The 71,390-nt window shown below is 40.7% G+C and overlaps 4 protein-coding genes across 6 annotated transcripts; all 4 read right to left on the bottom strand.

Moving 5' to 3' along the window:
• Positions 1–9,563: 9,563 nt before the first annotated feature.
• Positions 9,564–14,901, bottom strand: LOC146363449 (major histocompatibility complex class I-related protein 1-like). Of its 2 annotated transcripts, none has more exons than XM_084919856.1 (5): positions 14,748–14,901; positions 13,747–14,016; positions 12,939–13,217; positions 10,708–11,010; positions 9,564–10,397 (listed from the first exon to the last, which is right to left on the bottom strand). In XM_084919856.1, exons 1-5 carry the CDS (start codon positions 14,791–14,793, stop codon positions 10,366–10,368), a joined length of 930 nt encoding a protein of 309 aa, XP_084775982.1. In that variant the 5' UTR covers positions 14,794–14,901; the 3' UTR covers positions 9,564–10,365. The 2 variants fall into 2 exon arrangements, with proteins under 2 accessions (XP_084775982.1, XP_084775983.1); XM_084919857.1 differs by having other exon boundaries at positions 14,830–14,891.
• Positions 14,902–17,777: 2,876 nt separating this feature from the next.
• On the bottom strand, positions 17,778–22,392 carry LOC146363448 (major histocompatibility complex class I-related protein 1-like). 2 transcript variants are annotated; one of them, XM_084919842.1, is made up of 7 exons: positions 22,296–22,392; positions 21,250–21,320; positions 20,342–20,608; positions 19,735–20,013; positions 19,340–19,642; positions 18,601–18,699; positions 17,778–17,885 (listed from the first exon to the last, which is right to left on the bottom strand). In XM_084919842.1, exons 2-7 carry the CDS (start codon positions 21,296–21,298, stop codon positions 17,836–17,838), a joined length of 1,047 nt encoding a protein of 348 aa, XP_084775968.1. In that variant the 5' UTR covers positions 21,299–21,320; positions 22,296–22,392; the 3' UTR covers positions 17,778–17,835. The 2 variants fall into 2 exon arrangements, with proteins under 2 accessions (XP_084775968.1, XP_084775967.1); XM_084919841.1 differs by lacking the exons at positions 21,250–21,320; positions 22,296–22,392 and having other exon boundaries at positions 20,342–20,699.
• Positions 22,393–30,631: 8,239 nt separating this feature from the next.
• LOC146363447 (major histocompatibility complex class I-related protein 1-like) lies at positions 30,632–36,068 on the bottom strand. Its single transcript, XM_084919847.1, has 6 exons — positions 35,929–36,068; positions 35,102–35,362; positions 34,638–34,916; positions 34,214–34,516; positions 31,874–31,978; positions 30,632–31,438 (listed from the first exon to the last, which is right to left on the bottom strand). The coding sequence occupies exons 1-6, from the start codon at positions 35,981–35,983 to the stop codon at positions 31,389–31,391; spliced, it is 1,053 nt and encodes a 350-aa protein (XP_084775973.1). The 5' UTR covers positions 35,984–36,068; the 3' UTR covers positions 30,632–31,388.
• A 16,903-nt stretch (positions 36,069–52,971) lies between these two features.
• On the bottom strand, positions 52,972–68,441 carry LOC146363446 (major histocompatibility complex class I-related protein 1-like). The gene is made up of 6 exons (XM_084919846.1): positions 68,305–68,441; positions 63,181–63,447; positions 62,590–62,868; positions 62,208–62,510; positions 60,722–60,829; positions 52,972–54,105 (listed from the first exon to the last, which is right to left on the bottom strand). Exons 1-6 carry the CDS (start codon positions 68,351–68,353, stop codon positions 54,056–54,058), a joined length of 1,056 nt encoding a protein of 351 aa, XP_084775972.1. The 5' UTR covers positions 68,354–68,441; the 3' UTR covers positions 52,972–54,055.
• Between the last annotated feature and the right edge of the window lie 2,949 nt (positions 68,442–71,390).

Genomic DNA, 71,390 nt, shown 5'->3' with positions numbered 1-71,390 from the left:
GTGTTTGCTGATATCAAACTGTAGCATTAGGACCACTGAGTTAACCTTTGTAGTGATACTCACTCCTTTTTATTTAGACCTGGTTTAATTCTGGTATAGTTGAATATTTGTATATAATCCCTGCAGCTGTCAGACTCTATAACAGGGGTCACCAGCCTTTATTAAAACAGAGTTAGATAAAACTGAACAGTTTGGTTCATCTTTAGTTACATGGTTCTATCTTGATAAGCTATGTCTTATCACAGATTAATTTTTCAAAAATATTAATGATTTAAGCAAGGAAAGGGCTACATGTCAACATACAACTCTTTGTTTCTATTAATGTCTTAGTTCATTCCTACCTGATTGACATGTTTAGGAATTATGAGTGATTGGCACACTGTAGTTGTAAAAGTTGCTACCAATCAAATTATGATATGTTAAAGTTAAAACAAAACACAACTGTTTTAGATATTATCTAATATACATTTTGTAATTATCCTTATAATTACAAAATGTTTTATGTAAGATTTAAGTTTTGTGATTTAAATCTGACATCACAAAAGTATTTTGGAATTTGAATAATGTATTTTGTAACTGCAGTACACATAATACTGATTTTGAACAATTTTGTCCAGGTTCCTTGTCACCGGGGACTCCTTCACGACCAAGCGTTCAGTTACAGAGTCGGTGTGTCCACGGTGAGCCAGATCACCCCCCAGGTAGCGACGGCCATCTGGGACTGTCTAGTGGACGACTTCATGGCTGTGCCTTCACCTGGAGACTGGCGGTCCATCACAGAGGGATTCCAGGAGCGCTGGAACTTTCCTCTCTGCTGTGGAGCTCTGGATGGGAAGCACGTCCAGACAAAGGCACCCCATATATCATATAGGAGATACACACATTGATATACACTAAATATTTATTTCATTTCTTTTTTTGTGGTGCCCAAATTTATGCACCTGCTTGATTTTGTTTAAACAATTATTGCACACTTTTTGTAAATCCAGTAAACTTCTTTTCACTTCTCAAGTATCACTGTGTGTGTCTCCTGTATGATATATTTAACTGACATTTTTTATTGTAACAACGATTTATACAGGAAAATAATGTCTATTAACAAGGTTGCCCAAACTTTTGCATCCCACTGTATTAGTATATTTTGTCATTAGTATAATATGAAATAAATTCTACATGTGTCAGGTCGTGTGCCAACATTTGCTGTGTAGTAGAACTGAGACATTAGTCATTATAAAAATTTATTTGAAATAATATTAAAATTCTCAAACAGAAAAACATTAAACATGAATATATAAGATATAAGTATTTACAGAGAGACAGGAATAAAAAGGACCCAGCTGCTCTCCAGAGCAGGAACAAGGCTGAGGAGGAAATGCTCCATTGGAGACTGGTGTGGCCTCTTCAGGGACTCCAGGATGGCCAGCTCCACCGCCGATGGACCGTCCTGGGACCCGTCCCTCATCTGCCTCGGAGCCGTCCTCCTCTGTGGGCCTGTAAAACAGCACAAAACACAAAGAACTGAGAAGGCTGCTACTAGATTTTAATTTCAACATTGAAAAAAACAAAAACAGGATATAATCAGATTGGTTGTAGATATTTAGTAAAGATGATCACAAGGCAATCCCACCGACTTAAAAGGTATCAGTGCTTGCTGTACATACCTGTGGTTGCAGCAGCAGGAGCTCAGGGACTGGGGAGCCAGGAGAAGCAACAGGGGATGCTCTGCTGCAGAATCAGTTGGCTCGATCAATACAGTATTAAATGTTAACATGTTGAATATAATCAGAGAAAGTATATACAGTGGTCCCTCATTTATTGCAGCAGGGGTTCTCAGAATAACTAGCCCCTGGCCACGCACTTTATACACTTTTTCCCCCACGCACATGAATATTGGTCACAGTTCTCACAATTGATTCTCAAGGTGCAAACCTTTGTAGATTGCAAAACGTAAAAGTATTATTATGCCGCAGTTTGTCTTCATCTGCCTGCCACTTTCGTGCGCCTTTTTCCCTCGCGGTGCAGGTGTCTATTTCCGAATGAGGCTCATAGTTATGGGTATTTTTGTGCTGTTTTTTCTATTGGACGTGATGGTTATCAAAACCAAACATGATAAATTTGGCAAGCGCAGGAGACACGACACGAAGGAGATTTGTCAATCAGGCTGCAGAATGCAATGCTGTACGGTGCAAAAAAAAGAAAAGAAAAAGTAAATCAGCGAAAAAGCGAAGCAGTGGCGGATGAACAGCGGGACCACTGTGTGCTGTTTATTAATAAACAAAATATATTCCTATATGACAACATGCATAAAAGCAGAACGGTATTTGTAGTCAGTGGGAAAATAGCGGTGGCTTGCTAGCTTTTGTGCGGCTTCCCCGGGTCAGCGAAAACTTTCAAAAGAGAAATGAATGAACTTACCAGGTTGCCCGATCTCTTCACATATCTTCCTCCAAGCTCGGTCCTTTATATTCCTGTCTCGGTACAGAAAGCAGCTGGTGTCGTACAGCTCCGGGTTGTTTGTTACAGCGCTGATTAGCCTTCCCCCCAATGAAGAATGAAGGGCTTTGGCTGGATCTGCCCCTTTGACCTAGGTCACAGCCACGTCACCAGGCTCCTGATTGGTTGTCGCGGCGCGATTTGACGCTGGAGTTCAGATTTTTCCAACTCGAGCGGTAGACGCGAAATGCGCGTATGCACAAAATGCAACACAAAAACTCACGCGCGTGGTTTTTTTCGCGAGTCAAACGCTCCAAACGCGCTAGACTGACGCGAGTTTCAGGCGTTTTGGCGTTTTCGCGATGCAAATCTGCTTCCGAATTTTCGCGGGAGCCGCAATCGCGGGTCATCGCGCCTTTCCATTGACTTTACATGTAAACCTGACGCTCTGGCCGCCTCTATCGCGTTCGGTGTGAACACACCGTTACTCGACACCAGCGTAGAAGCCTCGATACAGAACGTCACATCACTACTTAGCACCTTTGTTCAGAGTTTTAGTTTTGTTTGTTGGTGAGTTTAATTTATAAAGTATTTTTTCCAGCGATAAAAGCTGTGCTTTGAGTTTAAGTCCTGTCTCTAGTGATGGCCAAATTAAGCTTTCTGAAGCACCGAAGCTTGTATTAAAAAATGGTTCATTACTCGAAGCTTTTCAACACAGTCCTCTCTGGTGACATCTGGTGGCCAAAAATATGAAGAGCAGCTTGAATCCGCAAAATAAAACCAACTGCTTCATTATAACTGCCCACTCTGCAGAGTGGAGTTCTGTCTGATATTGGGCCACCGCTGTGTTGCTTTAAACATGTATTTTTGGGGGTGAAAAAATGTTGTTTATTTCTTTAATACATAATTTTGACTAGTAAACTTTCTTTGTTTAACCATGCACCATGGTTTGGTCTTTCTTTGCTTGTGACTTCTTGATGTTGGTAAATACAATAATTGAAAAATACCACGCTACATATAATATACATATAATAATGTACAACATATTATGGAGTATGTTTCTGCTGTGAGGTCCCGCCTCCTTGTACTTATGCAATTAATCGCCAGACGGGTATATTTATAAATAATATTATATTAGGGAAATTTTCCTATAGATATTTTTGACCTGGGGGTAGAATTGATTGTGAACTGGAAAAGGAAAATGCTTATGAACTTGCAAATTAAAAACATGATGCATTTAAAGTAGCCCTTTTTCATTTTTATTTAAGAAGAGAATTTGTTCTAGTGTGCGATGGCCGAACCTGTTCCTTTTCGTGGAGATAATTTCTCCTGCCTTAAGGAAAATCCCTTCACATGGCACAGAGGAGGCTGGAGTGCACAGAAACTGGTAGAGATGCAGTTATACAGTCTACCTGGGCCCCACAAACTATCAGCTAAAGAGAATAAATAAATTAAATTGCTGCACATTTTGCAGACTAACAGTTTAAGATTAATTAAAAAAAATAAGGTATATATTTTTATAACATTAAATGTAAAGAGTCAAATGGAAGTTTTTCTAAAGTTATTTAATGATATTTATATTATGAAAATCAGATTTTTGACATTTTAAGTTTTTCCCGTTTTCAGATAAAATAAACACGCACAAAACAAAAGCAAACAACAAGAACACAAAGCTGGAAAACCCACCCGATCGACCAAAATCAACTCAAAATACTCCCACACAACAGAACCTCCTCTATTCCTCGCTGGCTCCATATCTCTCAGTAGACGCACCGGAGCGTCAGCTTCAAGCAGGCCATCACTACCTGTCTCAGAGAGTCCTGCATCTTGGGTCCTTTTTCCTGCCTGCCTGCCACACAGCCCACCATGACAGAACGACGCAACCAGTAAATGGACCCAGCGGACTCATCCCGGGAGCATGACCTGGCCTGCATCCAGGGCTTGATGAAGCGGATATCCCACACCTCGGATAACAAGGCAAGGGTGGTTGGGATAAATGCCGTTGAAGCATTTCTGGAGGGAAACCCTCACTTTTGTCAGCTCCCAGAAGTAACGAGCCTGCTTAAAGAGCTGCATCGAGTCCGGGACACACTACAAGCTCAGGAGCTAGTAGATTTTGTCTGCTCCCGGCGATCCACGTCTAAGCAGCAGCAGCCACAGCAGACTGAGCTCGCCACGATGCAGCAACGACAGCAACATTGGGGAAGTGTTTCTGTCACCCCCTCCACACTTCCTCCGCCGGAGGTCTCCGTGCCTGCTGGCCCTGAGCCTGTGTGACCGTCCGTCACCGCTGAGGGGCCCGAGGAGCCGCTTCAGCCATTTGTCATTGATGAAGGGTCGGAGGAATCGCTTCAGCACCTTGTGTCTGCTGACGGCTCTGATTCCACTCAGCCACCTCCTGTGTTTCCACCTGCGGTTTCCACACGGTTGCCTGCAGCATCACCATCCGCAGCTCCCACGCTGCCTCCTGGTTCCGCAGCTGCCACGCTGTCATCTGGTTATGTGTTATATTCTTTCTGTCTACCTCTCAGTGTCAAGTTTGTGTTTTTGTAATTTGTTTCTTATTCCCTGTTTTACTTTGAAAGTTCATGTCTCATGTCAGTGTGTTCAGTTTTACTTCTCCCCTGACTCGTTAGCCTAATTTCTCCCAGCTGTGTCTCCCTCCTGTTGCCCATTCCCTGATTACTCCCTGTGTATATAAGCCCTGTCTTTTCCTGTGCTCTGTCCTGTTGTACCCTCGATATGCTGTGTGTTTGCCTCCTGTGCCTGTTCAGTTTCTTTAGCCATGTTCTGTGCTTAGCATCTTTGTTCAGAGTTTTAGTTTTGTTTGTTGGTGAGTTTTAAGTATTTTTTTCTAGCGATCAAAAACTGCGCTTTGACTTTAAGTCCTGTCTCGGAGAGTCCTGCATCTTGGGTCCTTTTTCCTGCCTGCCTGCCACACAGCCCACCATGACACTTTTAACATATGTCTTTGAACTGTGGAAGTTAGAGTAAATTCATAGAGCTTGGAGAGCAGAACCAGCTGCTGGACGGCTACCTTTGTGGATTCATCAACAAATCTAACAGCCACAAACTCAAGGATGCTATGAGCTCCAGAGGTTTCAGTGGAGATATACTTCTAGGAGTGTCTTACTGTAAAATTAAAAAATGAATGTAACTTTGAATTAGGAACATTGGTTTTACATACTGTCTTGTCGTATAATTAAGGAATGTTTTTGTCATTAATTATTCAAATTAACTTCTCACTGCAGACAGTTTTCAGTGGAACCATTGTTTGGTTTATAATCATTCAAGATTCATTGATGTATTCAGCATTCAGTAACCTGCTTAATCATTTTGATGAATCACATGTGTCTACATAAGGCTGAGGTAAATAAACTCGCATTTTAACCAGTCATAAACTGCAATCATGAAACGGGTCCATGAAAACAGTCCCCTCAAGAAAATCTAACTTTTCTGGGACTACGGATTTACTCCAACCTTGAGAATAGGTAAAAAAAATCTCAAAATCTCACTGTGAAACTCAAAGTCTTACAACAAAATTATTTATTTCACTTTAGTAAGGAGAGCCCACTTAAAAAACTAAACATGATTTAAAGAGAAACAGAATTTGAGGAATGAGCAATCTGTCAATTAGACTCCAATGAAGCAGGGCAGGATTACCTGGAGTCTACACATTGGTGGAGGTGGAAATGAAGCAGGTAGAGGGATAAGGGTCTCTGTGTGAGTAAGGAAGCAGGTCACATGAGTGTGAGTCTAAAAGGCAAAATGATGACAAAAGAAAACTGAGACTGGAACCACACAGAGGCTGACCCCTGGATTACAGTAACGATGACAGAGTTTGATAGCATGGAAAAGCATGAGGAAGAATAGACAAGAAACCCAAATGTACACGAATGCAGTCAGACAAATGCTACAAATCTACTTTTTTAATCTCACACGTAAGCATCATGAACAAGAAATAAAAAAAAAAAAAAAAAAAAAAAAAAAAAAAAACAGAGGCAAATAAATACCTGCCTCAAATAACCAAAAAGGGACTCTACCAGTTATCCTGGCTAGAGACTGGCATTTTTCCAACACCTGCAGAGGAGGCGGAGCTCATTGGAGTTGGTTAAGTGATATTATGCAAGCACAAAAACGCAGGTAACAATCTGGAGAAAGTTAAGGCAATAAGCATAAGTGTATATGGTATGGGCTGCTATTTTGGAAAGAACTACGTATACTGAAAGGTGTATATAGGTTTTAGAGTTGCATATGCACACACTAGATCTTGTTTTAACATATAAGCATCGAAACTGAACATTTAGTGTTTCCTGAAAACTGTCCCGAATTCTTTTGATTGAGGTGTGAAACAAAGGACCACTGGTCCAAGTGAGTCAAAACAATGATTTTATTAAACACACGTGTGGGAAGATACACACCACAACATTATCAGCATAGATCTCCACTAGCAAGCACACTTCAAATGGTTTTAAATGTCAGGGTTTACGCCCCTTCTTGCATCAGGCCGATACATAACATGCATAAGTTACAGTTAATGACAGTCACCACACTTCTTTGTTGACAACCTTTAAGGTGTTTTGAGCATGATGTTACAAGCTTGGCGCACCTATTTTGGGGCATTTTTTCCCATTCTTCTTTTCAGGATCTCTTCAGCTCCCTCAGGTTAGGGGAGTGTCAGTTATTCTTTAACTCCTCAACAACTAGTGTCTCATATTACACACACACAGTTTTTCTGAGTTTTTTAGACTTCTGCATCATCAATAAATTACACAATTACAATGGTCCCCCAAGTCCTAGTGATCTCCCATTTTGTTGTGTTTTGGTCTGGTCACCATTTACCCTTTGTGTGTGAGTAGTTGCGCTCGTTTATGTGCATTTTTGGGACCAGGGGAGTTTTCCCCCTTTCTGGCTCACACACCGGGTGGTAATAGCACACCTGTATGCATGAGCTCATTTCATAAGGACACAGCAGTAAATCATAATTGCTGGTTTGTGGTTAGTGAAGCAGTACCGCTCTTATTGGTGTTTTGATTGATAGTGAGTCTTTCCCTGTATGCAGCATTTGGAGTTTTCAAGACATCAAGCGGTGACGCTGACTCTGGTGAATTCTGGGAGAAAACTGACATTGGTTGGTTTTAAGCTTTTTGCAGACTGAACCTTCCAACTTTTCTGACTTTTTTTGAACGGTGTTTTGTTATTCACTGTAATTAAATGCGCTGTATTCACTTGGAGCCCCGCATGGGAGCCTTACCTGTATTTAGATCACCTTGACAGTAATACATTTTTAAGCAATAAAAACAGTAATAATAAATAAAGCCAGATGTAGCCAATACAATACAAATAAGAAGTCATAAATTAAAAAAAAAAAAAATCCTGGCAATTATTTCATGGTTCAGGCTTTAAAAGGTTAAACAACTTAAAATTACATGAAACATTTAATGTATTAGGCCTCATTTACACCATGGACCTCTAGCTGCAGCAATAATTTCATGTTGAAAGAACAAGGAAAGACCTTTGGACCCTTGAACAGTAAGAGATTCTTTATGATTGGCTGGCTCCACTGAAACATGCAATGCTAGTCACTCCCACAACCCTCATAGCGCATATGCATCAGCATTACATCGCTGCGCTGTGTTGAATGGAATATGATTTAATGACCAAGTTTCTCTGTAATGCGGAAACAGAGCACACTGTCCAGTCTATGGATTAGACCTTACCAGCTTCAGCTCATTGATCTCAAACACCCTCTTCTCCACACAATAAACTGCTCTGCAAGTACAATTTGTGTGTGTTGGCTCATTGGCAAGAGTTCACTGCTCCATCGCTTAGTGCTGCTTCATCTACAGTGGAATTTATGGTTCAGAGAGCGTGACGCATTTGCAGTCTGCTCCAATCTAGGGACTGCCCGTCTGCCTGCAGTGAGCTGTGTTGCCAGATGGGGGCAGTCTACAGACTACGTGGTAAATTCTATTTGGATTAAGAATTATATCATTACAAATCATTGAACTCCAACTCCTCAGCTTTCATCTTTACCACCAACAGCTCCTAGATTTCAGGGGGGCATCTTGTCCTAAATCCTCTCACCACTGCAATTCTGTTCTGCCATGATGGTTCATCTCAGTCTATTCGCGAAATACATTTATTTCTCTATCACAATAAATCATGTTCAGTTCTTCCACGTGATCTCTTTTTCTTGAACTTTAGTTGATGAGATATTCAAAACCTTCACAATTTTGAGAAACAGAATTTTGAAATTGTTCTGTAGAATTTATAAAAACAGTTTTTAAGTGATTGGTGAATCTCTGTCCGTCTATATCTCTGAGGAAGTCTGCCTCAGTCAGTCCACTTTTATGCTCGCCACGTCACTATGTGACAGGGAAACAGAGAAGTTCAGAACATGCAGAGTGGTCAAAAAGCATGCTCGAGATAAGTACCTCAAAGAGGTCTTGGATCAGTAGACCAGACAGCGTTCATGGGCTCATTCTAAACTACACGCAGTAAACAGAAAAGTGAAAAGGCTGTAAAATTGCCGTAAGCATTTATACAGTGTGTACAAAGTGTCATTTTCCGGTTGAGCTTTAATCAATGCCTCCTCTGTTAGAAAGCTCAGCAGTGATGCCTTCTGGGAAAGAGCTTAATTACATGCATGTGATCGGCTGCCTCCTTCACCTACAGCAGTGCTGAGGACATTTAACCATGCATGTGACATTTTGTGTGCATTTATAAAGAAATTATCACATATGCACTTACTGCATAAAAAACCCACACAATGTCCAAATATCTGTTTTGTTCTAAAAGAGAAAAAAGCTCTTTAAAAAAAAAAATCTAAAGTTCACACAACACAAAACACGTTTGTTGATCAGTGTCTGATATGTGGATTTAAGGCCTAACAACAACATTTAACCTGTTCTACAAAATTGTTTTTACTTGAGACGTTTTTTTTCTTAAAAATATATCAGGGGCGTTCATTTCTCTACGATGATAAACATCTTTCTGTCTTTTTTACTTTTTTAGAAAATTGAACAAAATTAATAAGGTTGTGTATTTGCAGTTTAGCCCTTAATGCTTCTAAAAACATTTTAATAGAGCTTTAAAAAAAAAGTCAATAAAGAAAACAAATACAGTAGTTAAGAGATTTATCATTTTTATTTATTTGCATTTGAATGAAACATGACTGAACACCATTTTTATGTGAGCAACAAAACACAGGACAGTATCCCCCAAAAAACCCCTGATTTCTGTCACATTTTTATGCTTTGAGTTTTCTGGCTGATGATTATCACTAAATTTTGAAAATGATTGCAAGGCCGTCATATTTGACATTAAGTTGAATAAAATAATTATCAAGGCAGCCAGAAGGGGCATAATTGCATCTCATCTGCATATCATTATTGAGATACACACTCATGACACAGATATACACTCATAACATTGGGGAAAAAAAATCATAAATTAATTTTATTGGAAAATAAAACAACTTTAAGCAAAGAGTTGCATGACACTGCCAAAAACCTTTGGCCAGCTGATCCAGCTGAAAGCAGTGGGTCAGGCTCTGGTTTGACACTTAAGGACATAATAAATGTAGAGCGACCTTTTAATACCCACACAGGAGAACAGGCAGTGTTGGAGACACACGGGACAGTTTGATGTTTCTGAGCTCTGAAACTCAAACTGAAAACTACTAAACGTTGTTAATATGGATGAAATAGATTAATTTGACTGAAATGGATATTACAGATTCTGACTTGTCTCTTTCAGTAACAACTGAATAATTATATGATGGTATTAAAAATTACTAGAAATTTAAGAACTGTTAAGAACTGTTATTTAGAAAAATCACTAATAAAATAACCATGAATCTTCGGTTCCCTAAACTTGTCTAACTGGAGGCGTGTATCCTCGGTGTTTGTCTACGTGATGTTGATTCAGTCACACAGAGAGTTCAGTGACATTGACAGGAGCTGGAGGGTTAAAAAAATAAAACAATTTCAGTTAGTCCACTTGTGGAATGGCTTTTGTATGAAACATTAGTGAAACTTTTTTTAATTCACAGACTAAAAAAATAAGTTTTTTTTCTTAATCTTAAGAATATTAAGAGCATTAACAGCCTCGAAGAATGTACATATTTTCCAGCCCAGCTTGGATCTCCATCAGTTATTCCCAAAGTAATAATAATAATGAAAAAAGAAGCCAGGAAGAAAGATTCAAGCCTCACATTTTCGACAATCCACAGTATCAACAAACTAAATTACTCAAATATGTTTTTCTCACCTTTCCAGTTCGTCCTGATAATGCTTTCATTCAGATTTGTGATGATGTCCTCACCACCAGAGAGCTGAAAGACACAGTCGTACCTTCCCCAGTCTTCAGGTGTGACTGATAATATGCTCAGGTCAGCATTCATCTGGAAGGTCTCATCATTGTTGGGGAGGATTTCTCCAAGATAAACATCTTCATGAATCTCCTCCCCATCTTTCCTCCAGAACATCACAGCTCTGCCAGGATAGAAACCTGTAGCGTGGCAGCTGATTGGAGAGGAGGGAGTCTTTTGGAGGAGAGACACTGATGGAAGAACTGGAGAGGAGGAAGATAGAAGTTGTGTAGAGTGAGTGAACGTGGATGAAAGTAGTATTGAAAGTTGAGAAAGAAAAACAGGTAAGGAAAGGAAATGCGAACAGTTAAGGAAAAACGCAATTTGCAGTATTTCCACACGTCATATTTAACTGACATTACTTTAACTTGAGGCTACGAAACAGAAATGTGTTATTTTGTTAAACACCTGCTGGCTCCACAGCTCCACTTGGACCTCTGGTGGGAGGTACCAAAACAAAAGAAATGGGTTTAAGGTTGTCCACTGTGGGAAATCGGCCTCTTGCTTCATCGTCTCACATCCTCAGTAGGCAGCACTACCTTCCCCTCCACTGTTCAAGCATTTTGGTTTGACACCAAAACCAAAATGCTGCTGTGTTAACACTAAAGGGGACTCCTGTTATCATCTCCTTACTCCCACTCACTCTCTGCACTCCAACTTTCACACTTCTTTATACTTTGACTTTTCCTACACTCGCAAGCTTTGTTGCCTTTTCCACCTGTTTTTCTCCATTACCCTGGAAGCTCAACACAAGATGAAGGGATTCCAGCTGTGGCTTCTTCACCACATCCTCCCAACTCTTACTGTCTCTACCTTCCAGCCTAGCCTTCTGCTCCTTGTTTCTCTTTCTGTCATTGGCCATCCAGTATCCACCTCCTCTCACCACCTCCTGCTGCTCATTTACCTCTGTATTGCTCCCATATACCTCCTCATCGCTCATCTCCATAACTGCTGTTATAGCTATCCACCTCCTTCCCTATCATGTTTGTCTGCCCAACCCTCCCACACTGACTCCACTTTCCAGCTTCCAAGTCCAAAGTCTGCAATCCAAAATAAGCATCAATTAATCTGTTCAGATTGATATAAACCAGCGTAACAGTCCTCAGCAAAAAATTCCAAACACTCGGGCAAATTTCTCTCAGCCTGGATGTCGCCCCCACCTGTGCATCTCTCCTCTCCAGTATGATCATTTTTCACACTGTCAAGCTGTGAAAATGGCCTGAGCTCTGTTACACATGAGATGATGAAATAGAGCTGAGTTTGTGCTATAATAAAACTGTTTATGATACAGTTGTTCCACATGTTATATTCAACTGTTATCAAATTAAAATGAGGCTTTGAGTGAAGGATTTTTTATATTGATAAATGCCGGCTGCTTCTGCTCCCCTGAGATCTCTACTGGGAGTAAGACACAACGGGAAGAGTCGGTCGAGTCAATCAGTTGCAGTCTGGAAACGTGAAAAGTAGGGTTGCATGTCTCCTGTGGCTTTACTTCCCACCGCTGATTCGCTGATTGTCTGCACCTGTGTCTAGTTTCCCTCCTGTGTGATTGTCTGCCACACCCTCACTGGTTTCACCTGCGTTCACTCCACACTGTGTGTATATAGTCTTCTCTCTGAGCCTCACAGGTGTCACACTGTTTTACCTTCTGTGTGACCTTCTGGTGTTCTCCATGTCCTTTGTGCTTTACTTGTTACTGCTACTTTTATTTTTCATCTGTCTGTAGCATCTGTATGACATCCCCCTTTACCTCTCCATATCTCTTTGGGAGGCAAAGTGAGCCAGTAAATATTGTAAAAGTTGAATAAAATGTTTGTGTAGGCAGCATGATCAGAATCTAGCAACTAAAGGGAATGAGAACCTCTTTGGACGAAATCCTTTTTCTCCTGCTTTTTGGTTGTTAGTATAGGTTTGAGAACTGTTGTTTAAACTTTGTTCGGGAATCTTGGGATTGAAAGAATGGAAAATTACAATCCTGTTAAGTCTAGGCTGAGGATGTAATAGTCAACCTATACATTTTTTCAGAGATAACTATTTTTATACATATATTTTAACATAAACTACTGCATATAATATAAAAATACTGCACACTACTGCATCCATGAAAATGCTTTGGGTCATGTAATTTTACCTTTTCTCTGCAGGGAACTTCTTGCAGTGTTCCAAACTGTCTTCAGCCAAGTTGGACAAACCACAATGAGAAAGTATTGAGCGTTTCTCAGTTCAGCTCTCTCAGCATCCCATCTTATTTTGGTATTGACAGCCTCTGGTTTCAGTGCGATCCATGTCAGTGTCTTTAGATCAAGCTCAATAAAGTCCTCTCCGTCATACCCAAAACGTGTCAATCCAGTCACCTTGCCAGTGGTTTCATCCCATTCACAGCCATCTATCCTCTGTAAAAAGTGGACACCTGAAGAAAGAGAAGGAAAACACACACTAAAATGAACTTGTTAATATTATTCATTTCGTGAATCACTGCTATTTTTCAAGGTTTGAGCTATGCTCAGATCTGAGCTGATCTGTCAACTTTTTATTAGCATGACTAAAGGAAGATAGCTGAAATGCTGTAACATGTACAAATTAACTTGATGTGATACCTCAAAAATAAAAGATGAAGGACAAGAGACAGAAACTAATTTAACCCAGGAGTAGACATCTAGATGACAAATTATAAGAATCAGAACAACTGTTAAGATACAATTGTTAAGGGCAGGACAAACAACAGTGATTATAATTGATTGTTTTATCACAGTTTTAAGTATGTTCACATCTACAAGGTTTGATGATTCTTGGATTCAGTGGAGAAGTAAATTTTTAAGACTTAAGATCTTTAATTACAAAATTAAAAAAAACCAAAATGAATTTACTTAAATCATTTTTGTGTAGGTATTTGTATAATTTGTACTGACTGGTGTAAGGAATAACATAAAATATCACACCTCCAGTTTGGTTGAAATCCTGCATCACAGTGGACATTGTATCTGTGAAGAAGGGTGGCAGATTCTCAAAGCACACATGAGTGTAATACTGTAACTGCTGAGGGTCTTTGTCTACTATTTTCTTCGCCCAGTCCTGTTTCATTTCCAATATCCTGTTTCTGAGGTCACAGTAACCCGCCTCGACGCCATCAACCATCCCAACACCCATAAACTCTGAGATGTTTGGGTTTCCAGAAGATGCCGTGATGAAATACTTCAGTGAGTGTCTCTCTGTGGGGCAAACAATGTTTATATTGTTAGTATATAAGTCAATAAAACATACAAATATAGTGTGAAATGTGATGTGTGTGTGTGTGTGTGAGCATGTAAGGACACAATGTGACAGAAGAAAATCTTAATGTTATTTATATTTTGACAAAGATGTGGATGAAGTTGTTAGTTAACTGGAGTATTAAAGTGGCTTCATTCAAAATAAGACATAATTGCAACTATACAAACAATTTATTTACATTTCACAATCAAATATCACAGACTGTTGGGATCAGAGGGCATGTGAATGTGATTGGCTGCTGAGTGAAACCACCTCTACGGCATATTTGGTTCCACTGGACTCTGACTAGCTGATAGGTAAATAATAAACCTCTGTGAGTAAAGAAAAAAGAAGTTTTCCCTTTTCTGAACTACAAAAATATTGATAATAATCAGCCTAAATCTTTAAAAACTACTTTAATGAGATAAATCTGATTTGAACCTTTCATATAAGAAAACCTGACTTCTTTCACACTTTTTACATCAAACCTTTTCATATGTATCATTTATGATAGTAATGAAAAAGAGTTGTGACACCAGTAAAATTCATACACATGATAAAATATATATTTGTCCTGTTTTATATTCTCATAAAATGATTAAATGAGCATTGATACTGAGTCTATGAACTACCTACAAAAGCAAAACAAATATGCTGCTGTTTACAGATTTGATTAAATGGTTTTTTTTACCTGCAAATACAGCAGGGCAGAAGAGAAGCAACATAAATAACTTCATCCTTTCTGTATGGTTAAAGCTTGAGGATTTTCAGACCTTGAAAATATGATGGTCTTGACTTGGAACTGTGCTAGATTCAAACCGTCACCCACCAGATCAACTCTCTGATGAAATAAGTCCTCCAAACTAAACAATTATATTTGCTCTTACTCTCAGATACGGCCCACAGTTTCCAAAATGAGCCCACCTACAGCTGGCAGAAGAAACGCAAAAGGGAGATTATTTTCACTTATATCATGTCGTCTTTAAGCTGTCTTTGTTCTTAGTTCCCACAGACTTTTCACTGTTAAGAGATGGCGTGTCATTTTACAACCAACTTTTTATCAATGCTCTATGCTGAAATAAAAAGCCCCAAGCAGGCATGGGTAAGGACAAATCTCTGAGCAAGTGACAGAAAGATGTCAGAAAGCTTGTTGGGACTAAAAGAACTGAAAGGCTCTGAACAGCAGTGGAGTCAAATGATGGATACTCGGCTCCCCTCAGCCGTGCAGATGCAGAAAGTAACAGAAGGTATGGAGTTTGCATGAGTTTAGCTGCTGGTGTTATATGAAGAATCTGTAACTAGCAACACTACAAGAGAGTCCAGGCAGGATTAATAATTTAAAAAAAAAAACGTAATTGAAAATTACACATTATTCCTGTGTCCAATCACCTGAATTCAAAGTACATATGGCATAAATTTACTGATACACTTATACAGGTCTTTCTGTAATCTTCTATTATCCAGCTCACACTGAGACCATTCTTTCCTCCTCTTTCAATAAGTGTGATGTGTTTTTAGTGAAGCTTTAGTCCTCATAGGATTATAGTATGGTATGTGTCATGTTTATAGTATACTGTCGTCTTACATTTTTACAGATGTAGTGATTATCGACAGATGTAAAAATTTTAATGCTGTGGCAAAAACCTGCAGCACAGGGCAAGCATACCAGGCTCATGCAACTGAACTGAAAACCTTAAGGTCCTTGAAGGGCTCACAGACGTAAGCCATTAAATGAAAGAAACTTTTTCTTTCCATTTGTGAAATGAAAGTCATCTACCAAGATGTATATTTCAATTTTCTCATTTGACCCTGTTTGACCTTTTTTTTTTTTCTTAAAAATAACTAAACAATTCACTTTCAACTCTTTAAGATGGAAAAAAATCATGTGCCACAATAATAGAAATTATTTATCATTGTTTTATCATTTGGTTGTGTCATGGAATGGCTGTGTGTTGCAGGAAAAGGACCCAAACATAATAAATAAATAAATCAACAATAATAATAACAAACAAAACACTGGGTCATCGACCCAGGAACGCGACAGGTTGTCTTATATTCATTCTGGCTAAACTCTCACTCATGCATGCTTCCTTATATTCATATGACTATGACAGGATTGACCCCCCACTCCCCGGAGAGAACAGCAGGCAGGCAGGAAGCAGAACAAAGAAAGAAGGTAATGACATTTATTTTTTATTGTTTCAACAAGTTTTTAGGTGCTCAAATAGCTCACAAGCAAAAGCAAGAATTCTAGGAGAGTGCCACAGCACTGGGTCTGGTGAACGAGTGTTTTTGGTTTAAGTTATACTCTTTGAAATATGGTTTTCTGTTTGTATTATATTTAGTTCCTGGTTTCTAGGTTTGCCTCAAAAAAGGAGAAAAAAGTCCTGGAAAGTACATAAAACATAATACTGAGTGTTAAAGTTAATGAGGCTGTTGTTCTAAGAAAATTGTAGCAATAGTTTATATTAGAAATATCAAAAATGTTGTTTTTGGATTCATAAATTTTATGTATATGAAATTTACCCAAAAAATAAGGAAAAACTGGGTTAAAAAGCAAATATGTTTGTCCACCGAATTATTCATAAAATACATTAAATACCTCCAACTGTCATGAACTGGCTGTGTGCAAATGCAAAACTCACGGAAAAAGATCACTGCTTTATTGCAGGCTTAACAACAATACAGAATACAACACTAGATTGGGAATGCTAAACAGAGACACAAGGAAACACAGGGAAACACACACACACAGTTCCAGGGATGAGACATTGACAACTAAGCACGGAGAACACAAGGCTTAAATACAAAGGCAGTAACAAGGAAATGAGACACACAAGAGAAGCACGGCTGGGAGCAATCAAACCTGACAAGAACCGAGGGAAGCAAAACAGAATACATTAATCTGAGACACTGACCTTCAAAGTAAAACAGGAAACACACAGACTGAACACAGACAAACACAGAGACATGGGACCAGGGCAGGCAGAAACACAGAACAGAAGTTGCTCAAAATATAACCAGAACCCAACCCCAAAGAACATGAAAACAAGAATTAACCTTAAGCACAAGATAATAATAACCAAAACCAAAACCACTGAGTCACAGACTCAGGACCATGACACTAACATGTAGCTCAAACATATGAATGTTTTATAGATAAAAGGTTTTGCACATCAATACAGAATATTTCTCAATACATGAAAAAGTAAGGAGAGAATGTCTCCTTGTTTAGAAGACATTAAATGTTCAAATAATTATAAAAAGTTAAGTGTGAACTGGGCTTTATGCCAAAGCAGACCCAGAGTGATTTATAAACCATCTGTCCCATGCAGGTGATATGACCAATGATCAGACATAACATATAAATTCTCTAACTGAATGTAAATGTCAAATTCATTACATGAAAAGATTATACATGTAATGCATGAATTATTATACATTAGATTTAATAAAGGGTGACAAATATTTGACTGTTAACTACACAAAAAGTAAACATATAAACATCCAGAAGAGGTTACACCCCTAAAGTTAAATGAACCAAGATAAATTATATTTTTGAAATGATACTATATCAATATTTGAGCTTCATTTGAGGCACATACATTTATTGCAGTGTGTGCCTTTAAAATAAACAACAAAAAACTTTTTATGATGTATCATGTTACCTGTTGGGTATTTTAATAAGTACTGTATATAAAATGTAAAACTTTAAACTGTGGAAGAACTGAAACAGCCAGAGTAAAGTCATGCAGAGCGCAGAACTGCGTGAAGGATGGTCATGTTTGTGGATTTAGTGTCTCAGACTGTTCAGAGGCATTGGCAGGAGCTGTAAGAACACAAAGATAAAGCTGATATTTTCTATAATGTACAGTGATTGATGATTTCTGTTAGCAAACACACTAGCTTTCTAGCTAAACATGCAATAAAGAGTCAGGCAAGCAGAAATATGAATAGGGAAGTCACATTATCAAGAAGCATAAATATCACATGCTGTGCATGGTGGAACATGAGGGAAAGTACCACCAAGAAAAGACATTTTACTGCAACAATCATGAGCTGTTTCAGTTTTTGTTTTTAACTCAAACCAAGAAATGATTGGCAGACACATGACTAAAGGTCACATGACACAAAATCTCATCACTACTCCTTAAAAGCATTAAGCATCACAGGAACACGAAGCTTGTTTTTTGAAGTGTGCTTTTCATTCTAAATGCCAGCAGTAATATGTTCTACGCTGTTCCACATGAGCAAACTCTTTTCCTCGAATGTAGTTTACAGGTAGAGATTTCAATAATTTGTGTTCTGCACAGCAATGAAGATCAGCTCTGTACTTATCTATTACACTGATGCTTCTCACATTATCAGTCAGGTGTCATATATTAATCTCTCTGTGGCTCTGAAACGTAAACTCTTATATATATACACATATACGCTACTCTTTCAGGCTGTACGTGTTTGGAACTAATGTTAAATGTGTCAGTATGGACTAAAACACAAATTCAAAAACTAAATGTAATGTTTCTCCAACTGAGATCACTCACCTTTCTTTCTTTTGTAAGCGACAACCGCCACAGCTGCAACAGCTGCAATGAGGACGATAGCTAGAACAACCGCTGTAGCTATAATGTGAGCGGGCTTCCCTATTGAACAAAATGTGGAAACACTTTAGTAATCCCACACATTTTTGCTCTGTGTTATAAAGAACAAGTGAGGAATGACTCAGTAAGGACCTCATAGTTGATGCATCTGACAAAACTGGAGGCAACAGAAAACCATTAAAACTCCAATGTACTTAATCTTCTTGTGCACGCTGAAGATAAACCATACTTATAGTATTTCATTACTTTTTGCTTACTTCAGTTATCTACCATTTGTGTTCCATTTTAAGTGAAGCATCTTACTGATTTGTTAGTAATTGTTCTTTATGAATTGATAATAGAATTGTTTGATTGGATTGGTGAACGCCAGTGTGACAAAGGTCAGCTTATCCAGCATCATCTCAAGAAACTTAATATTTTAATGTAAAAGCCTTACACCATTATCAAGACTTGATAACACTCAATTGATCGTATATGTTAAAAACAGCTTTTAACAGGAAGAAACCTCCAGCAGAGAACATTAGACAACAGATGTTGAAGATGGAGGTGCCACCAGAAGGAAAAGGAAAATTGATGTAGTGAAGGAGGACATGCAAAGGGTTGGTGTGACAGAGTATTCACTTTTTAAATCAATGGCTACTCTGTAAAAATGATTCATAACCATTCCAGGATCCAGTCTTACCCCAGTTGGTCCTGATCAGTGTTTTGTCCAGTTTGGTGGTGATGTCCTCGTTCACACCAAAGAGCTGAAACACACAGTCGTACCTCTCCCAGTCTTCAGGTGTGACTGATGAAACATTCAGATCAATACTCATCTGGAAGGTCCCATCATTGTTGGGGAGGATCTCTCCTGGATCTACTCCTTCATGGAGCTCTTCTCCATCTTTCCTCCAGAACATCAAACCTCTGTCAGGATAGAAACCTGTAGCGTGGCAGCTGACTGGAGAGGATAAAGACTTCTGGAGGAGAGACACTGAAGGAAGGACTGCAAAAAGATAAAGCTAGGAAGGTTTTACATTGTCTTTGAATTGTCATATAATTTATTTTATTTTTCTACACCAGATTCTTTAATTCTACCTGCTGTCTGCAAAAAGTTTTTCCCATACTGAACATACTTCTTCAAAAACTCAGGGCATTCGTGGACATAAAAGTTCTTATTGCATTTTAATTGATCTTCTTCACCATCCCATCTCAGTTTGGTGATGACAGCCTGTGGTTTTAGAGCAATCCATGTCAGTCGCTGCGGGTCGAATGATAGAAAGTCTTCTCCATCATAACCGTACTGGTTGAACGCATTAATCTGTCCAGTCTCGTCATCCCATTCACAGCCATTCATACTCTGGAAATTATGAACACCTGAAAAAAGACATAGTGACAATAACTGCAGGAAACCAGTGAGATGTGAGCATTACAGAAACAAAAATAGAGGGACATACAGTTACTGGCACATAAAACAGTCTATCAACTAATGGACACTGTGGAAGGTTCACCTTTTTCTCTGCTTCGTTCACTGTTCTTATTTTCTTTTCTTCTTTTCTCTTCACGTGTGCGTGAAGTAGCAGAATTCATTATGTTATTTTACATTCTATATCTAACCCTAATCTAATAAACTTTTAGTTTTTTATTTTAAACCAAAACCACAACGAAAATAAATTCTGCTGCAACAAATGAAACAAATTCATACCTTCGGTTTGGTTGAAACGTTTCCTCAAATTCTCAATGTAATGTTTGAATAAGTGTTGGACATGCAAAGAGCGAGCAGTGTACCACTCCAGGTGCTGAGGGTCATCCTTCATGAGTTTTTTCATCCATTCTGTTTTGGGTTCTGGTCGCTCTGTCCTGCTATCATAGTAACTTTTCTGAACTCCATCAACAAGTCCAACCACCACAAACTCCGGAATGTTCTGGACTCCAGATGTTTGACAGAAGAAAAACTTCAAGGAGTGTTTCACTGTAACAATAATCAGACTTTCAGTTAGGTGGCATTGCAGTTCTATACATTGGCTTGCAAAAGTATTCGGCCCCCTTGAACTTTTCCACATTTTGTCACATTACAGCCACAAACATGAATCAATTTTATTGGAATTCCACATGAAAGACCAATACAAAGTGGTGCACACGTGAGAATTGGAACGAAAATCAGACATGATTCCAAACATTTTTTACAAATAAATAACTGAAAAGTGGGGTGTGCGTAATTATTCAGCCCCCTGAGTCAATACTTTGTAGCCATATGTTATCCAAAACAGAGAGAGGGAGAGAGAGAGAGAGAAAGAAACCGAGCCGTTTAAATTTAAACAGTCTTTATCTGATCTATATCGTTGGTCTGACCTCTATTCTGTGGAAACAATGTCAACATCTGTCCGTTGACGTTGATAATTACGTTTTTTCTTTCTTTTTTCTTTTTTCAAATGTTGATTTATGGTCTGTGATTTATGAAAGCAAATGTACAACATAAAACTGTCCGCGGTCTGTCTCCTCTCAGTAAAATCGTATTTTCATTCAGATGTAAAAGTGAAGCTGAAGACAGTGAAAGTACAGAGAGAGATCAAATTTCCAAATAAAATATCAATAACGTGGACATAATCTTACCTGATGACGCAAACTGACAGAGGAAAAGCAACAATAACAACCTTCCCATCGTAGCTTCATTTGGATTATACCTTTAGGACCAAAGCAGTGAGTTATTGTTCTAATTTAGCCCAGGCTTCTCCCATTTGGCAGCAATGACTGTATAAAAGATATACAGTCATCTTTTATACAGTCATTGTTTGGCAGAGGTAACGTTGACGTATCGTCCTGAAGTGGATGTGAAACATCACATCCCGTCCTCGCGGCTGCGGTAGAGAGCCGCCTACGAGTCAGTTTAAAAAACACGTGTGCTTTATTAAAAATGAAAGCTTTATGTTACAGTATCAGAACGAATTTATTTTGCTGTAATACTTTGAAAATACTTTGAAAATAAAGTTTTTTTTTTAACTTGATTTTGAGTCCTCTGAAATAATAATAGCAACCCAGATTTAAAACAAATGCTGTCTTAAATCTGATAAATGTATATTATTTCCTGTTTTAAAACGGAATGCAATAATTTTCCAATTTTATTGTATTTAAAAGAGAAGAACATAAACTATATTAAATGCTTAAAGGAACACATTTTACTGTTTCATGTAGAGTATTACCCAATTTGAAATATAATGACAGCTATACCATATCATACATTTTGTGTGATACAATCATTTATCGTATTGAGTCTGATTAAAATATGACATCAATTTTAGATGAAGCTTTGCACATATGTACTCTGAGTGACCCAAAAGAAGAATGCACTGAGAATTTCATGTCAACTATCAAGGGTTAATTTTAATGATTTTGGAAATGCAACAATAACACAACAATGACAACTGAGGATACAAACAGACAAATGTGGCATGCTATGGAAAATTCTAATTTTAGTTCCATGTGTTTAGAATCTCACTTGTATAACTGCCTGCTTAAGATGAACCAAGTATGTGTCAGCTTGAGCTTGTGAAAACTGCTCAGCTAGGCCTAACGATGTTTCACTAACCGTCTTGCTCAGTTTGTGCGATGTTATAAAAGTTGTTGTGCTATGCCCTGAGGTTAGAACGCTCATTACTAACCTGTTATGTTTTGATGTGTATGCGTGTTCTCCTGCGCGCAGTAATAAATAGATTGATCACAGCTCTTTCCGTGTTGCAGACGTTAATCACAAAATTCCACGACAGACAGTACATACCACAAGAAAACAGAAGTGAAAACTCCTAACAGAAACCTAGGGACATAACCAAGAGTATAACAGATCTGTTAGCTGTAGGTCACATGACACCATAAAAACAAGCTTTAGCTTTCTGTGATGCTTAATGTTTTTAGTGAGTAAAGAAAACTGCAGTCAAAAAGATCATGTGTGTGATTTGCATGTTAAATGGCAGCATTTGTTCTACACTGTTTCACATAAACCAAACTCTTTTCCCAAAAAATTATTTAAAATATCGCACAGCTAAGGAATTCAAGTTTATGTTTTTAACAGCTATAGAGACCGACCTGCAGCTCTTTACTTATCCATGACATAGATGGAAAACTGGAGTTAGAAGATATTATCATTTCATTTATACATCATCAGTTTACTATCATGCAGTCATTTCACTGTGGCTCTGAGATCTGTACTGCTATTTCAGGCTATGAGTGTTTGGAACTAATGTTAAATTTGTCAGTATGGATTAAAGTAGAAATTCAAGTGGCCCCATTGTGGCCATTCATACTACACCAAAGTAAATAGATAAACAATATAAAAAATAAAACACATAAAATTTCCTGGTTTTTTTAGTATGTGAATTAATTCAATTTGATTCAATTCAGTTTTATTTATAAAGCACCAAATCACAACAACAGTCAGCTCATGGCACTTATATTCTAAGGTAGATACTACAATAATATTTACAGAGTAAATAATCACATAAATCCTTAAGAGCAAGCACAGTGGGATGGAAAACCTCCCTTTAATAGAAGAAACCTCCAGCAGAATGGGTTTGATATCTGTAGTTAATGAATGTACCTGGCAAAACTGAGTATAAAAAATCCTTTTTAACAGCAAGAAAATTTCAGCAGAACTAAAATCCGGGAGGATAATCATCTGCTGCGACCAGTTTGGGTGTAACAGGAAAATGTAGAGAGAAAAGATAAGCTGGGGAAGATTAGAGATCCCAGACAGCAGACTCCATTGCCATGATGTCAGTATTACGCAAGATTGCAGTTAGTATATTGGGCATAGTTTGTGCATTGCAGCATGACATCAGGATCAATATGTTGCTGAAGCATAGGCTGGATGTAGGGAATAGAGGGAGAGGTCTGATGGAAGTGAGGAGACAGGTGTGGCCTCTGTGAGTTTTCAGTTAGTTGTTAATTGTCTATTGATAACGGAGCGTGAACCTGTTAACAGAGGAAAAAGTACTCAGGTCTCTGTTGTCTTCAAGCTGCTTCTCTCGGCTTTGACTGTGACTTTGTTAATGCTAGATCATAAAGTTAATTTTTGAGACCACGGTCTCCTGTTGCTGATAGCAGCCTGTTTGGGAGCTAGCTGATATGTGAGAGTATTGGGCAGATTAAGTGTTTCATGCCAGCATTCCCCAACAATAAAAGACAAAGTGTCATTAAAGAAAAGATTTTCCAGCAAAGTCCTTGATCTGTTGTGACCCATCTTAGAGTCCTTGAGTTTGTACTCATAGGAAGTCGCTCCATCTACAACAGTGTAGATAAACTGTGGCTGACAGGTAGGCACAAGGGTCTCCTCTGCTGCTTTCCTATTGTTCAGGTAAACTGCCAGTTACATTCTTCAGGCAAATTTGGGAAGTGATCTCAGACCTCTGATGCCGTCAGAATTCAGCCAGTAGCTTTCAATAAAAGGTTAAATGTATGAAAATAAGTAAGATGAAATATGAGTTATAGATATATAAAACCTCACTGCTGATGCCGAACGAAACCTGAAGAATTTATCACAGTGTCAAAGTTACTAAACATTACTGTTAATGACTTTGCTTGTAAGGTCTCTTCATGGATGAAGTGAATCTGAAAACACTCCCAGTATGATGCTTTAAAAAAAAGATCTCCAATCAAACAGAATTGCCTAGAATATGTAAAATGTTATAATGTTTTTGCTGTTTTTAGGACAAAAACAAGCTGTCTCAGTCACCATGTATTGATCAGCCCGATCAGTTTAAACCTGCTATCAGTCATCTCCTGCTATTCATTATCAGCTGCTTTCTGTTTTCATGAACACACTCAGTTTCACTGCTCTCACTTCATCATTTTCCCCCTCCTGGTGTCAGAAAACCGATGAGTTTAAAAAACAGTTGAATGTATCAAAGTAGAGACAGCTCAATGACCCACTCACTCTCCATGGCCTCATTATAAATCACTTTAATGAAAATTCATGTGAGGGTAATACTCCTAACACCTTAATGTGGGGACTTTAATATAAGTACATTCTGAGTTGAAGTATCCCACATGTGAATAAAAATATTTTTAAAAGCCTCTGAATATGCGAGAGAAGCTCACAACCTGATGATGTCAGAAAGTTCAAACAATGATTTATAGTTGGTGTAAAGGAGCATCTTAATTCAAACAGAACAGTGTTATTGGTGTGATGACTAATGAAGACAGGAAACCACATAAACACAAAAACTTGTAATATGTAATGCTGAAGTTAAAGGTTATTTTGATCAGTGTTCTTTAGGGTTATTTAAAAGTATTTCCTTGGACATTAAAAGCAGTTAATAGAGTTAACCTGTAGGAAGACTCCATGTCCCTCAGGTTCGAATTAATCATGCCCTTTTGGGCTGCAAATGTACTGCAGAAGGGCCACAGTAATAACAGAAATTCAGTTTGACTTCACCTCACACTGTCCTCATACATTTCCTGCACTGCCCTCACATACTTCTCTGCCACTCTTCACATCCTCATATTGTTTCTCTCTTGGCACAACAGATTCATGTATAGAGTCACTTAGATAGTTCGGCCTACATAAACATAAACATAGACAAACAGAGCTGAAAAAAATTGAAGTTGGGCCTGTTCATACAATACAAACATCCAACCAAGTACTAATTTACAGGAAATGTACAGAAACCCCTGCACCAGTGGTCTATAACAGCGGTCCCCAACCTTTTTTGCGCCACGGACCGGTTTATGCCCGACAACATTTTCATGGACCGGCCTTTAAGGTGTCGCGGATAAATACAACAAAATAAAACTAGTACCGGTACTGAAAAAAAGAAAATTTATTCATAACACACGTGAAAAGACCAAGGAAAACCGAGTAAACGATAAAAACGATAACAAAATAACACTGAAAACCGATTAAAAACCCTGAAAACTATACATTTCACACCTGAGCCTCAACTCTCGCGGCCCGGTACCAAACGACTCACGGACCGGTGCCGGTCCGAGGCCCGGGGGTTGGGGACCGCTGGTCTATAAGACATCACGTTACATGTGGAGAAGTTTAATCAGTAGTATTTATAAAGTATAAAAACATTAAGCTGTGCAAGATACAAAATACAGCCAGAGTCAAACGGTCATTTTGAAGAGTGGGTGGCAGGGAATATGGAGAATATCATATGACACAAGTCACTCAAGAAAAGTGTGACTCACACAGAGAAGTGAAAACTGCTACAGAAACCCAGGGTCACGAGTAACTGTTAACTCATGTTCACAAGTAAACTACATAGTAGTCGTGTTTAAATGCTCACTGGCTGCATTTATCTAAATGTGCAATGGAAGGTAAATTAAGTTTATAGATATAAATACAGATTTATTCAAAAGGAGTAAAATGATAACTTTTTTCCTTAAAATAATAACTAATAACTTTTTTTAAATCTAGAAACACATAAAGTCATGACACTCATTCTAGATGCACAGTAGCACCTTTGGATATTTTGCTTTTGATCTGTCTTTTAAGGCTTTATGTCTGTTTTTATGGTATTTTAAGCATTTTAAATCACTTATAATATTTCTGTTTCTAAACTATATTGTTTTGTTTTTTTAATTTAGCTTTCAATTATGAGAGATAATAAATCTCATATCCGTCACATCCAATGACAATAGCAAGTGTCTATTCTCTCTTGAGTGCAGGTATTTGAGTGTGAGTCCTCTTGTACTCCTGGTTTAACTGTCTGGTGCATTTAAAGGGTTAAAGCTGAATCCACTTCTTCCCACTTTCTACTCATATCTGTTTCCACTGTTTTGCTTTGTTTTTAGAAGTTTTTATTTCTTTCGCCTCGCTGTCCCTCGTATTATTCCTTCATAAACTTTGGTAAGTGACAGCTTTCAGTGGTTCTCTGTTCTCATCTCTCTCTGATGATTTAATTGGATTAGGCTCCTGTGGTGGGGCGTGGTCTGCGGTGCCGTGCAGGGAGGGCGGACGCACCTGCACGGCATCCTTAATCACGCCCGCCTAGTTAAAAACACGGGGACTCAGGGGTTTGGGTGTGTTGTGGTGTGACAAATATTGAATAAAATGGCTCAAACCTATGATCCCTGGACCCGCTGTGTCTCAGTCACACCACAGCTCCTTAAAAGGCTTTTTACAGCTCTTTAGTAATATAAAAAAGACTCTTGACAAAGTACACAATGAGCTTGAAATAAGGAGGTGTTTGCACAAAAACAAGTCCTCTGACAAATCAGCACGTGGCATGTGAAGCCTACTCTAACCCTACTGCTGAAATAAATGTTACTTAAAACATTTATTTCACTGTATTGCCTCTTGTTATTTTTATCTTATACTTTAGTGTCACCTGCTACTGGATGCAGTCAAATCATGTTAGATATGATATGATATGATATCTTTATCTTTATGATATCTACCAGATTATTTACTGTTTTTAGTCAATGAACCCAAATCTACATCGTCAATCCAAGATGGCGCCAGTGTGCACGCCGTGCTGTCTGGTATTTTACTTTCTCTGTGCTGCCATGATGTCTTTGCGCTACTTATCTATGATCAAACTCTTTGAATCTTTGGCCATTGAATCACAAAACGCCTGATTTGAAATGGAAACCAGAGAATTTTCCTCTGCTTCCAACAGACATTTCTGACTACATACGCCGCCTACCATTTACCCTTCCATACAGGAAACACTTAACTAGATGGGGTAAACGGGGTTATATCCGTGTTTGCATCAAGGCTTACCTAAATTCACATGAAGTGATTAATCATCATGCACTTATGGATATTCTACCTTCTTCCCCTGCTCTCTGGGACCATTCTAGCTTCAGATTGTTCTGTCATCACTAGATTTGCCCTGGTGGACTTCATGCTCACTTGGACCTACCGTTTGAGCTTCCACCTATTCAGAGTTGGGTGCAGTCCTTCACGCGTCGTGGACACGCGTCGAGGTGCGAATTTGCACGTGTCAAGTTAGGGGCGTCTGGCATGTTTTTGGTCGCGTCTATCGCGTTCGGTGTGAACACACGGTTATGGTATGACCGTGTTTTAATTGTTGACAATTTCAACATCCATGTTTGTTGTGAGGATGGTCCACTAGGACTTCCTTGCTCTTATTGACACTTTTAATCTCATTCACACGCTTGATCTGGTACTGTCTTATGGTCTGGATGTTTGCATCACAGATATCAAGGACTCTGGAATTTCAGATCATTTCCCAGCTATGTTTTATATTGCAATAGGCAATGTGGGGTTGAACAGTGAGCGTCCTTTGCACCAGATGCGCACGATTAATTTTCAAACCATTGTTCACTTCTCTGCTGTGTTTACTAGACATCCAAATTTACTTTCCCCTGAATTTGAATATCTCTGCCCCACTGCAACCACTGTTTAACTGTCTTCATGATGTCAAAGTCTGGTTATCACATAATTTTCTCTCCCTGAATGAAAATAAAACCGAAGTAATTGTTTTTGATAATCATACCCTTTGGGCCAGCTAACTGATACTTTTTTTTCCCTCTTGCTAGCCATTGCTCCCACACTGTAAGAAACCTCTGAGTATTTTTGGATAGCTCTTTTAAATTAGAAAAGCAAGTGTCCACAGTGGTTAAAACCAGTTTTTTATCAGTTATGTCAGATATCCAAAGTGAAGCCCTATCTTCCTCTGAAAGACCTTGAAAAACATATTAATGCATTTATCACCACTAGACTGGACTACTGCAACTTTCTCTACTTGGGCCTCCAACACTCTTCTCTCTGTCGTATGCAGTTAGTTCAAAATGCTGCTGCACGCCTTTTAACTGGTACTAGATAATATGATCACATCATTCCACTTTTAGCTAACTTGCATTCGCTCCCTGTCAAATATATATTTTAAAATTCCCTCGCTCACTTTAAAAACGTTTAAGCAACTTGGCACCTAGCTATCTAACTGAACTCCTCTACTTGTAAACCTCCCAAAGAGCACTAAGATCTTCTAATCAGATGCTCTTAGTACAACCAAGGTCTTGACTGAAGTCCAGAGGTGCTCGTGCCTTTACCACTGCAGCACCAGACTCTGAAATAACCTTCCTGTTGATATTTGTTCTTCAAGTCTATTGGGTCTTTTAAATCACGTCTTAAAACTCACTTTTTTATTTCGGCTTTTGAATCAAACTAGTTGACTATCATCTGGCTTGCTTTATATGTTTGTCACCTGTGTTGTTTGTTGGTATGTTTTGTTTGTTAATGCTTTGTCTTTATCTTTAATTCGCTTTTTGTCTGACCGTGAAGCACTTTGGTCAACACTGTTGTTGTTAAAATTTTGACTTGATTTTGATTTGATTCTATTTCATTTTGATTAATTTTGATTAATTGAAACATCTGAGGCTTTGGGACAGCCAAAATGATATTATTAAGATGACTAAAATGAGTGTAAATGCAGCTGGGACTGATAAACTGAAGCTAGATAACTGCACAAGGGCGTAGATTTGGCATGGATGGAAGGGACATGTCCCCACCAATATCCAGCAATTATTGAATTGTCCCCACCAATAATTTGATCTCTTCCAGTAAAAAAAAGCAAACTCGATAGAAAGAAAAAAAAACAAAACGATCTGTCAACGTCTCATTCACCCAGCAGTGCAGAAAGAGTTAAATTACGTTTTCTACTGGAGTCCTACCTCATGTGACAAATATGGCCAATGTGATTGGCTGTGCCTTTCAGGGAGCTCTGTTTAGTTTTAGCAGCGGCAAGCCTGCACTGCGAGGAAGAGAGGAGGATGGAAGCAAAAAGGAAGAACCTGGATATAAGAAATTCTTTTTCAAAGAAACCTGTAAGTCACCTAAAGGTTACAGGTTATACTAGGTCGGCTTTGCCCCACATCAGTCTAAAATTGTATGTAACCATGAATAACATGTTGCCATGTCCACCAGGAGAGACTGGACAGTATAGATATAAAACAAACATGCCAGCAGTTTATCTCAGTTAACGAGAGGAGCAGGCATGTGTTTGGCTCCTTCACATAGTGGACATTGAGGTGTTGTGTGGGACACCAGTAGTCCATGTCTGTTGCTGTAACAGTAGTTCACGTTTACAATAAAAAATCCCAGCTCACTGATTTGATCGGGGCAATAGTGCCTAAAATGTTGCATAATTTTGCTGAGAGATCTTTTACTTTGTGGTAATCTTAGATGAGTAGTTTTATGGACAAAACCCACCAGGTCATTCAGTGTTCCCTTAGTGCTAATGTATAAGAGATGTTGGTGTATTATAACTGAAGTAATGTTGTTAAGTCCTTATATTCATATTCTTTTATTGTCATGACTGTATTTGAAGCTATTTTTATTTTTGTATGATACCTGATTTATATGGAATATAGCTGAAGTAAACTAAAGTCTAAAATACTTAGTCATTCATTTGTTAAATAGTAATTTAACATTATATAATTCACATAAAAAACTATGAATTGTAATTTTAAATGGTTTAAAAGCATGTAGAATAGCATATGTAGGCAAGTATATTTCTCCTTTTTCTATCAAGAAGCAAAAACAAAAAGGAAAAAAAAAGAAACAGGGTGGTTGAATCATCCGTCCCCACCAATGCCAAAACCAAATCTACGTCCTTGTAACTGCATGTCATTTATATTAGCTATGGTCCATTTTACTATGTTCTGGCTGAAACCAGTGGACCAGGGACTTGAGACTTAAAAACCACAGTTATAATGGAGAATTGAAGAACATGCTGTTTAACAGGTATAATTGTGATTATAGTGAGTAGATTAATTCTACCACTACTCCTACGGTTACATGCTAAAATATCATCTTTTTAAATTAAACAGGGATTCTACAACAAACCTCTGTTCAGATATACAGAACAATATTTTTCTTTCCGGGTATTCTTTATGTGTGGTTGGAACCAAGAACTGCTGTGGCAGAAGTCCAGAAACTGTAGAAACAAACTCTTATATCAGTGATATATTTTGCATTTTTTCTTTTAACGCTAATCTGAACAGTGTCAAGCTGTTTTTACTTGCAGCTTCAGACAGTTTGCTATCAGATCATCGCTGATACTCCCATCTGAGAGTAAAAATGTTATTATGTCATATAGCAGTTGTCATTTTATACAATTCCTCATATAGAACTTTACCTTCTGAGCTAAAACACAAATATTTTCTATATGATATCAGTAATGTTCAAACATCAAGTTATTTAATCAGTTTGTTTGTTTGTTTAAATACATGAGAAAAAACACAGTGAGGAAGTTATAGTGGGATCAACAGTTTTCCTTGTTTGAATTAGGACGTAGCCAAAGGTGGTCAAAGATCAGGATCATGTGACCTCACAGATCAAATGCAGGAAATCCCGGGTTAGCCATTCTCACAGAAGAATAAAATATTAAACTGAGAACATTTCATTTTCAAATGACGGTCTGTTGCTGTCATCCTTCAGATGTTTTGGTGTTATTTGGAAAATACCACATGCTTTGTACACTGCCAACGTCTCAGTGAAATCACACACTTCAGGTCTAACAAACTGTCATTGTCAGATGCATAACAATCAATAAAGTTGAAACATTTACTTTTGCTTTTTAGCAAACACGTACACACAGCAGCTAAATACAAATATATGACCATGCACCAATTTACAGCAAGTATAGCAGCCTGTTCACAGTGATCATTATCCGTACTTTATTTATTGATTGGTGTTTTTAACATGTCTTTGAACTATGGAATAAACTGAAGCAGCTGGAGGAAAGTCATACAGAGAGTGAAGTGAAGAACTCTTTGCAGGACAGTCAACTTTGTGGATTTAGTCTTTCAGACTGCTCAGAGCCATCGTCAGGAGCTAGAAGATAAAAAATACACAGTTTACAAATATTTTATCCTTTTCAAGGAAATGATTTGTAGTGATTGTTGTTTTCTGTTTGAATACATGACCCTGCTTTCCAGCTATGAAAGTGAGAGATCAGTGTTATTCAAGTGAGCAGAATATGTATCATGAAAATGATGTAGAACATTTAGCTGAAACAAACCAAAATAAAACATATCAGTTGTCATTTGTTTTGTTTTTTCATTAATTGCACAGATATCTTGTGTCCATTTCCTTTTTAATTTACTTGATTATTTTCTTCTCACGTCATCCCTCTCAGGGACTGTGATCATCTCGATGTGGCTAATTACTTTAGAATTTATGTGTTTGTATCCAAACTGATCTGGGAGAAAGATTTCGGAGATGTATTCAAAAACTAAACTCAATAATTCCCACATTCAGATTTCTCACCTTTCTTCTTTTTGTAAGCTACAAATGCCAAAGCTGTGATGATAGTGACAGTTAGAACAACCACTGCAGCACTGATGAAGGTCACAGTGTCAGCTGGCTTCTCTGCTGAACAACACATGGTAGCATTTTATATTATTAAACAGAAAACTGTGCCGATACCAAGGAATGAGTGAGGAATGACCTGATATGAGTGAAACAATAAATGACACAAAACCATTACTACTCGGTCAATACAGATTACTCAGACATTAGTTACTCTTCTTGTGCACGCTGAAGTTGTCATGGTCCTGAGTCTGATGACCCAGCTGTTTGTGTTTGTTATTATTCTATGTTCTTGTTTTTTCTGGTCATGTATTCTGTTGCTATTTAGGTTTTGGTTCTGTACTCCCTTTGCTCTTGTTCAGTCAGTTCTCTGTGTCTACATCTTTGCGTGTGTGTTGAGATTCCTGTTTTCTGTATTCAGTTTTGTCTGCTCCTACGTCTCATCTGTGTAATCAGTATCAGCCGTGTCTCCTAGCTGTTTCCTCTTGGTCCTGTTCACCTCCTGTATTTAGTGCCTGCATCTTCCCTTGCTCATCATAGTGTTGTTCCTCATTCTTCACTGTGTGTTCCGTGTGGGTTAAGTTGGGCTTAATCCAGTGTTGGGAAGGTTACTTTTAAAATGTATTCCACTACAGATTACAGAATACATGCCCCAAAATGTTTTTGTAACGTATTCCGTTACGTTACTCAATTAGCGTAACGTATTCTGAATACTTTGGATTACTTCATGTATTATCATGCTTTTTACAACTACATGAATGTACTATTGCTGTGTGATTGATTACTATTACTGAAGGTTATTCGCCATACCAATACCAACTAGAATTTTAAATCTTAATGTAAAAGTAGTAACAGAGTAACAGTAGTGTGGACATTAGGTAAGGCTGCACTTTTTGCAGCGATCTCATATAGAAAACTATTCCGCGCGTAAATAACACAGGTCAGCGGCTCCGAACCGTAGTAAAGGGACTTCTGGCTAATACCTCGGGTTCCGTGTCGGGCTCGTAGCTGAAAACTAGCTTTACTATTAGCGAGAGACAGAGAGAGGCGTTGAAAGGCTGCTCCAACAGAACTTATTGTTTCGGAGGAAAACACGAACACAGTGTACAGTCGAGTCTTAATAGCTTACTTACAACTGGGCTCGTCAGGCACTCTTTTTGGCTGCAGTGGTTATTATTATATTTACATACTTCCATCTCCCATTTCTGGTCGGTGACAACTCTCCTTTCCACTCTCCTTTTTCTCCCTCCCTCGCGCTCACAGACACATAACGGGTATGGCAGTCCATTCTCCCTGCAGCACGGACTACACTGCCCATGAAGCTACATTCTTTACAGTTATGCCTTTAACACTTAATTTTTTGAATATTTTTTTTACAAATATTTCTTCTGGTCATTATGCGGGCCGCAAGTAGAGGTGACATGGGCCGCGAGATTGAGACACAGACATTAGAGCATCTTAATGCGTGTTTTGTTTGGGTTTCCACCAGCGTGGAATTAAAAATAGAGAGGGCATAGCCTAATATATGAAACAGGAAAATGCCGCCATGTAATCCTTTTATTTCAACAAAGTAACTGTATTCTGAATACCACCCTTTTAAACAGTAACTGTAACGGAATACAGTTACTCATATTTTGTATTTTAAATACGTAACGGCGGTACATGTACTCCGTTACTCCCCAACACTGGCTGTTAAGATATTTTTTTAGTTTTGTGATTATGTTTAAGTTGTAGCTTCATTTTAAATGTAATAGGAGCTTGTGGATTGGAGCCACCGCAGGAAGGGAGATTCAAGTTAACGGTCTCCCCCCTCTCTCTCTCTCTCTCTCTCTCTCACTCTCCTTTTAAGGAAATGTTTAAGTTTCTATACATACCAAGCTACCTCCTGTTTCAGCAGATAAGCGAACAGTTTTTCTCCTATCATGGAAATGTTTTTGTATTCTGAACATGACACTCCTACTTCCTTGTAAGCTTGCTTGGTATAAATAAAGAATGCTCTGAAAGCCCTGGGCGGTTTTTCTGTCACATCTGTTGTGCGCACTTTGAAAGCAGAGCAGATCGGACCGTGACCGCCCATGCGCATGTAAAAATTAGATATCTGAGTGTGACTTCATTTGCCTTTCTAATAATTTTCTCTTCACACTGGCTAAATCACGTTTTAACCCAAACTTACACTACACTTGCATAGACTCATGTTTATGTATCAGCAGTAACAGCAAGCATGAGACGAAGAAAATAAATGTTTAGTTAATAACTTAATAATATCAAGCTGCAGTTTTATAAACTCTCCAGTCTTACCCCAGTTGGTCTTGACCACTGTTTTGTCCAGTTTGGTGATAATGTACTCGTTCACACCAGAGAGCTGAAACACACAGTCATACCTCTGCCAGTCTTCAGGTGTGACTGATGAAACATTCAGATCAATACTCATCTGGAAGGTCCCATCATTGTTGAGGAGGATCTCTCCCAGATCCACACCTTCATGAAGCTGCACTCCGTCTTTCCTCCAGAACATCATGGCTCTATCAGGATAGAAACCAGTAGCATGGCAACTGACTGGAGAGGAGGGAGTCTTTTGGAGTAGAGACACTGAGGTAAGGACTGTAAAGAGATTGGCAGTTGGTTACATTAGTCCTTTAATTTTATTTTACTCTAATTTTGAAGCAAGAAGCCCATATGAAATTTCTATTCTATTACATTTCATCAGATTGTGTAATTCTACCTGCTGTCTGCAGAAACCTCTTCCCATATCGCAAATACTCCTTTAAAAAGTCAGGGCACTGATAAACTAAAAAGTTTTTATTTGATTCAAATTGATGTTCATGAGCATCAAATCTCATTTTGGTGAGGACAGCGTGTGGTTTAGGAGCGATACATGTCAGTGTCTTTAGGTCATATGCTAGAAAATCTTCTCTATCATAACCATACTGATCATATCCATTAATCTCTCCAGTCTCATCATCCCATTCACAGCCCTTCATCCTTTGCAAAATATGAACACCTGAAAAGACAGACAGTAACTGTAACTGTGATAAACCAGTAAGATGTTAGCACAGCTTATACCTGAAACTGCACCTCTACCACAAATAAGCAATTCAAATGCAAAAATATATATTTTTTAAATAAAAATTAAAAAATGATTTAAAGCAAATCGTTTCAGCAATAAAAAGTTCAACAAATCCGTACCTTCAGTTTGGTTCAAACGTTGCCTCAAAGTCTCAATTGTAGCCTTAAAGAAGTGATGACTTTCATTAGATTGTAAACTATACCACTCCAGGTGCTGTGGATGATCCTCAAAGAATTTAATCCAGTCTTTCTTTGGTGTTGCTTCTCTTACACTGTTGGAGTCACCTATCTGAACGTCATCAACAATTGCAACAGCTACAAACTCTGGGATGCTCTGAGCTCCTGGGCTTTCAGTGAAGAAATATTTCAAGGAGTGTTTTACTGTAAAATTAGGAAGACTTTGAATTAGGAGGGATCCCTTTTATATACTTTTTTGTATCATTTAAGGAGGTTAAATATGAACTAGAATCAGTTTCAGATTTAGCATTGACTTCAAAAGTATAAGGGTGAAAAGACACTGAGAACCTACTGAATGATGAAATAATCTTAGTGTTGTGTACAATTTAATTTTTGCTAATATCTCTTCTGTAACTCTTTATTCCTACTACTCCAAACATACATTACCTGCACATACAGAAAATCATACCACATTCTAAAATCCAAATCTAAAGAAAAAGTACATTCACTGACAGTATTAATATGTCTCCTACATAGACTGACTGTGACATTTCAGGGGTGCACACATCTTCCTTTCACCACCAGTCACCTTAAGAATAGAACAGAATGCCTTTATTGTTATTGCACTAACATACAGCTTCTGTCATAATGAAACTCCAGTCAATGGTGCAGAAGACAGTGAAAGATAAAAAGACCAAGTTTCTTGCAATTCAATTTCCTATAAACTAGGAGAAATATTTTTTAAAGTAAAACTTGAAATATGATCTTACCTGGAGATGCAACGTGGCAGCAGAGGAGTAATATGAGCACACTATTTTCACACATTTTCACATTCACTAACACAAGAAACACAACAGACAAAACTCAACCGGGAGTGGTAACGTGACTTATCCAAAGTCCATGTTCTGTTAGGCTGGGCCAAAGTTATCTGAGTCAAAAAAAATTAATCATTAAACAGACTGCGTGCCTCCTACAGTCTCCTGCAGAAATAATTTAACTTCTATGTCTTATTTGTAATTATAGGATCAAACCATGGGTGATACTCAACCTGGACTGAAATTACTCTTTTTAAATTAAGGTACTTTAGATGGCCTTCTTAATTATTGAAAGCTGAGAGTCAAATATGCATTTTTGTTGAAATGGTTGACATCGGTCTAAAATGAAAGCAGCCAGTGTACACATGTGTAAAACCTTTTAATGCCAATGTGAATTTAAAGGATGCAAACACATGCATAACATTTTTTGTCTTTAAATTTGTAATTTAAAAGTCACATTGAGCTAGTCAAGCTCATAATGCTCTCGATGGTGGAGCAGTAGAAGTTAGCAGTCTCTGGTGTAACTGGGCCTGACGCAGCTTCATGAGAAAGTGCAGCCTATGTTGTGCTTTCCCTACCTGGTGGGAAATGTTTGTGGACCAGGTAAGGTCAGTCAAGATATGGACCCCGAGGAACTTGAAGCTATCTACCCTTTCTACTTCCTCTCCATTGATGTAGAGGGTGGAGTACTCTTGAAGTCGATTACCATCTCCTTGGTCTTGGCTGTGTTCAGATGCAGGTTGTTGTTGTCACACCATCACTTCAGATGCTGAACCTCCTCCCTGTAGGCTGAATCATTGTAGTTGTCAATCAGTCCTATAATGGTGGTGTTGTCAGCAAATTTTATAATGTTGTTACTGGTGTGAATTGGAGAGCAGTCATGGGTGAAAAGTGAGTATAAGAGGGTACTGAGGATATACCTGTGTGGGATGCCTACATTCAGAATGAGGGTGGAGGAGGTGTGCTCTCCCCAAAACTGAAGAAGCTTCTCGGATGAGAGTCCGAGAATGTCACAGCCCAGGCCGCCTCAAAAGGGAAAGGACTCAAATGCTGGGCACCAAACAGTACGTAAGTAGTTTCAGTGACAACGTTTATTTTCTCAGTAAGTGTTCACAATCAGGAAACTGGAATGTGAGTTTAACAAGTGCTAAATGCCACAATAACCCAAAGGGGTTTTGAGCAGCCTGGGCTAAGTAAGCAATCTGGTCGTTGGTCAGTGGAAACAGCTGTTCCGGGGATTGGGCTGGAAGGAGAGTCAAACTGGGTCCGGGGCAAGGGTCAGAGTCACTGTAAATAGAGTACAGACGTTCAGGTATGGTTCGGGAGAGATAGGAAGTTCTGAATCTTCCTTAGTACTGCGTACTTGCCGTGGGTGGTCTGTAGTGGCATGAAGGGGTGAGTGGTCCGGGTGAGTGGTCCGAAATTCCTGGCGTTGAGCAGGGCTGGACTGGGACAAAAAATCAGCCCGGGCATTTTGACTAGAGACCGGCCCACCAAAAATGTGACGTCATTCAGGGGTAAAACCGCAAAGGATTCTGGGAACTTGTGGCAAGAGGTACTAGCGCATACAGGCTTTCAATTGAACTCAGTTACACAGCAATAAAAAGAAACACAAAAAATGGCAAGAAGCTGTTGTATTATTAACTGCAATAGCTGGTGTTGTGCCAAAAAGTGATTGTCTGCCAAAAACTGATTTCCGGTATTTGCCAAAAACTGATTGCTCGTATTTAAATTGCTATAAGTAACTTGTTGGGCTATAATATGTGAAACATGTCAAATGCATCCCTCATGGATGACATAAAGTCATCTCTCCATCTCCATCTCTCTCTCCTGCTCTTTTATTTCTCTCTCTTGCTCCATCTCTCTGCTGCTCTTCTGTCTCCTCTGTCACAGACTTCTCCACTTTTGATGATAAATCAGCCTGGTGCAACATGTAAGGATTGGCACAATTTGTTAAGATTTTGAGGAGTTTGAGAAACTAACCTTAAGCATAAAATAAAATTTACTATCATTAACTTCATAGCACCCGCCCAGCAGTATATAAACTCCGTCATGCTAGCTAGTACGCAGTACCAGTTATTCTAAGCGACTGTAAAAAGTCAACACAACGAAAATAAACTCCACCTAAACTTGGTTTACATCTGACACAGATAGACAGCAGGTCATAACTTCTTACCTGAAGTTCAGTTCCTCTGCCACTATGACCGGCGGCCGCCTCGGGTCTCTCCTCCTCTTGCCTCCCCTTTCCCTTATCCACCTGCTGGCCTCCACCACTTGCTGATGCTGCTAAATCTGTGGAAGCTATGCCATAGCTACCGCCAAACAATTCAGTTATTTTTACACATTTGGCAGCGTCTGCCTGAAGGGCTTGTTTCTTTTTGGCCCTAATTTTTTCTGCACCTCCTTTCCTTTTTTTGTTCTCCATTTTCTTTAGTTCGTCTATAAGATTGCTAAACAAGGGGGAGGGTGCATCCGACCTCCTCGGCTGTAATTGGTCCAGCCCAGAGTCGATCATGACCAATTGGCCAATCCAACACCTTTCATTATTTATATCCTTCCAAAAAAAAATAAAAAATCGATCGGCCCATAAAAACAAAAAATCGCCAGCGGCCCACCGGGCAAATGCCCGGTATGCCCGATGGCCAGTCCAGCTATGGCGTTGAGGCAGGGAGGCAGCCAGGTGAGTCGGGTGAACAGCCCGTGGGACTGTCAGGAGGTCCAGCGTCCGGATTGGAGCTCTTCGGCGGAGATTTGTGTCTGGCAACTTGGTTCGTGGCTATGAAAGAAAACACATGATGAGACAAGGTAGTTTTCAAGGAGTGTGCGAAATCACAGTGGTGGCCTGCACTAACTAGGGTTAGCTGAGAATCTGGCGAAGAGAGGTTGAGTGCGCTGGCCTTATGAGTCCCCAGCTTCATTACCCACAGGTGCGAGCAATCAGCAGAACACAGAGGCCCCTCCCAGGGGTGGAGATGCCGGCTCGGAGGGAGACACACTAGCACACACCCGGACCATGACAGAGAAGCTTCTTCAGTTCAGTTCAGTTCAGTTCAGAGGGGAAACGTCTTCAAGCAACTTAAAGCAGTCCAGACGCTTTTCCTTCCAAGCTCCTTAGACTACGATGACCTGGATGACTGAGAACCTTCACAGACAAAGTCTCCCATCCTGACATTCTGGGGTCTATCGGACACTTTTTTTTTCCATGGCTATGATTTCTATGTAACATTCATACACATTTAGTTGGCCATCTGGTCAGGGTCTGGAATGCTGGGCCTCCCTGCTGATGCAGGACCAGGGGCGGTCTGCTTGTCTCCATCCCAGGGCAAAGGGCAACATCTCTTGGGTATGGGGGTGGATTGCTCCTCTGAGGGTGAGGGTACCTGGACCTGGGTGTATAGAGTATGTTTGGGGACTATGAATGGGTGTACAGTGTTCATTTCTGTTTGTCTCCATGTTGGGCGAGTGCTGAGTATTTGTATATGTGTGCATGAAGGCAGGAATGCATGTTTGTGTCTGCGTGTGCCTGTTTGTTTATGTCTGTGTGTCAGGTGGGGTCTTAGACTCCACCTCTCTGGGAACATCTCAGGCCCTCCTGTGTGAAGCTCCTGCTGTGCACTGAGTTCCTGACTGTGGTCTGGGAGAGAGTACTGTAACTTTTTGTTTGTAAAATACAGTATATAATGACGAATTTTGTGCAAATTACTTTGAAGTATTAACTAAAAAAAGTTACTAGTTACTTCTTCAAAAAAGTAACTGACTTTTCCAAACAACAAAGTTATATGCAGCTATTTATCTAAAATGCAGCCAAGGTGGATTTTTTTTAAATAAACATTTCAAACCATTTACAGACCAATCAGGTGTTCTGCATCAAATAAGATGCCACACAAATTATTTGTGTCACTCCAAAAGATAATTTCAGCCCACTATAAGATAAGGAGGGACATTACAAGCCTGATACCTGCAGGCCTGAACGGTGTGACAGCTGTGACATTCAGCAGTAGCCTCAGTGTTCTGACATATTAAAGAAAAACTATCGACTACACTATACAACACACTAACTACACACTCCAAACACGCTAAATGTCACAACTCTCTCACATCTCAAAACTCGCTCTCTCTCTCTCTTGCCACGTCACTTCAAAACATTCCCTATTTTTAGGCTATTTTTCCTCAGCAAATCAGCAGCGTTTGACCTAAATATATGGGTCGTGTGATTTGAACATGGAGGTTAAATGCTTAACACAATGACTCCATTATATAAAACACTTCATTGTAAGTGTGCCTAGTATATATGAGCATATATGATTACACACAATTTATGTGAGTAATTATGATTACATGTCTATTATATAAAGGTAAACATGTCATAAAATCCACAACACAGGGCCAACTTTATTTTAACTCAATGTTTCATACTTGCCACCATAGGCCATAACACGATCAAACGTTACTTCTTGATCCTAATTACTACATTTCAAACATGTTCTCATTCAACAAGTGGCACAGACTTTATTAATGTAATTGTAGATGATATTTGACCTAAATATATGGGTCTTGTGATTTGAATATGTAGGTTAAGTGTTTAACACAATGATTCCAAAATATAGGTGTATATAGTGTATATGAGTATATATGATTACACACTTTATATGTGTCCAGTGTATACAAGTTTGTCATAAAAAAATCCCCAACAGTATCCTAACACAAGCTGCCTAATTTAAACATTGTATCGGATGAAGTTAACAGTAAGTCTTCTAATTTTAATCTAAATTCTCCATATTACACCATATAGAGGTTTTAATTCACCTTCTTAAAGCTTACTCTAAATTTTCACCGTTAAAAAACAGCAAATGCCAGTGGATGGGTCCAACTACAAGGTTCACTTTTCTTCACATTGGAGTTTGTTGATCAGGTGGTTTGATGAAGGACTCCTGCTAGCTTATGCCATGTGACCTTTGTAATGGTGATCACAGGGACAAGCACTGCTTATAGTGTATATGATTAAAATTGTGCATGACTAAGTAGTAGCGAAACCAATTACTGGTTATTGTTATTTAGGAGGATAAGGAGGAGGAATAAGGAGGATAAATCTTAAGTCCTTGGATAGTTCCTGTTGCCTTCCTTGAAGAGGTCTTTCCAGTTTACTTGCTTACTGGATATTTTCTTTTTTTGAACCATTCTCTGTAAACCCTGAAGTATGTGTCACATCCTCCCTTATTCAATCCCAATCAAAAGTTTAAGACCACTTGAAAAACCTTAAGGAGGTTCCAAGTAGAGCTTCAACATGCAACAAGAAGAAATGGAATTGAGACAGTCCCATTTTTTTTAAACAACACTTAAACTGAAATAGGCTGTTTTACACCTGATTAAAAGTTTAGGACCACGCCTCAAAAAACAGAAATCAAAGACTCAAACATGAACTCAGTAATGAGTAGCTCCACCGTTATTGTTGATCACTTCAGGAATGAAACAGTCTTTGAGGGAGAGGCGGTGAGTATCCGGGTGAGTTAGATGGTACGAGCTAGCTGACCTGAGTTCCACAGGATTTGAATAGTGTGTGATGGCTGGAGGTAGTGATAGCGCACTTGAAGCTGACGCTCCAGCACATGTGTCAAAAAAACAACACACTGCTTCAGAAGCACAGTGTTTGTCGGTGGAACTGTTTGTCGGTGGAACTGTTTGTCAGGAGGTAAGTGACGGAAGTGACGGACAAGGTAAGCGACTCATGTTGTAACTGACGTCAGACGCCGGAGATTTTGGCGGAAAATTAAAGCAAATGGTAGTTTAGATTTGAACAAATTCATTTAAGCTTCAGTATTACCAAATACACTTATCAATTGTCTTATAACTAACAATATTTGTCTAAATAATCTCCAACACCCTGGAGAACAACGGGGAGAGTTTAGAGACTCTCCAAGATTATATTGATCAGTGCTTTCAGGATCTCGTGATGAAGAAGGCCCAGTGTGCAGCTTCCCCGGCCAAACCTGAGACGCTGTTGTCGAAAAGACAACGCCCGGCAGATTCCCCCGGCTCAACATCGCCAGCCGGCAAAGATATTGCCGACATACTGGAGTCAATCGACAAGCGATTGTCCAGTTTCGACGCAAGGCTGTCCTTGGTGGAGATTCTTCACCGAGAATTTAAATGCTTGCGAGAATCCCTGGAGTTCAGCCAGCAGCAGGTGGAAACGCTTGCTGCTGAAAATGCCATGCTAAGGGAGTCGGTGAAATGTCTCACAGAAAATGTTACCCAGCTCAATAGAGAAAATAAAAAAATAAAAGAAACAGTTATTGATCTACAAGCTCGTAGCATGCGTGATAATCTGGTATTTTCTGGTATTCCAGAAGCCGCTGGAATACCAGGACGCGGAGACCACGGTAAAAAGCTTCATCAAAACCCACCTGAAGCTGCCGGAGGACACGGTGAAGAACATCGTCTTCGATCGGGTGCACGCCTCGGCCCCATTCGGGCTACGGCCGGGAGACCACGTCCTATCGTGGCCAAATTCGGCCACTTCAAACAAAAGCAACATGTGAAAAGCCGCGGCAGGGAATTAAAAGGAACGGACTTCAGCGTGAACGACCAGTTCCCCAAAGAGATCTTGGAACGACGCAGGGTCCTCTTCCCAATCCGACGCGGCTTCATCCAGAAGGGCTCCCGCGCTGTCATCGCTGTGGACCGGCTGTACGTGGACGGACAGCTCCACCGCGACCCCAACATCACTCCGTGGCTGTATTAACCTCACACCAGATAAGAATCAGCTACACCCTTTCCCTATCCACTCACACTAACTTGCATTAACATCTGTTTAACTTACCGGTATCAAATCACATCTTAAAGTGTGATTTCATAGCAGAATTAACACCGTCACTCTCCGTCAGTGATTTAATTGGAATGTTTACGTTTTGTTTTTTTGTTTTTTTTCTTCTCGTTTTTTTTTTCTCTCTTTTCCCCCTCTTGGTTTTATGCTGCTCACCCCTGTCCTTGGTTTCTTTCTTTATTCCTTTCACTGCCTCGATCACCTGCTTCGACACTCATCCACAAACAACATCCTTTATTTCGACACATACGCACCATGCGCTCAACGGCAGCACATTTACTTCAGTCAGACAGCGCACACAGTCGTTTAGGATACACACACTTAAGCCAAGCCTACTCATATTAGTAAATATGCAAACACATAGTCAGACTCAGGGAGCATCTCGCCACACATTTTTTCTCTCTCTCCCTCTCTTTATTTATGAACAAGTGACGTATTCTCTCCACCTGTCTAAGCGACGCACACAGCATACATCCCTAGTTATACACAAACATCTATGGGTAAACTGAGGTTCATTACATGGAATATAAATGGAGCTGGCTCCAGAGAAAAGAGGTTAAAAATATTTAACCAACTCAAAAAACTACAGGCAGATGTTGTCCTTTTACAAGAGACCCACAGACCTCTTAGAGGTTCGAATGAACTTAAAACACCTGAGTTTCCTAATGTGTTCTCAGCTTGTTATAATTCTAGACAAAGGGGAGTAGCAATTTTAATACATAAAAATATTAATTTCACAGTACTCGATACAGTTATAGATCCAGAGGGCAGATTCTTAATCATTAAACTATCTATACTTGATAAAAAGCTATGTATTGCAAGTGTATATGGTCCAAATGTTGATGATCCCTCATTCTTTCACGGTTTTTTCAGTGCACTCTCTGAACACTTAGATGGCACACTTGTTCTTGGAGGCGACCTCAACCTTGGACTAAATGAAGACATGGATAGGCTCAATACAGCAGGAACTCAGCGTAATTGGCAGTCCACAAATATAATCAAACAGTATATGAGTGACTGCATGGCGCTCCCTTCACCCCACCAGTAAGGAATATACTTTTTTCTCACATGTCCATCACTCTTACTCTCGTCTGGATTATTTTTTGGTCAGCAGCTCACTGCTGAGCGACATTTCAGACACTGAGATTCACCCTATAGCTGTCAGCGATCATGGTCCTGTATCTTTAACACTAATGCACAAGAATAATACTACGCCAAGAAAAAACTGGAGATTTAATATATCACTACTTAAAGATGAAGACTTTATTAAATATTTTAAAAAAGAGTGGACTTCATATTTAGACTATAATGACACTCCCGAAACAGCTTCTGTTCTATGGGAAGCAGGGAAAGCTGTGATGAGAGGTAAAATAATTTCTTTCTCATCACATAAAAAGAAAAAAGAAAACAAAAATATTCAGGAATTAGAAAAAAACATCAAATCACTAGAAGAAGCCTACGCGTCCCACCAAGATCAGGAAACATTGAACAAAATATGCAAAACAAAACTAGAATTAAATGAGATAATTGATAAAAAAACAAAATTCTTAGTACAAAGACTACGCTTACAAAATTATGAACATGGTAATAAATCCGGTCAATTTCTAGCAAACCAGCTAAAAATAAATAAAGAAAAAACAACTATGTGCTGTTCAAGATTCATCTGGGAACACAATATATGAACCGATACAAATAAACAACATTTTCAGGGATTTCTATAAAACGTTGTATTCACCACAAATAAGCCCATCTAAAAAAGAAATTGATCAGTTTTTGGACAACATAACTCTTCCAAAATTATTAGACACTCAAGCAATGGCACTGGATTCACCACTGACACCAGGTGAACTCCAGGAAGCCCTGATAAGTATGCCCAATAATAAGGCTCCAGGTCCAGACGGCTTTCCTGCAGAATTCTACAAAGAATTCTGGTCGATTCTAGCACCAGTTTTCTACAGAACGTTGTTGGAAATCAAAGAAAAGGGCAGACTTCCATCAAATATGAATTCTGCAAACATTAATCTCCTGCTAAAACCAGGCAAAGACCCTATATATCCCTCAAGCTATCGTCCAATATCCCTTATAAATGTAGACCTTAAAATAATCTGCAAAGCTCTCTCAAAGAGACTGGAGAAAATAACCCCCCTCTTAATTCATCCTGACCAAACTGGTTTCATAAAAGGTAGGCACTCATCAACAAATACACGTAGATTACTTAATTTGATAGACTACTCATACAGTAAAAACCTAGAAACTACAATATTCTCTTTAGACGCAGAAAAAGCATTTGACAGAGTTAACTGGAAATTTCTATTTGCAACTTTACACAAATTTGGTTTTGGATCCTCTTTCATAAACTGGTTAAAAATATTATATAATTCCCCAACAGCTTGTGTCAGAACAAATGACCAAACATCCTCCAGCTTCTCTCTCTTGAGGGGCACCAGGCAGGGATGCCCACTCTCCCCTTCACTGTTTGCAATTTTTATTGAACCACTAGCAGCAGCAATTAGACAGAATTCAGTAATTAAGGGCATAAAATGCAAGAACGTAGAACATAAAATCAGCCTTTATGCCGATGATGTGTTACTCTTTCTCCAAAATTCACAAACCAATATCTCTGGGGTGATTGAATTGATAAACTCTTTTGCAAGAATATCAGATTACTCAATTAACTGGTCAAAATCTACAGTCCTACCGATTAATTGCTCCCTCCATAATTCCTCTTCTACACCACTGCAATCGGGAAATATAAAATATTTAGGTATTAATGTTTCTCCCAAGCTTGCAGATCTAACTAAATTAAACCATATCCCACTTTTAAAGAAGGTAGAAGGTGATCTGACTAGGTGGAAATGTCTACCCATATCACTCATGGGAAGGGTTGCCGCTATAAAAATGATGGTCTTACCAAAAATAAATTATTTATTCTCAATGATCCCAACTAAACCGCCACAAGATTGGTTCAGATCTCTAGATTCATGTGTGTCCAAATTCCTTTGGAAAAATAAACCCCCACGTATAAGCTTAAAAACACTACAAAAGACCAAGGATAAAGGAGGATTAGAACTACCTAACTTTCAGCACTACTTCTTAGCCAACAGGCTTCAGTTTATCTCAGGATGGCTAAAACATACCCTCTTAGATGAACCTTGGCTAGATGTAGAACAGGCACTTTGCAATAATCTAGAGATTTCAGATCTACCATTTATCAGCTCAAACATCCAACGACATGAATGCTTTAAAAGCATCAACATCAGCTCTTCTCTGACAGCATGTTGGGAGTTTCTAAAATTGACGGAGTCTTCATTAATCCCATGCAAACGTACACCTATCTGGAACAACCCTGACATATTACAAAACAATAATATGATAAACTTTTCAGATTGGAGTGGTAAAGGAATCAAATATTTAGAACATATACTAGAAGGAACAGAATTTATTTCATTTGACGGACTAGTTACACAATATGGGATCAACAAGAAAAGATTTTTAGAATATCAACAAATTAAATCCATAGTAAAAAAGAAATTTAAACCGGGTCAAGTTGAACTACAAACACCACCAAGTGTGGTTCAATTTCTTACTCTTAAAACCCCCAAATTACTATCCAAAATATACAGAATGTTTTCTAAAACAGATGAATCAATATCACTTCCTATTGCAAAATGGGAAGCGGATTTATCAGTTAACTTAGACCTAAACTTCTGGTCTCAGACTTAAAAACCTTTCATCTAATCAGAAATCCCAGTCTTCAATTAATTCAATACAAAATATTACATAGAGTGCACTATACAGGTCATCGGATGTTCAAGATGGGCTTTACGTCTACCAACAACTGCTCACACTGCCAAACTAATTCACAGGACAATTATATCCACGCTCTTTGGTTCTGTCCACCAGTTCAGAAGTTTTGGCGCGAGATATGTGAAGACTTATCAAAGTGTCTGAAATGTAACATTCCAACTTCCCCTTTAGTGTGTTTGTTGGGCAGCTTAGATAATGTCACTTCAGAAAAGAATATAGCCCATATGGTTTTCACTGCCCTATGCATAGCCAAGAAAACGGTCCTCATGAACTGGAAAAATAAAAATAATCTTAATTCTAACCAATATAGAAATTATCTATTAGATTACATTAGTCTTGATACAGCCTCTGCCACCACATCAGATCAATTGCTCTGGGCTCCTTTGATCAGCTCCATCACCTAGTGGGGGTGGGGGGTCATAGTTTGGTCCCGCCTTCACTGTTGTGATTGGTGTGGGGGTAGGGACAGGCTTAGGGCGTCGGGGGGTTCCCCGGAGGCATCTTCCTTGGGGGGCTCAACCCGGGGTAGCGGTCATGTCCAATTAGGGGCTCTGTTGGCTCTCAGGTGACGGTTTCCTCGTGGCTGCGTGCAGCGGGGCTAGGGGAGGGTCTGTGCTGACGGACGTGGGTTACTGACCTGGTAGCCTGGCTGCCCCTGGGTGGGTCCGGGATGGGCGTGAGGTTCTGGGGGCGCTCCGTCTCTGGGCTGGGGCCCTGGCCGGGCCTCGGGGGCTTGGGTCCTGGTTGGTGTGTTGCCGGGGTTGTGGGCGGGTGGGTGCATGGGGGCCCAGCCCTGGCGCAGGGTGCCGCCGGTGCGTCGAGCCACCTGGGGGGCTCTTCAATTGGTGAGGGAGGTTGTCACATCTTGCAGGAGCTTTCCTCTCTTCAGGAACTCTCTCTGCAGGAGGGGGAGATACAGGAGAGGTGGAGGAAGATCTCAGCCTGGGCGTCTATTGTCTTATGTAGTCTGGAAGATGAGTGGATGGTGGGGTGGGTGCAGTTTTCTCTGTGGTGGGGTTGGGTGGACTGTCCCGGGCTCTGTGGGGCCGGGCGGCGCTGCTGCACTGGGCCCCGGTCTGGATGGGCCTGGGCCCCCTTTCCCTGGCGGGTCGCGGAGTATGGGGGTGCCTACTGGGGTCAGCGGGGGAGCTGGCCCCAGGGAGGGGTCACTTGCCCCTCCCTTCCTTCCCTCCCCATCTCCAGCTGCCTCCCTCTTCCCGCTCCACCACAACCACCCACACATGCAGGGCTTTGGAGTAGGGGTGTGTCACCAGGGTGCAGAGGAGGCTACCCCCCCCCCCCCCCCCCCCCCCTCTGTCCCCCCCCTCTGTCCCCTTCTGGCTGCCTCTGCCTCAATTTTATCCCACAACTTAGACATTCACATTACTCACACTCTCATTACACATACATATAGGATCTTGGGGGTGGGCACGCTACACGGATTCCAAATTACCATCAGGGTGTACACCTCACCCCTGGCGTCGTTGCCCACCTCTCAATTTTAAATACACGTAGACATTGAGGGCTAGCAGGAGGGACTATGCGCTTACCTGCTGCTCTCTGGCAGGTAGCTCCATGCCCTCCTGGGTTTTAAATGCACCTTAGAACACACATGCATCAACACTACAATGAGCGGGTGGAGGGAGGTTTGGAGTCTTCTCTCACCCCCGTTCTCTGCGGCCTGCTGGAGCGGGGGGGCTAGAAGGAGGAGTTGGCCGTCCGACTGCGGTCTGGAGTGTGGGGCCTCCCTGCTGCTGCGGAGTCGGAGCGGTCTGCCTCTCCCCACCGCAGGGAAAAGGGTAACACCACCTGGGTCTGGGTGCAGTTCCCCCCTCCAGGGGCAAGGGTACCTAGACCCGGTTCGTAGAGTACGCTTGGGGAGTGTGATCGTGTGTACAGCGTGTCTTTATGTTTGTCTCCACGTTGGTTGAGTGTGGAGTAAGTGCATATGAGAGCATGAGGGTGGGAATGGATGTTTGTATCTGTGTGTGCCTGTATGTCTGTGTCTATATGTCAGGTTGGGTATCAGACGCCACCTCTCTGGGGACATCTCAGGCCCTCCAAGGTTTGGAGGCCTATCTCCCCCCACCACCACTTCCCCTGCCAGTGGCGGACTCCCTCAGACATCGGTGCGTTGGTGGTTCTTTGTGTCTGGGGATGGGCGTCCAGGTACACACCGGCTCACTCCTTGGCGGCCGCTCATCGGGGCCTGGAGCCTGGGGCTCGCTCGGGCCACTTCGGAGGTGGGGTGCCCCCGGCCTCTCGGCCTGGGGCTCGGTCACTCAGGCACAGCTGGCTGCCGGCAGAGCTCACGGGCGCATCACTGCAACCCCCCCTGGCTTCTGCTCCGCGGCTGCTGAGTGAGCCCTCATCTGGGACTCTCCTCAGCTCTTTCTGGGACAGTGGCGCGGCTGCCCCTCTGTTGGTCTTCCTTGGTCTCTTGTGTTCTGGGGGCCTCTGGATGTCTGGAGTTTTGATCTCCTCCATACCTGCTTCATGCCCTGGAGGACGGGGCAGTGGCTCCCCACACCCTCTAGCAGATCATTACATGAAGGAACCTTTTAAAAAAACAAGCGCGTCCATGCTCACAGGTGTACACACGGGTGATCACACCCACAAACTACACCCTTTTTGGCTCCTACCTCAAAGCACACTGTGTTCTGTTGATCTTATGTGCTGTACAATAATGTTTAATATTTAGTATTTACTGTCATATTCCCATATATCATTGTGATGTTGTTTATTCTATTACTCTTGTTCTCTTCTGCTTGTTTTCTTTTTTCTTTCTCAACAGGTGATCCAGGTGATCGATAGATGCATTTTTTTTTTTCTGCCCATTCTGTTGGTTTTTGTTTTTTGCCCTTGTCCCTCTTCTCAGCTGTTTCTCTTTCCCTCTTTCTTTCTCCCCTTCTTTCCCCCAGTCAAGTCTGTCCCGTATTCAGCAAGTGAAAATAAAATAAACAATAAAAGGTGAATCAAATGGACCATTACGGCAAGGCTGGGATGGTCAATTTGGTAAAGTAAATCCGTTGGGCATCTTTCTTTGCCTTTAGACAATAATTCTGATGGCAAAAGAGCCAAACGGGACAGGCAAAAAGAAAAAAAAAAGAAGCACCGTGTCGAGGCTTAATTTGTTTGGCCAGAGTTGCGTGATCAGTGATGTCCGAAGTTTCATTTAGAGCATAACTGCTTCAGTACCTGATTCGATGTTTTATATGGACGTGAATCATTGGTGGGATTTGTGGAGTGTTTTGAGGGTGAGAGATAGTAAATCATGGATCATTCTATTGAGAGATATGGAGCCAGCGAGGAAGAGGGGAGGTTCCCTGTGGGAGTATTTTGAGTTTATTTTGGTCAGTTGATTGGGTTTGCCAGCTGTGTGTTCTTGTTGTTTGCTTTTGTTTTGTATGTAAAAAACTTAAAATGTCTTAACAAAACTCTGCTTTTCATAATATAAATATCACTAAATAATTTTAGAAAGACTTTAATTTGATTCTTTAAATGTATTATAATAAAAAAAACTATTTAGTTTTAAAATAATCTTAAAATGTTATTCTACAATATCTAAAGCAAATTAATTTGTTTTTTCTTTTTAGCTGATAGTCTGTGGGACCCAGGAAGACCATATACCTGCATCTTTACCAACTTGCATTGTAGTTTCTGTGCGCTCCAGCCTCTTCTGTTCACGTGAGAGTATTTTCTCTAAGAAAGGAGAAATTATTTTCAAGAAAACAAACAGTCTCAGCCATTACACAGTGGAACAAACTCTCTTCTTAAAAGACAGCCAAACAGGATGCCCTTAAATGTATCATGTTTTTACTTTACAAGTTCAGAAGCATTTTTCCTTTCCGGTTCACAATCAAGTCTATCCCTAGGTTTAAAAATATGTATAAGAAAATTGGCCTAATATAATATTATTTATAAATATAGACCAGGGTTTTTATGATGTATTTATGATTTATGATGTATTGTATTTTTACCTTGTAAAGCACTTTGTGACACGTCTGTGAAAGGTGCCATGTGAATAAACTTTACTTACTTACTTACATACCTGTCCAGGTGTCCAGTGATTAACCCCACCCCAACCGGTCGCAGCAGATGGCCGCCCCTCCCTGAGCCTGGTTCTGCCGGAGGTTTCTTCCTGTTAAAAGGGAGTTTTTCCTTCCCACTGTCGCCAAAGTGCTTGCTCATAGGGGGTCATATGATTGTTGGGTTTTTCTCTGTATCTATGAAGCGCCTTGAGGCGACTTTTGTTGTGATTTGGCGCTAAAAAAATAAAATTGAATTGAATTGAATTGAATTAATTACAGAAGTACCTGGAGACAGGACGTCACAGCAGAAGCATACTCCACAGTGGTGGTCCTAGCCTGTTTGGCGCCCTGGGCGAACACTCGCTCTGGTGCCCCCCCCCCAGCCCCACCCCACACACAAAACATATTAAGGATTGTACATTAACATAAAACTGTTGTCGGAACCACACTGAACTTCAACACAGAAACATACAGACACACACACATATAGGAAGAGAAAGAGTATGCATAGTATGCACATGGCCACCAAATAGCCATCATAATTCATCATACTATGAGAACAGGACAAATCGACAACTGACAATGACTAATTAATATTAAAATCTGTAGCATAATGTATTGTTTGGAGTTTAGTCTGTTACTGTTACTATTTTTACCATTTCTTTTTGTTGCAACTGTAACCCACATAATTTCCTTAGGGATTATTAAAGTATTCTGATTCTGATTGTTTCAGGATGACCTGCCATTATCCAATGACACATCTGCTTACCTGTATCTTTTGCTCGTTTCTTCTCCTCTTCTTTTCTCTTTTTTCTAAACTGAGGACCTGATGGCTTTGAACTTTTCTTGTCCATCTTGGTTTTAATTTTGCACTCCAGTATGAACACCCATCCCCCAACCCGAGGATCACCACAACATAACCTAACAGACCTACACCTTCACACAACCCAGGATTCAGATCATGAATACATAATGGGCTTGGATTTACAACATTATGAATGAAATGTGCTTTATGTGGCAGCATAAAGCACATTTCTCCTTTCAACGTGTTGTGTGTGAGACTTTAAATCATCAAACTGTAAATTATAAATTTTAAATTGTTATTGATCCCTTTACCCCGAGTCCTAAAGTGTATGTTTATTTTCTTACTCTTCATATATTTATTGTTTGTTTACTTGCACTGCTGTAACTGGAGCCTCGTCATCTCGTCTCTCTATATACTGGACTGTATGTAGCAGAGATGACAATAAAGTTTACTTTGACTTCAGCAGCAAGCAGGCGCACCGAGGGCTCTCGCGTTCACTTTTCGCATATAGAATTTGGTTTTTTTTTTATTTTGTTTTATTTTGCGAGTTGGTTATTAGATGCTGCTCCAGCATCTAATAACCCTCTCCTCCCTGGAGAGGGAGGAGAGGGTTATTAGTTCTCCCTGTGCTTGCGGCACAGGGAGAACCCTCTCCTCCCTGTGCCGCAAGCAGCAGGCGCACCTCGCAAACAGATGGCGCCCTTACTCCATGCAAATGGGTGATAGAAAACCGATCGGTGCCTATGCCATTCCCAGTATGCGCTGGCATAACATTGGGGCAGCATGAGTACGAGCATTTTTTTTTCTTTTTTTTGCCGATACCCTTGATGCCGCCCCCACCACCACGATGCCGCCCCGGGCAACCGCCCGTGTCACCCGTATCAAAAACCGCTACTGATACTCCATGTGTTGTACATTTTTATGTATAAAATGTATATGTATGTATATTACATGTATTTTTCATCTATTGTATGTACCACCATCAAGAAGTCATAAGCAAAGAAAGACCACGCCATGGCACAACCGTTTTTTAAAACAAGCGTCAGTGTTTCAGAAAGCTTCATTTGGCCATCACTGGTTGGAGGGCAGGCAGGTGAGGCTCAGAGAGAATTTGAGAGTGAGGTAATAATCCAAGAGCAGCTGTAGCCAAAGGCAAGTGTTAAGAGTCCAGTAGAGCTGGCACAGGAAAACAAGGTAAGTAACACACTAGGAAACAGTAACATGGAAAATGGAAGCTAGTTAACAACTTGGAGTAGTTGACAAAGTGATGGTGAAGGAGGTCAACGTGGAGCTTAAATCTCTCAGCCTGATAGCTTTGAATCAGATCCAGGTACATGGAGCTGCTGGGGAGGTGGCAGCCCTGTCAAAAGGTGGAGACCAGAGAAGCTCAGGAACCTGGCGGAAATTTCTAGACACTCACCCAGATCATGACACTGTGAGTCTCTCTCTCTTTCAAGGACACACACACACAGAGCAGTTTAGAGTGAACTTTTCTTTAAAAAAATTAAACTTTATTAATACAAAAGCCCTAATAGGATAGTAACCTTTTTGTAGCACAAAGAAATGATGTAAAGTGTTGGATGTTCTAGATTTACATACATCATACTTTACTACATATAATGTAAGAACTGAAATAATACAAATAGAAATAAATAAACAGATAAAAGAAACACATCAACAAGAGGAGCCCATAGAGAATTTGTAGAGCTGATCTTGGAAAAGCAACATGTGTTTGGCACAATAATGCATTCAGATCATAATCCTGAAAACAAAAGCTGCCATACAGGACAGGATAATAATAATTTTTAAAATAGTTTTAGTGTAAAACTGGGACAAAATAATAGAATCTTTTGGGTTTGATGATTTATTTTTTCTAAATTTAGCCAAAATCACTGGAAGTAAAATTAACTTATGGAACTCCAAATGGTAAATGGCCTGTATTTGTATAGCGCTTTACTAGTCCCTAAGGACCCCAGAGCGCTTTACACATTCAGTCAACCACCCATTCACACACACATTCACACACTCCATATACAAACAAACAAATTCCACATACACATTTGTACCACCCTTGAGACATACTTCTACACATCCTAAGCAGGTAAAATAGTACATGTGTTTCAGCACATACATTTCAGTTGTTAAACAGTTCTTCTGGTTTGCATGTGATAGACATAAAGAAGAAAAAATGTTTTCAAAACTGAATGAGGAAGTGTTTCTGCATTCAATTATTCATTCATTACATGAAAAGACTATTCATGCAATGAATGAATTATTATAAAATTATTTTAATAAAGGGGACCATTAATTGAATGTTGACTACACAAAAGAGTAATTACATAAACATTTCAGAAAAGGTTACACCCCCAAATATAAATGAACCAAGAGAAATTATATTTTTGAAGTGATTCTATATCAATCTTTGAGCTTTATTTGAGGCACATTTATTACAGTTTATGCCATTAACATAAACAGCAAATAAACAGCACAAACCTTCTGTAATATGTTATCATGTTACCTTTTGGGAAATTAATCACTACTGTATATAACATGTATAACTTTAAATTGTGGAAGAACTGAAACAGCCAGAGTAAAGTCATACTGCCTGAAGGACGGTCACCTTTGTGGATTTAGTGTCTCAGACTGTTCAGAGTCATTGTCAGGAGCTGTAAGAACAAAAAGATAAAGCTGATATTTTCTACAGCCTGGGCCATTTATATGGATACACTGTAATAACATGGGAATAGTTGGTGATATTAAAGTCCTGTTTGTGGCACATTAGTATATGTGAGGGGGAAAACTCCTCAAGATGGGTGGTGACCATGGTGGTCAATTAGATGTCGGCCATCTTGGATACAACTTTTGTTTTTTCAATAGGAAGAGGGCCATGTGACACATCAAACTGATTGGTAATGTCACAAGAAAAACAATGGTGTGCTTGGTTTCAACGTAACTTTATTATTTCATGAGTTATTTACAAGTTTCTTGTCAGGGTCCCTGTGCCTACCCGGTCGGCTCAGTATGGCTACATATGTTTTTGTTTTCATTTTGTTCCTGCTCTCTTCCTCCCTCTCTTTCCCTCCTCCCTCTGCCTTGGCCCACGCACCTGGTCGCAATCACACACCTGTGGCTCATCACCTGAGGCTCATCACCTGAGAGTGTTCCAGTTCCTTTATAAGATGGCAGCTCTGTGTTTCTCGTCGCTGGACCATTGCCGACTCTCGTCAGTGTAACCCCAGCTCAGTTTACTCTCGTGTGTTTCTCAGCGATCTTCCTTTAGTAATCCGTTTGTGTCTCTGTGAGCAGATTCCCTGGACCAACCCCTGTGTTACCTGAGCGATCGAGTGTGCGAGGTATGGAGTAAGCTATCGTGTTTTCTGTGGAGTGTGAAGAGGAGCGTGAGACGTGGACGGAGTGTGTGTGGACTGTCAGCGTCTTTCCCCATTCGTGTGTGGACCCCCGGAGCCCGTCCTTCCCCTCACTTTGTAAATGGATCACCCAGTGTTGCTGTAATAAAGACTCTTGTGTTTTCAAATTCAGAGCCTGCGCGTGAGTCCATTCAGTCCCGTTGTGACAGAACGGTCCAGCCACGATGGACTCAGCAGGCTCGGCGTCACCCGCCCCAGCCCCGGTCTCATTGGAGGAGCTGTTGCAGCGACATGAGCAGATGTTGATGCGGCTCAGTGGAGACGTCGCCACTTTGTCTCTGGCTCTCGCCCAGCGGACCCCGTTAACCGACTCTCCGCCCCCACCAGCCCCTCCGGCAGACGAACCTACCCCGGGCACGAGTGCGCTCCAGCCCGCAAGCGCGGCCCAAACTCCTCCTATGGTCGTCGGGCATCAGCCTTCCTCCCCAGAGCTGTTTTATGGTGAGTTGGATAAGTGTGCAGGATTTCTCACACAACTCACATTTTTTTTTTGCCAGCAAATTCACTTATACCCTGGTGATGGAGATAAGATTTCTTTCTTTGTGCAAGAAAGAAATCTTATCTCTTGTGTTACGTGATCGCGCATTACAGTGGGCCCAGGCAGTGCTGCGATCCCACCCCAAAATCTCCTACCCGGGTTTTTTGTCTAAGTTTAAAAGCGTTTTTGACAAGGGATCCGAGGCTGCCGCTGCTGCTCAACGCCTGTTAAATCTTAAACAAGGTAGGCGTAGAATGTCGGATTATTCTGTCGATTTCTGGGTTTTGGCTGAGCAAACGGGGTGGGGGCAGGAAGCGCTGAAGAGTGCCTTGCTTAATAATATCTGTGAGGAATTGAAAGGCGAACTAATAATGCACGGGCGTTCATGGACTCACCAATGGGGGAGAGGAGAGCTAAACCCAGTGTTGCTCACGGTGGCGAGGAGAGCGAGGAAGGCGAGCAGCCCATGCAGCTGTGTCGCTCACGGCTAACGCCCGCGGAACATCAGCGACGCATGGTGTCTGCTGAGTGCCTGTATTGCGGCCGTAAGGGCCACTTCATTGCCACCTGTCCATCTCGACCAAAAGGGGGCGCCCACCCGTAATTAAGGGAGTACTGGTGGGCGACCTTTCTAGTAAAAGCTCCCTTCCGCGTTTAATGTTACCTGCCAAGCTAACTGTTCGCACCAAGGCCCATTCTGTGATGGCGTTAATTGACTCCGGCGCGGAACAGAACTCGATTCGGCCCTCGTGGAAGAATTAGGAGTTGTTCCAGACCCTCTACCTCATTGCCTACATGTCACTGATTTATCTGGACAGTGGCTTCCTGATATAACCCATGTCTCAGAGCCCGTGTCATTCACACTCTCCGGTAATCACACCGAGGTTCTAAGCCTATTCATGTTTAAAGCCCCTCAAACACCGCTTCTATTAGGTCATCCCTGGTTGCGACAGCATAACCCTCATATTGACTGGAAGTCAAAGTATGTGGTGGGCTGGGGAGTGGATTGTCACATGAATTGCCTCCGGGCGGCCACCCCACCCTCCGCGTCTCTTCTAAATGACCTGTCTGAGCCTCCCGATCTCACCTCTGTTCCACCTGTGTATCACGACTTAGCTGAAGTTTTTTGTAAAGATCGTGCACAATCGTTACCACCTCATCGGCCATATGACTTCCCACCAGTCACCTTTATAGCCTCTCCCAGCCTGAGAGAGAAGCCATGGAGAAGTACATCACGGACTCGCTGGCAGCAGGCATAATCCGGCCATCCTCTTCCCCTGTGTCAGCCGGCTTCTTCTTTGTAGAAAAGAAGGACAAGTCTCTCCGGCCCTGCATTGATTACCGCGGCCTTAATAATATCACGGTTAAGAACAAATACCCCCTACCGCTCCTTTCCTCAGCTTTTGAACTACTGCAAGGGGCAACAATCTTCAGTAAATTAGACCTCCATAACACCTACCATCTAGTCCGGATCAGAGAAGGCGATGAGTGGAAAACTGCCTTTAACACCCATCTGGGGCATTTTGAGTACCTGGTGATACCCTTTGGGCTGACTAACGCTCCAGCAGTTTTCCAGGCCCTCGTAAATGACGTCCTCCGGGACTTTATCAATCGGTGCGCGTTGATCTACTTGGACAACATCCTTATCTTCTCAAAAACAGTGGCTGAGCATGAGACATACGTCAGACAGATTCTGCAGCGTTTGCTAGAAAACAAACTGTTTGTGAAAGGTGAAAAATGTGACTTTCATGTGGACTGCATGGCTTTTCCTGGATAATAATATAGCGGGGAAATCTGAAACCCAGCGAAAGTCCAAACCGTACTTAACTGGCCCAAACCCCCGAACCGCCGACAGCTCCAGCGTTTTTTAGGCTTTGCCAACTTCTACCGCCGCTTCATCCGAGATTTTAGTAAACTCGCTCAGCCTTTAACCAGACTCGCTTCTCCAAAAGTATCTTTTCAGTGGCACCAATCAGCGCAGGGGGCCTTCCTATGTCTCAAAGAACGGTTTGCTACAGAGCCCATCCTCTGCCAACCTGACCTCAAACAACAGTTTGTTGTTGAAGTGGACGCATCAGATTTCGTGGTCGGAGCTGTGTTGTCCCAACGAAAGGAGGGTAAGCTCCACCCCTGCGCCTTTTTCTCTCACGGTCTGTCCCCGCCAGAGCGTAATTACGATGTTGGAGATCGGGAACTTCTGGCTATTAAACTGGCACTGGAGGAATGGAGACATTGGCTAGAGGGAGCTACTCAACCATTCATCGTGTGGACGGACCACAAAAACCTGGAGTATCTCCGAGCCGCGAAGCGACTCAATCCTCGGCAAGCAAGATGGGCACTCTTTTTCACGAGATTCAACTTTTCAATCACTTACAGGCCCGGGAGCCACAATGTGAATCCGGACACCCTCTCCCGACTGCTCTGAAGTGGAACCTGAACCAGGTCCGATTCTTCCAGCCTCCTGCTCCATTGGCACGGTGACCTGGGAAATAGAATCTCAGATTAATGAAGCTCAGAAAAAAGAACCAGATCCCGGAACCGGGCTCCCAGGTCAGTTGTTTGTGCCCTCCTCTGTTTGTTCTCAGGTACTGCAATGGGCACACGCCGCCCAGTTCACTTGCCACCCCGGGGGTACGCCGAACCATACAATTCCTCCAGCGTTACTTCTGGTGGCCCACTTTGGCTCGGGATGCACTGGAATACGTCACTGCCTGCACAACCTGCCCGTAACAAGTTGTCTCCCTCTGGATTGCTGCAACCGCTACCCAATCCGAGACAGCCTTGGTCCCACGTAGCCTTGGATTTTGTCACCGGATTACCAGCTTCAAAAGGTAACACAGTCATTCTAACCATTGTTGACAGGTTTTCTAAAGCTGTCCATTTTGTTGCCTTGCCCGAGCTGCCTACGGCCCTGGAAACTGCTCACCTCCTCACCACGCATGTATTCCGCCTCCATGGTATTCCAGAGGACATCGTGTCGGACCGTGGCCCTCAGCTCACTTCACGGGTCTGGAGGGAGTTTTGCTCCGCCCTCGGTGCAAAGGTTAGTCTGTCCTCTGGCTTCCACCCACAGACTAACGGGCAAGCTGAGCGGGCAAACCAAGAGCTGGAGGCTGCGCTGTGGTGTGTGGCGTCCACAAATCAAACAACCTGGAGTGAGCACCTACCATGGGTTGAGTACGCCCACAATTGCCTGACTTCCTCGGCCACTGGAGTTTCACCTTTTGAGGCGCCATTAGGATTCCAGCCTCCGCTCTTTCCAGTCATTGAGGGGGACCTCTCTGTGAAGTTCGTCCAACACCACCTGCGCAGATGTCGCCGGGTGTGGAGAGCCACCCGAGCTGCCCTCCTCCGGACAAAGGAACATAACAAACAGCTCGCGGACTGCCATCGGACACCAGCTCCTAAGTATGCGGTCGGACAAAAGGTATGGCTGTCCACCCACTATGTGCCCATCCGGGCTGAGTCGAAGAACCTCATGCCGGCTTTTTTTGGGCCATTTGAGATCAGTGCACTTGTGAACCCTGTGTCTGTTCAGTTGAAACTTCCACGGAACATGCATGTCCACGATGTCTTTCATGTCTCCCAGATTAAGCCCGTGCTCTCCAGTCCTTTGTGCCCTCCTTCCAGGCCTCCGCCTCCCGCCCGTGTCATTGATGGACTGTCGGCGTATGACGTCTCACGCATTATGGACTCCCGGCGCCGGGGGAGGGGGATCAAGTATTTGGTCGATTGGGAGGGTACGGGCCGGAGGAAAGCTCCTGGGTGCCTTGATTGGCTGTTTTGGATCGGCACATGCTCCGTGACTTCCATCGCCGGCACCCTGGTAAGCCTGGTGGGTCGCCGGGAGGCTCCCTTTGACGGGGGGGGGGGTACTGTCAGGGTCCCTGTGCCTACCCGGTCGGCTCAGTATGGCTACATATGTTTTGATGAGGCAAACTTTTATGTGAATGGTGAAGTTAACAACCAAAACCACAGCTATTGGTCTGACACTAACCCACATTGGTGTGGTATATGGGGTACATTCTTCATCAATGGAAACCTCAAGGCCACTGGATATTTGAAATTGTTACATGATGATGTGTTTCCCTCTTTATGCACTGAAGCTGGCACGTTCCCTGAGTTTTTCCAGCAAGATGGTGCACCACCACATTATGGGTGCCAGGTCCGAGCACTCCTAGATGAACAGTTTCCTGGAAAGTGGATTGGTTGTCGTGGGCCAGTTGAATGGCCCCCAAGGTCTCCCGATCTGGCCCCCTTAGACTTTTATCTTTGGGGTCATCTGAAGGCAATTGTCTATGGTGTGAAGATACGAGATGTGCAGCACCTGAAACTACTGATACTGGATGCCTGTGCAGGCATTTCTCCTGCGGTGTTGCTATCAGTGTGTGAAGAGTGGGAGAAGAGGGTTGCGTTGACAATCCAACACAATGGGCAGCACATTAAACACATTTTATAAGTGGTCAGAAACTTGTAAATAACTCATGAAAGAATAAAGTTACGTTGAAACCAAGAAAACCATTGTTTTTCTTGTGACATTATCAATAAGTTTGATGTGTCACATGGCCCTCTTCCTATTGAAAAAACAAAAGTTGTATCCAAGATGGCCGACTTCTAAATGGTCACTACTCATCTTCAGGAGTTTGCCCCCTCACGTATACTAATGTGCCACAAACAGGACTTTAATATCACCAACCATTCCCATTTTATTACGGTGTATCCATATAAATGGCCCAGCCTGTATAATGTATAGTGAAGGTTGATTTTTTGTTAGTAAACACACTCCAACTCTCTAGATAAACATAAAACAAAGTGTCAGGCAAGCTAGAAGATAAATAGGGAAGTCACATTATCAAGAAGCTATAACTACAACAGAATCACATGCTATAGAGATTTTGGTGGAACATGAGGGGAAAGTACCACTGAGAAAAGAAATGCTACTGCAACAATCACGAATTGTTGATTTTTTTTAAACTTACAAACCCCGAAATCATTACCAGACACATGACTGAAGGTCACATGACACCATAAAAACAAGTTTTAGCTTCCTGTGATGCTTAATGTTTTAGGGAGTAGTGATGAATGCTCGCATTAATATGTTCTACGCTGTTCCACATGAGCAAAATCTTTTCCCAAAATGTAGTTCACAGCTAGAGAGTTCAAAAGTCTGTGTTATGAAAACAGCTACAAAGATTGGCAGTGCTGTACTTATCTATTACACAGATGCTTCTCACATCATCAGTTTACTGTCATATAATAATCTCTCTGTGGCTCTTATTTCACACTGTGGGTGTTTGGAATTCATGTTAAATGTGTCAGTATTGATTAAAACACAAATTCAAAAATTAAAATCAACATTTCTCCAACAGATCTCACCTTTCTTTCTTTTGTAAGTGACAAACACCACAGCTGCCCCAACTGCAACAGCTGCAATGAGGACGATAGCTAGAACAACCGCTGTAACAGGGATATCAGTGGGCTTCTCTGTTGAACAAAACATGGAAACACTTTATTATACAGGTCACAGATGAATGAGATTACTAAAGAACAAGTGAGGAATGACTCAGTAGGGACCTGATAGTCGATGAATCTGACATATTTGATTGAAATAAGATGCAACACAAAACCATTAATACTCAGTTAATACTCCAATGTTAGATATTTGTCTTGAAGATAAAAGACTGAAGATAAAAACACTGAAGATAAAAATACTACATATAGTATTTTATTACTTTTAGCTTACTTCAGTTATGTACCATTTGTGTTCCATTTTAAGTCATCTTACTGATTTATTAGCAATTATTTCTTTATGAATTGCTAAGAGAATTTATGTGTCAGGGTCTGGGTCTGTGACCCAGCATTTTGAGTTCATTTTGGATTTTTGGATTTCTCATATTATATTGAATATATCCTTAGTTCTTGTGTTCCCATTATTAGTTAGGATTTAGTTGAGTTTCATTCTACTTTTGTTTCTTCTATAATTTCTGAGTCATTAGTGTTTCAGTGTTGTTTTATTTTGAAAGTCTGGTGTTTCCATGTTCAATATGCTTAGTTTTACTCTTCCCCTGTGGTGTCATTATGTTCATTAGTGTCAGCTGTTTCCTCACATGTTTCCACTTCCTACTGTGTTTATTTATTCTGTGTGTTTCATTCATTCTTTGTCAGGTTGTCTGTGTTACCTCCCACCACGTCTCATCAGGCTTCCAGGATTTTTATGACGTTGTTCAGGGCATGTTCATGTTTCTAATTCATGTTTCTTAGTCTCATAGTTTCGCTCATGCTTCTCTTCAAAATCATGCTCATAGTTGTTATAGGCATTCCTAGTTTTTCCAGTTTAGGTTTTAATTTGGTTTTTGCCACTTTTCTTGTTGCTTTGTTTATGTATTCATATAAACAGCTGTAATAAAGGCTTGCAGTTTTTTTTAAAACACACTTCTGTCTCCTTCCATGTCTGCATTTGGGCCACTATTCTCTCAACACACAGTCAGCTCCAGCTTGATTGATTAGTGAATGTAAATATGGCAATGGTCAGCTTATCCAGCATCATCTCAAGTAATGTAAAACAATTACACCGTAATAAAGAAATCGTAACAATCACTTGATCATATATGGGATTCTGTATGTGACAAACGGCTTTAAACATAGCTTTAAGAAACCTCCAGCAGAGAACATTAGACAAGAGATGTTGAAGATGGAACTGCCAGCCAGGAAGAAAAGAGGAAGAATACAGAGAAGATTCACTGGTGTTTGAAGAAGGATATGCAGAAGGTTGGTGTGAGAGAGTAGTTACAGAGTACTCACTTTTTTAAATAAATAACTACTCTGTAAAATTATTCATAACTGTTACAGGATCCAGACTTACCCCAGTTGGTCCTGATCGCTGCTTTGTCCAGTTTGGTGACGATGTACTCGTTCACACCGGAGAGCTGAAACACACAGTCGTACCTCTGCCAGTCTTCAGGTGTGACTGATGAAAGTTTCAGATCAACACTCATCTGGAAGGTCCCATCATTGTTGGGGAGGATCTCTCCAGGATTCACACCTTCAGGAGTCTCCTCTCCATCTTTCCTCCAGAACATCACGGCTCTGTCAGGATAGAAACCTGTAGAGTGGCAGCTGACTGGTGAGGAGGAAGACTTCTGGAGGAGAGACACTGATGGAAGAACTGAAAAAAGAAAAGTGTTACCTTCTCTTTGAATTGTCATATAAATTTCATTTTTCTACATCAGATTCTGTCATTCTACCTGCTGTCTGCAAAAGATTCTTCCCATACTGCACATACTTCTTCAAAAACTCAGGGCATTCGTGGACATAAAAGTTTTTGTTGTATTCTAATCGGTCTTTTTCACCATCCCATCTCAGTTTGGTGATGACAGCCTGTGGTTTTAGAGCAATCCATGTCAGTCTCTGCAGGTCCAGTGCAAGAAAATCTTCTCCATCATAACCATATTGATTGAACCCATTAACCTCTCCTGTCTCATCATCCCATTCACAGCCATCCAACTTTTGCAAAATATGAACACCTGAAAAAAATACACAATAACAATAACTACAAAAAAACAGTGAGATGTCAGCATTACATGCAGAAAAAATAGAGGGTCATACAGTTACTGGCACAAAAAACAGTCACAGTCATTTTCCCCTGCTTTTTTCACTGTTCTTCTTTTATTTTCTTTTTTTCTCTCCACTTGTGTGTAAAGTAGCACATCACATGATCGTACTTTACATTTTATATCTACCATATCTAACCTAATTTTAAAAACTTTTGGTTTTCTATTTTAAACCAAACCACAATAATAATAAATTCTGCAGCAACAAATGAAACAAATTCATACCCCCAGTTTGGTTGAAACGTTTCCTCAAATTCTCAATGTAATGTTTGAATAAGTGTTGGACATGCAAAGAGCAAGCAGTGTACCACTCCAGGTGCTGAGGATCATCCTTCACGAGTTTTTTCATCCATTCTGTTTTGGGTTCTGGTCTCCCTGTCTTGCTATCATAGTAACCTCCCTGGACTTCATCAACAAGTCCAACCACCACAAACTCCGGGATACTCTGGACTCCAGATGTTTGAGTGAAGAAAAACTTCAAGGAGTGTTTCACTGTAACAATGATGAGATTTTGAATTAGATGGCATTGCTATTATATAGACTACTTTCTTACAAGACTGTCAGCATTTTATTCAAGGATTTATATGTTTTTTCATTAACCCTTTAAGTAACTTCCATGTTAAAAAAATTATTTCCAAAATGAAAGTTTTACTGATATCACAGACAGTACGCTAAAATTGTTTGGTGTACTTCAATGTAACCTGAATGCACTTGTTAGGCTTTCAATCAAGAGAAAGTTTATATTTAAGAATTTTTTTTGCTAACTAGTTAGACATAAACATTTTCAACAAAAAGACTGACAAAAAAACCTGCTTTCTCAGCAACATTTCAAACTGCTTAGTTACTGTATTGTTGGTGGAGACTGAGGTAACCCTCCCTGGGTTTATGATGCTGGAATTAAGGACAACAAAGTGATTATTCTAACTGTTCACCACGCAATAAACGAGAGAGGATTTTTATGTAAATAAGCGTAAATAGCTTAAAGTGTTTCAGTCTTTTAAAAAATTCAATATTGTGTATAATATAGAGTACCCTATGATTCAACTCAAACAGGCTGGCGAAGGCAAGTGTTTATCCTCATTTTAACTTATTTAAGTGAAAGTTAATTAAGTTATTTATTAAGTAACCAGGTTAGTATGATTTGCCCACATCCAGTAACCTTCAAACTTCAGGGTACATTCCCTATAAGGTTACTTTTTTAGAAGGTTCCTAGAACGTACTGACCTTAAGAGAACCTTCTGGGAATATTACCTGGAGGGCTCCTAAACATTTCATTCTGGAAGGCTGTGGTGTGAGTTAATGTCATATTTATCATGTTAACATTAATAAAAATGAATTTCAAATAATGATCTTTCAGTGTGATGATGCTGTCCGTACATAGAAAGTCTGTATATATAACTCTAACTTCAACAGATGTCTTTATAGTATTCATGATGTCCCAGCCATAATACTACTATTATATTAGAATAATCTGTGCTATATGCTTTCATCTCCATCGAGAGGATTACCAACTGCAAGGGACCAGTCACCTGAAACTCTCACTGAAACAGTCAAAGTTGAATTATAGACATAATAGAAAACCTTAGACAACAACAGTAGTGTCCGAATAATTTTTAACTTTTACATTTATTTTACAGTCTGTGGAAAAATAGAAAATAATAGACATTCATCATGGCAGACATTTTGTCTCAGTTCCTTTACCCCAGTAGCCCACAATAGCACAGCGGTTAGATTGGCAGTAGGACTGAGCTCAGCTCACTCACTTTCACCTTTCATTTCAGAGTTAAGAAATAGTGCTTTTCTTTCAGACAGTGAGAGAAAAAATTAAATAAAATAGAAGTAATGTTTCTAACTTATTGAGTGGGCAGCCTTCAAATCTCCTGTCTTTATATGTTTAAAACACACACAAAGACACACAAAACAGACACTAGAAGCAGAGGTGATCAGCTACATCAGCAAGTGCATTGATGATGTCACTGACTGAAAGACAATCATAACACACTCCAACCAGAAACCGTGGACGACCACAGAAGTGCGCGAGCTGCTAATAATTCAAAACTCCACCTTCAGAGCAGGTGACAAGGCGGCGCTGGGAACAGCGAGGGCCAGACTGTCTCGTGCCATGAAAGCAGCGAAGCCCAGGCATGGCAAAAGAATCCACAGCCACTTCCAGGACAGCGGTGACACGGCACATGTGGCAGGGCATCCAGCCTATCACCAACTACAGGAAGACAACATCTGCCCTCGATGGTAACGCCTCCATACCAGATGCGCTGAACAACTTCTATGCACGATTTGACGCTCAGAATGATGTGCTGGTGAGGAAGTACACCCCTGTCACAACGACCAGGTTCTGTGTTTGACCTCTGCTGATGTGAGGAAAACTCTTTGCAGAGTTAACCCATGGAAAGCTGCTGGTCCAGACAACGTTCCTGGTAGAGTGCTCAGGGAATGTGCAGACCAGCTGACAGATGTCCTCACCGACATCTTCAACCTCTCCCTGAGCACTGCTGTTGTCCCAACCTGCCTCAAGACCACCACCATTATTACCGTGCCAAAGAAGTCCCGAGTGTCCTGCCTCAATGACTACTGTCCTGTTGCACTCACACCCATCATGATGAAATTCTTCGAGAGGCTCATTATGAGGCACATTAAGACCCTGCTGCCACCCACACTGGACCCACTGCAGTTGGCCTATCGCCCCAACCGGTTAACAGACGACGCCATCACCTTACATCTTGCCCTTATCCACCTGGACAATAAGGACACATATGTACAAATGCTGTTCATAGACTTCAGTTCGGCATTCAACACAATCATTCCTCAGCAACTGATTGGAAAACTGACCCTGCTGGGCCTGAACATCTCCCCCTGCATCCTGGACGGAGAGGCCTCAGACAGTCCGGATTGGCAACAGCATCTCCAACACCATCACACTGACCACTGGATCCCCCCAGGGCTGTGTGCTCAGCCCACTGCTGTTCACTCTGCTCTACAGTTCAAACCATATCATCAAGTTCACCGATGACATGACTGTGGTGGGTCTCATCAGCAAGAATGACGAGTCAGCATACAGAGAGGAGGTGCAACAGCTAACGGACTAGTGTAGAGTCAACAACCTGTCTCTGGACGTGGACAAAAACAAAAGAGATGATTGTTGACTTCAGGAGAGCACAGAGAGATCACTGCCCACTTAACATCAATGGATCCTCTGTGGAGGTCGTCAAGAGCACCAAATTCCTTAGTGTCCACCTGGCGGAGAACCTCTTTTGGTACCTCAACACCAACTCCATAACCAAGAAGATCCAGCAGCATCTCTACTTCCTGCAGAAGTTGAGGAAAGCCCATCTGCCATCATCCATTCTTACCACCTTCTACAGAGGGACTATCGAGAGTATCCTGAGCAGCTGCATCACTGTCTAGTATGGTAACTGCACCGTATTGGAGTGCAATACCCTACAACGGATAGTGAGAGCAGCTAAGAAGATCATTGGAGCCCCTCTTCCCTCCATCACGGACACTTATAGCACTCGCTCCATCCGCAAAGCCACCAGCATTGTGGAAGACCCCACACACCCCTCACACACACTACGGGCCCTCGCTACCAGACTACAGAACAGTTTCTTCCCCCAAGCCGTCAGACTCCTAAACACTCAGTGATTAGACTGGCACACACACACACACACATGCACACCTTCATACACGTCACTACCAAACACTTATTTGCAGTATATCATGCTCATACACACACACACACGCATGCACACAAACACACACACATGCAGACACTCTTACAGACGCCAAGTTACTTTTGCACAATACTCAGCATTTTGCACATTTCCATTGCACTGTGTTGTGTCTGCATCGTCCTGTTCTGTCTAGTGTTGCACTGTCTTGTCTTGTTTATTTTTGCAATTTTTTGCACATTGCACTTTTACATAGTCTTGTGTTTGTCCATTATATGTCATGTGTAGCACCAGCATCTCAGAGGAACGTTGTCTCATTTCACTCTGTACTGAACAATGGTTGAAATGACAATAAAAGCCACTTGACTTGCCGTCAGAGCAAGATACATACACACACACATTCCAGTCACTCACAAAGAGACACACTCAAGCAGAAAACATTAAAAATTAAAAAGTCTATATTTAAAGTCTGCTGATCAGACCAGTAGCCTCTCTCGGTAGGGAGAGCTCCCAGGTAGGTGTCTTCCTGTAATAGGAAGCTGCTCAAAACAGCTTGTATAATATTCAGAAGCTGTAAAAGAAAGTTTGGTTTTTTTTTTGTTTTGTTTTTTTTATCAAGGTATGAATGTGCAATAGTGATCTTAAGCATATTTGCACAATTAAAATTGCCATTGTAGCAAGGACCACCACTATCTTCACACCAGGGAGCAGATTCACACTTCATGTTTTGAGGCCAATTTACACAATTTTGCTCTACTGTTTAAAATAAACTGCCATAGGTTTAACCCTGTCTATGAAGATGGATTTAAGAAATAAGTGTTTAAGGTTGAAGTTTTTAGAGCACGTTTGGCGTCATCTTGTGTCAATACAGAACATGACATTATTGGGTTGGTTACTGCTAATAGACTCAATGGAAAACAAGGACTGCCCTTTACAAGCAGAACAAATGACGTTTTTTCATCCTTTTTACGCTTTCCTATTAGTTTGCAGGTTGTTGCGTTTGAGTTCTTTATCTGCTTATTACAGAAACCTCTATTGCACTTAGCGTTTGAAAGAACCTAGGAAACAGTGGAGAAAGTTCCTTGATTTTTTGCTGGAATAGTCTCAATGTATCAGCCCGTTCTCAAGTGTTGGCAGTTATCTACAAAATGACTATGACTGCTACCCTGTCATAAGGTATAAGATATCATGGAATCTTGACAAGAATCATTTTATTAATTAAAAAAAAATTACTTAAAACTTTCGCGTCTAAGATTTTAAACATGACGAATATGCGACAAGAAACAGTTTCTTACAAAAGATTGACAGTTTGACAAACATTAATATGAAAACCGATCAAACTAACACCAGTAATAGTCTCGAATATTAGCGACGATGTAGTGTGGCAGTTTGTTTATAGCCATAAATTTACCAAAACGTTACAATTAAAGAGAGAGAGAGAGAGAGAGCGACGGATCCGTTCAAATTTAAACCTTCTTTATCTTTTTATTTTTTTGATTGATTTATGGTCCGTGATTTATGAAAGCAAATGTAGAACATAGAACCGTTCACGGTCTGTCTTCTCTCAATAAATACTCATTTTCATTCAGTTGTAAAAGTGAAACTAAAGACACAAAATCCAAAGTATCCAAAGAAAATATGAAGAATGTGGAAATGATCTTACCTGATGAGGAAAACGGACAGAAGAAAAGCAACAATAAGAACCTCCCCATCGTAACTTCATTTGAATTATAGCTATAGGACCAAAGCAGTGGGCTATTTCAGCCTAGGGTTTCATTCAGGTTAAAGAGGTGGCGTTGATGTATCATCCCGAATAGCATGTGAAACATCACATCCCGTCCTCGAGACAAAATTATGACGCGCGCCAGGGAAGTTAACTTGTGTGTTTCTCCTACAGTGCCTGATGTGCGGTCAAGAACCCCCGTTTAAATTTTCTGCGCAGCAAGTCCATTTAGAAAACACTAGTGCTTTATTGAAAATGAAAGTTTTATGTTAGAGTAAATTAAATATTTTTTCCCTTTAATACTTTAAAGGGAAATATTTTTAATGATCTAAAATAATAACATAAATACAACATCGATTTTAAAAGAAAAATGCTGTCTTAAACATGAATTAAAACAGAATGTAATGATTTTCAAATCTCATATAACCATATTTTATTCACAACCGAAGAACAGAAAACATATTGAATGCTTAAGTGAGACATTTTACTATTTCATGATCTTTCCCCACACATGTCATATTCCCCAGAAAATATCTTCTGGAGAAAATAACTCAACCTCTCCGGGTTGTCTTTCACCTGCTCCCTACTCTCATTACAGATTGCATTGTCATCTGCCAAAATCATAGATGTTAGATCAAATTAGAACTAACAGAGACACCTGTCTGACCTAATTTATCAACCTGTCCATCATCATTGTAAACAACAAGGGGCTCAGAGATGATCCCTGATGTAATCCTACTCCCACCTTGAACCCATCTGTCACTCCTACTGCACACCTCACCTCATGCTGTCCTCATACATTTCCTGCAGCATCCTCACATACTTCTGTGCCACTTCTCACTTCCTCATACTGTTTCTCTCTTTTCGCACAAGAGATAGTTGATCAACTCCATAGATCAAAGATAGTTGATCCATAGATCAACTATCTCTGTATGGAAGTATGGATCCATAAATCAACTATGGCATAGAGACAGTCAATCAGATAGTTTGCCACATAAACACAAGCATAGACAAACACAGCTGCAAAAATTAAAGTAGGGCCTGTTCATGCAATACAAACGTCCAACCGAGTACTAATTTACAGAATATGTACAGCAACCTGTGCACCAGTGGTCTATTAGATGTTATCATATTATATGTTGATAAGTTTAATCAGTAGTATATATAAAATATAAAAACATTAAGCTGCGGAAGATACTGATACAGCCAGAATAATGTTATACAGTCATGTTTGAAGAGTGGGTGACAGGGAATATCAAGAATATCATATGACACAAGTCACTCAAGAAAAGTGTGACTCAAACAGAGAAGTGAAACCCAGGGTCGCGAGTAGGAGTACACATAAACAAGTGAAACTGTTAATTCTGTCCAGAGAGTTCTTTTCATGTGGACGAGAAAACTATAGAGTAGACGTGTTTAAATGCTCACTGGTTGTATTTATGTAAATTTGCAATGGAAGGTAAATTAAGGTTAGAGATATAAATACAGATTTATTCAAAAGGAGGAAAAGGATAAATTTTTTCTCATAAAAATAATTAGTTTAGTTAGTTTGTCCCTCAGATAAATTTTGGTAAATGACAGCTTTCAGTGTTGGACTGATTCTCTTTTCTATAATTTCATTGGATTAGGCTCTTTAAAAGCTCTTTACCGCTGTTTATTTTTCAGAAGTTGTATGGAAGTATGGAATACCAGTTACCATTTAATTCTTGATGATTTCTCAGGATCCTGGATCTTTCTTTGAAGCAGTTGTTCAGCTGAACTCATAAAATCAAATGTAGTCAGGAGCAGGTTTATTCTGTGTGAAAAAAAAAAAAATCACATAGCAAAACAGAAACACCAGCATGGCTGCTGAATTTCCATGGGAGGAGCCATTTTCAGTCTTTTAGCTACAGTGTCTCTTCAGTTTTAGAGTTAACGACTCAGTCAGGCTGAAATAATTTATACATGTTACTGTTTTCTTTTTTCTTTTTTTTTTTGTCTGTCCCATTTGGTTCTTTAGCCGTCAGAATTGTTGTCCGAAGACCAACAAGGATACCCAATGGATTTACTTTTCCAAATGGATCATCACAGCCTTGCCGTATTGGTCCATTTAATCGACCTTTGTTGTTATTATTTATTTTATTTTATTTTCAGTTGTTACAGACGGGACAGACATGACTGAGGGATAGGAAAGGGAGAAAGAAAGAGGAAGGAAAAGAAAAACAGAAGGGAAGAAGGACAGTGAGAAAGGGCACTTAAAAAGAGAAAGAAGAAAAAGAAATCTCCTGGATCACCTGCTGAGAGAAAAAAAAGAGAAAACAAGCAAAAAAAACAGAGCAACATACTAAACACAACACCATCACGTTAATCTAGCTAAGTGTAAACAGCAGTAAATACTAAATATTGAATGTTGTTGTGTAGCAAGCAGGACCGACAGCGCACAAGGTGCTTGGAAATAGCAGCCAATAAAGGTGTAGTTTATGTCTATGAACAGTGAACACCTGTGTGCACACCTGTGTGGATCAGCGCGCTTGTATTCAAAAGGTTTCCCCATGTAATGGTCTGCTAGAGGATGTAGAGAGCCATAGCCCCGTCCCCCAGGTCATGAAGCAGGCATGGAGGAGATCCAGGCCCCAGACATCCAGAGGCCCCAGAGTGCGAGAGCCCAAGGAGGACCACCGGAGGGGCATCCGTGCCACCCTCCTGGGAAGAGCTGAGGAGAGCCCCAGATGAGAGGTCACCCAGTAGCCACGGAGCAGAAGCCAGAGGGGGCTACAGTGGCGTGCCCGCCGGCTCTGCCAGCAGCCAGCTGTGCCAGAGTGAACTGAGCCGCAGGCCCAAAGGCCGGAGGCCCGAGGGCCCCCTTTGCCCCGGAAGAGGCCTGACCGAGCAACAGGTGCCAGGCCCCGCCAAGTAGTCACCGGGAGTGAGCTGGTACATACCTGAGCGCCCAGCCCCGGACACCAAGAACCACCAACGCACCGACCCCTGAGGGGATCAGTTACGGGCAGGGAGTGTGGTGAGGGGAGATAGGCCGTGGAGGGCCT

This window comes from Perissodus microlepis, chromosome 22 (genome assembly GCF_051167445.1).
Source record: "Perissodus microlepis isolate ML-2025 ecotype Zambia chromosome 22, ASM5116744v1, whole genome shotgun sequence".
NCBI classification, from domain to species: Eukaryota; Metazoa; Chordata; class Actinopteri; order Cichliformes; family Cichlidae; genus Perissodus; species Perissodus microlepis.
The sequence above is the reverse complement of the archived record's forward strand: the minus strand, read 5'-3'. Positions and strand labels throughout refer to the sequence as shown.

Excerpts from the sequence above, each read along its gene's own strand:
- LOC146363449 (XM_084919856.1), bottom strand. The coding sequence starts at position 14,793 with ATGAAGTTATTTATGTTGCTTCTCTTCTGCCCTGCTGTATTTGCAG. Across the intron at positions 13,218-13,746 it reads GGATTTCAACCAAACTGGAG|GTGTCCACTTTTTACAGAGG; the intron begins GTGTGATATTTT and ends CTCTTTCTTCAG. Across the intron at positions 11,011-12,938 it reads AAGTTCCCTGCAGAGAAAAG|TTCTTCCATCAGTGTCTCTC; the intron begins GTAAAATTACAT and ends CCTCCTCTCCAG.
- LOC146363448 (XM_084919841.1), bottom strand. The coding sequence starts at position 20,699 with ATGTGGAAAAGTTCAAGGGGGCCGAATACTTTTGCAAGCCAATGTATA. Across the intron at positions 20,014-20,341 it reads ACGTTTCAACCAAACCGAAG|GTGTTCATAATTTCCAGAGT; the intron begins GTATGAATTTGT and ends GTCTTTTTTCAG. Across the intron at positions 18,700-19,339 it reads ACTGATCAGGACCAACTGGG|GGAAGCCCGCTCACATTATA; the intron begins GTAAGACTGGAT and ends TTTGTTCAATAG.
- LOC146363447 (XM_084919847.1), bottom strand. The coding sequence starts at position 35,983 with ATGTGTGAAAATAGTGTGCTCATATTACTCCTCTGCTGCCACGTTGCA. Across the intron at positions 34,517-34,637 it reads GAGGTTTCTGCAGACAGCAG|TCCTTACCTCAGTGTCTCTA; the intron begins GTAGAATTACAC and ends ATCTCTTTACAG. Across the intron at positions 31,439-31,873 it reads AGCTTACAAAAAGAAGAAAG|CTCCTGACGATGGCTCTGAG; the intron begins GTGAGAAATCTG and ends TTTATCTTCTAG.
- LOC146363446 (XM_084919846.1), bottom strand. The coding sequence starts at position 68,353 with ATGGGGAGGTTCTTATTGTTGCTTTTCTTCTGTCCGTTTTCCTCATCA. Across the intron at positions 63,448-68,304 it reads CTGTCCGTTTTCCTCATCAG|TGAAACACTCCTTGAAGTTT; the intron begins GTAAGATCATTT and ends TCATTGTTACAG. Across the intron at positions 62,869-63,180 it reads ACGTTTCAACCAAACTGGGG|GTGTTCATATTTTGCAAAAG; the intron begins GTATGAATTTGT and ends TATTTTTTTCAG.